General features: G+C 37.0%; 7 protein-coding genes across 7 annotated transcripts; 5 read left to right on the top strand and 2 right to left on the bottom strand.

The window, feature by feature from the left end:
* Positions 1-31,253: 31,253 nt before the first annotated feature.
* Positions 31,254-33,098, top strand: LOC112045486 (cuticle protein 8). Its single transcript, XM_024081665.2, has 2 exons — positions 31,254-31,371; positions 31,968-33,098. The coding sequence occupies exons 1-2, from the start codon at positions 31,360-31,362 to the stop codon at positions 32,481-32,483; spliced, it is 528 nt and encodes a 175-aa protein (XP_023937433.1). The 5' UTR covers positions 31,254-31,359; the 3' UTR covers positions 32,484-33,098.
* Positions 33,099-33,653: 555 nt separating this feature from the next.
* LOC112045476 (larval/pupal rigid cuticle protein 66) lies at positions 33,654-34,628 on the top strand. Its single transcript, XM_024081653.2, has 2 exons — positions 33,654-33,815; positions 34,158-34,628. Exons 1-2 carry the CDS (start codon positions 33,804-33,806, stop codon positions 34,518-34,520), a joined length of 375 nt encoding a protein of 124 aa, XP_023937421.2. The 5' UTR covers positions 33,654-33,803; the 3' UTR covers positions 34,521-34,628.
* Positions 34,629-35,547: 919 nt separating this feature from the next.
* On the top strand, positions 35,548-36,799 carry LOC128199901 (larval cuticle protein A3A-like). Its single transcript, XM_052891289.1, has 2 exons — positions 35,548-35,706; positions 36,074-36,799. Exons 1-2 carry the CDS (start codon positions 35,695-35,697, stop codon positions 36,680-36,682), a joined length of 621 nt encoding a protein of 206 aa, XP_052747249.1. The 5' UTR covers positions 35,548-35,694; the 3' UTR covers positions 36,683-36,799.
* A 2,661-nt stretch (positions 36,800-39,460) lies between these two features.
* Positions 39,461-45,409, bottom strand: LOC112045474 (ice-structuring glycoprotein). Its single transcript, XM_052891146.1, has 4 exons — positions 45,250-45,409; positions 44,472-45,128; positions 40,517-40,555; positions 39,461-40,285 (listed from the first exon to the last, which is right to left on the bottom strand). The coding sequence occupies exons 1-4, from the start codon at positions 45,259-45,261 to the stop codon at positions 39,554-39,556; spliced, it is 1,440 nt and encodes a 479-aa protein (XP_052747106.1). The 5' UTR covers positions 45,262-45,409; the 3' UTR covers positions 39,461-39,553.
* Positions 45,410-48,178: 2,769 nt separating this feature from the next.
* Positions 48,179-49,343, top strand: LOC112045484 (larval/pupal rigid cuticle protein 66). The gene is made up of 2 exons (XM_024081663.2): positions 48,179-48,319; positions 48,648-49,343. Exons 1-2 carry the CDS (start codon positions 48,308-48,310, stop codon positions 49,173-49,175), a joined length of 540 nt encoding a protein of 179 aa, XP_023937431.2. The 5' UTR covers positions 48,179-48,307; the 3' UTR covers positions 49,176-49,343.
* An 11,945-nt stretch (positions 49,344-61,288) lies between these two features.
* LOC112045483 (larval/pupal rigid cuticle protein 66-like) lies at positions 61,289-62,581 on the bottom strand. Its single transcript, XM_024081662.2, has 2 exons — positions 62,423-62,581; positions 61,289-62,016 (listed from the first exon to the last, which is right to left on the bottom strand). Exons 1-2 carry the CDS (start codon positions 62,432-62,434, stop codon positions 61,489-61,491), a joined length of 540 nt encoding a protein of 179 aa, XP_023937430.2. The 5' UTR covers positions 62,435-62,581; the 3' UTR covers positions 61,289-61,488.
* A 4,080-nt stretch (positions 62,582-66,661) lies between these two features.
* Positions 66,662-67,799, top strand: LOC112045485 (larval/pupal rigid cuticle protein 66-like). The gene is made up of 2 exons (XM_024081664.2): positions 66,662-66,816; positions 67,105-67,799. Exons 1-2 carry the CDS (start codon positions 66,805-66,807, stop codon positions 67,630-67,632), a joined length of 540 nt encoding a protein of 179 aa, XP_023937432.2. The 5' UTR covers positions 66,662-66,804; the 3' UTR covers positions 67,633-67,799.
* The last annotated feature ends 4,290 nt before the right edge of the window (positions 67,800-72,089 follow it).

Here is a 72,089-nt window from a genome sequence, read left to right as displayed (position 1 = left end):
ATATTGATGTGCCTATTGAAAACCATACAGCATTGTCTTGAAGATCGCATTTGTGTACCTTACCTTTCTATGGTCAGAACATCGATACATACCTAGTTCCTTCAATCTACTAAAGGAGGTGTAGTTGTTTCATCGTGCTAGCCAGTGTGTAAGCACTGACATTTTAGCTCATAGCATTGTGTACTGTCACCGCGTACACAAAAAAAAATTTAAATAATATCTTATTTTTCTAAAAAATATTACCTTATACGATTTACAAATACAATAATACAGCGGTAATAGTGCATATTTTATTATTGTGGTTCGATCAATTGTGTTTCTTAATGTAAACCACGTGCACGAAAAATGGCGCACGGAGCATGGAGACAACGGAAGCCAATCCTTCTGTTGGCTCGGACTCAATGGCGCCTGAGAGGAACTCCATACACGAGGATACTTCGAGTTTCAACAGCGGTTCTAACAGTGAGCAGGAACGAGAGGAACCTCAACAGGAAAAACGAAAACTGACCTCACAGGTAACGGTCGATCCTCGGATCGACGCGTTATGCGAACAGGTGAGTTTGCTCACTAATTTTATTATGCATCAATCCTGTGTGTCTAATATGACTTTGAATCAGAATGATAGACCTACTGGTTGAAAACCCAAATGAAAACAATAACGATTTCTTAACAAACCCGTCGATAGCATCAAAATCCTTATATTTAGGTTTTTTGTAAGACTGACCTGGACGATAAAATATATTCTACAGCCAGGTAAAACGCTTACGTCGTTTAATCGAATTGCAACAGTTTTATTCACCTACATGGCAAAATATAGGATATACGAAAACGTTGACAGATATGTTAGCTACACCACTACTAATGCTCTGCTATATCAAAGAGAGCTATTGCAATCGGGTTTACAAGAAATCGTCGGTTGGGCTAACATAAATCCAACCTACCTAAATATCGATACCCTCTTTAATAAATTTACTAAAACATTTGGAAAATCGTCTTTGTCTTACAAGTTATCCGAACAAAGTTTACATATAATTGTTTGCGATAAAAGAGCCGAATGTATAGAATCAAGGTGCAATAGTTATGATAATAAATTCTGGATAAAATTATCCAAGCGGCCCTTTGCAATATACCCCTAGTGGAGTGTTCTCATTTGATAATACAAAATTTGGTATGCGTTTATTCAATCTCTTGGTGGCCCACATTTCTGGCTATCACCTCCGCAATCTTCTAACAATAGAGAACAGCTGAAGAGAAAATACAAAGAACATACATATAAGGGTATAGTCACAAAGTAAAAATAACTTACACGACACCTATAAGCAACAAAAGACAAAGCAAATATACAAGGGTAAAAGAGAGTGCGAACAAGCAAAACATAATACAACTAAGGAAGCAAAAAAAAAAATTAAATAAATAATATCCGATAAACTTCAGAGTTACTTTCAAAAACCGGTGGCAAGCTCTGGGCGCGAACAGTTTTTAACTTCAATAATAACGGGCTTTCGAAAACCCTTATACAAGAAACCTCTTCTTTTAATGCCCACAAAACGAATAATGCGTCAATATGCAACCAAGGCGTCATCGGCCATGATGAAAGTGATACAAAAATTATTAGACCAACATATACTGGAAGTAGTTCACAGGAATTTACTCAGCTTTTATCTCAAAGCTTTTTCTCCGGAACAGAAAAGGGGGTTCTATGCGTCCGTTTTTTCGACCTCCGAGAACTAAACAAATTTGTAAAAACGAAACATTTCCGTCTGATCTTTCTTGCTTCAGTTCCCAGCTTTATACAACCTGGAGACCGGATGATGAAGCAGGACATTTCTCAGGTCTATTTCTACATACCGGCTGCATAATCACATCGGCCATTCCTGAGAATCAGCTACAAAAGGCAATTGTACCAGATGACATGTCTACCTTTCGGTCTGGCACCAGCACCTCATCTTTTCTCATCTGTAACATGTTGGGTTGCGGAAACCCTACGTGCGAAGGGCTGTCGGGTTCTGGCATACCCAGACGACTCCCTTCTGGTCAATCAAGACCAATCCAAGTTATGTCTTCAGGCTGCGGAAGCCGTGAGGCACTTGGAACATCTGGGCTGGCAATTCAATTACCAAAAATTAATCTTAATACCTACCCAAGATCTGGATTACCTTGGTACTCATTGACAGACCTCCGAAAAATTCAATATCGTTGCCCACAGTATAAACATTCTCAACAAAGCTCTGAGAAATTCGACGTTGAAAGGTCGCATCACCCTTCGCGAATTACAACGGTTGCTGGGCCAATGAAACTTTGCCGATTTTGTGATTCTCAGACGCAGACTAGACGGTCGCAATATTCAAAGATTCCTCAGAAGTTTCGACAGGAAATGCCCCCGTCTAAAACAACTGATTTCACAAGTAGTGGAACAGAAGATAAAATGGTGGCTCGGAGCCACATGACTCAGGTGGCCAGTACATCTACAACCTGCATCCCACTTCCTGGCAACAGATGCCTCAGATTCAGGTTGGGGTGCTCAATCAAAACTACTGTCAGGAATTTGGTCAGCTCAGCTAAAAACGATGTTGATGAGCTCCACAAAAAGGAGCTGTACGCAGTTATAACGGCGATCAGAAGGAACACAAAGGTTCTACGAAATCCCCATGTTCAATCAGACAATCGAACACTTGTAGCGTACGTTCGGAAGGAGGGTGGATCAAAGTCACTGGCCTGTTGAATCTAAAGTTCTATCTCTTACACATGACAAACAAGTTTCAGATCACGTTATCAGAGATCATGGACATACTACATAGATGCCTTCAGCAGACCGTGGAGACATCAACTAGCACGGGTGTTTCCTCCTTCAAATTTATTGCCAAAAGTACTGACACATCTAATCAATACGACAGGAACGTCGCTAATAGTGGCACCCGAGTGGCCGCGTGTTTTTCGACTGCAGAATCTGAAAGCTAGAGCATTGGAATACCCACACGAATTACAAAGCCTACCAATGACCTTGTTAGATGCCACAACGTCACAGTGTCCACCTCAGGTGTACACATTGACCCTGAAAGTCTGGACAATTAGGGGTGAAGTGCCCAAATAAAAGAATGGTCTACTCAGGAAAGAAAAAAATTAAAGACAATCAACCTTGTCAACCTACTTACCAGCCATCAGAAAATGGTTAAACTGGTGCGAAACCTCCCAACTAAATCCTAAATCTCTCCAACCTGCAGAGTTAACAAAATTTTTGATATATTAATTTTTTAAATGAGAAACTATCTTATAGCTGAATCTTAGTACATAAATCCGCTGTCTTAATTTTCATAATAAAACATGCCCTTAAGGCTATTAATAAAGCTAAACCAAAAGTCGTTAAGCCAATTTCCATATGGGATCCCGAGGTTGTGCTCAGATGACTTTCATCACAAATCCACCTAAAGATACCCTTTTTGAAATGTCTAGAACAGCTACATCAGCGTGGTATCTTGCAACACAGGTTTTGTACCCGGTGCGAGCACCGGTGCCCACATTATCACATATTGAAATTGTAACCTAACACAGTTATATTGTTGTACATATCATGGTGTGGAGAGGATAAATAAAATTTCAATTACAATTTCAGCTACGGTTTGGTTGCTAGCATCGGGTCGTAGAGTTCACGACTTTACTTTGCTAAAAATTGCAAAAGATATTTTTTGTGATACTGGGGAATATATATACTTAATACCGGAATTTGGTTCAAAAAATGACTCTCACTCATATAGACAATAGGTATGGTAACTTTCAAACATAACGACATATACATATGCCCAGTAACGTTAGTCAGGTCTTTGATTGTTAAAAGTAAGTCTAAAATAGGCAAAGTTGAGAACTTAAATAATCTCATTATTACATATTACATACTAGGTAATACACCTAAAGCTGCTTCTCGTTCTAATAGGGAACTGGGGTCAAACAGTTCCTATCCAAAGCGGCATTGACGCCTCCCCGGGCAGTTGTAGATTAGTAGTTGCATCTTTATGATGGTCGGATAACCAGCCGATTGACGATATATTATTGTGCGAAAACTGGAAATCATCAGTCACATTTTTTAATCATTATTGACGTGACATTGATTTTCCTAAAAATAAACATGATATATATTTTTAAAACGTTCAGCGCGGTGTGATTTTTGCCAAATAAGTGTTACGCTTTTGATCTTAGTTTATTTTCATACAATTAAGATTGCTTAATATTTTGTTTCTTTTTATTATCGTACGATTTATCTTCAAAAATTTAATTCAGCTGTAATAATACAAACGCTAGTACATACAACATTTTCATTTTACATTTGTAATCAAAGTACACAAAAATTGATTTCTTTTTATTGAAACACATATTTGCTTATATTATATAAAGTAGCAAAACCATGATAAAAATAAGCAAAAGTCAAATACCTAGTTAACTTAACAATAATTTTGATGTCAGATCTTACTATCGACATCATCATCATCATCATCATAGCATTGTGTCTATAATATGTTTCACCAGCAGATAACAAACACGTCTTCAAGACAATGCTGTATGGTTTTCAATAGGCACATCAATATAACGGTTTTACATAACAATAAAACCGATATTATGTGCCGAGAGGAAAACCATACAGCATTGCAGGAAGATCTTCCTGGTGAAGACTATGAGCTAAAATGTCAGTGCTTACACACTGGCTAGCACGATGAAACAACTACACCTCCTTTAGTAGATTGAAGGAACTAGGTATGTATCGATGTTCTGACCATAGAAAGGTAAGGTACACAAATGCGATCTTCAAGACAATGCTGTATGGTTTTCCTCTCGGCACATAATATCGGTTTTATTGTTATGTAAAACCGTTATATTCATAATTTCATACTTTGAATTTCACAGTCGTTTAGTTTTAATACTGTTCAGAAACGTTTTTAAATGAATATAGAATAAACGTGGAATTCGTTCTCTGAAATATTTACAGTTTAAATTTTATAAATTCAAGAATTTTATGCTGTATAAAAGACAACGATTGACTAATTTGAAATAGAAATGTTGGTATTATTATACCTATGTGTTACAATTTGGTATTTTTTGTTTTTTTTTTTGAATTCCCTTTTGTTGATTGGAGTTTTATTCTTATAGATGAGGTCTAGTGATAAGAATAGGCATCATAACTAGTAGGTACTTCACAGGAATAGCATTTTAGATCACTACAGCCCCTGTAGCAAAGTGGCACATCGATTCTCTTTCTACGATCGCAAACGCTTCGAAAACTAGAAAATGTTTGGGAATGACAGATCTTGATCACGTGATCACGTGACATGCCACTTGGCTACAGTGGCTGTAGTGATTTCACTATCATAATGAGCTCTACAACTACAAATGAACCAATTGATAAACGATTCTAGACAAGAAAATATATTTCTAGCAACTTGCCAACTCGGCGAAGAACCAAGAATTCTAGAATAAAATGCCTAATAAATAAATAAATTTAAACGGACAATTCACACATCACTATCTAGCCCCAAAGTATGCGTAGCTTGTGTTGTGGGTACCAAGTTGTATATTCGCCATATACATGTATAAAGTACATATAAATTCTTGTGGAAATCGAACTCACGGCCGTGGATGATGTGAGCAGGATAACTACCCAATGCACCACGCGACCGATATAAATGCTTGCCAAGCTTAATGTATATAAAAGCCTTATATAATATAAACCATATAATCTCTACTAGATTTAGTAAGAACCTGTAAAGTAGAAAGAAGAAGAAAGAAGAAGAAAGTAGGCCAAGAGGAGCTCCACGTATTTCTTGCCCGTTTCATAGGTCTGCCTCGTTTAAGGGGACTTTTAAGTACTCAGCCTGCAAAATTTGGAACGACCTACCACCACCAATTAGACTAGCTAAATCTCTCACTGTTTACAAAAAATTAATTAAAGAACATCTCTTATTTCTACAGAAACAATAACCAAATATTTTGCAGGACAGTTGCTTTTCTTTTTTATGTATTTTTTTGTCCTTATTGTAGTTGTTTAGTAATCTTATTTTATTTTTTATTTATTTTTTGCATATAATATTAATGTTTGTCCTTCGCGCCAATATAATTTCTAACCGACTTCCATAAAGGAGGAGGTTCTACGTTCGACTGTATGTATGTTTTTTACTTACTATAGATATGTGGATACATAATAGTATATTATTTTATCTATTTTAACGACGCAACGCTCTCCCGATCAGTCCGTGAGCTCACCCTGGGGTCATGCCTGAAAATCAGCGCTACAGTTACTTAGCTGTAGCATAGAGCTGAGGCATCGCCCCATTCAGCCGAAGCCTTAGTATTAAGTTAGTATTAAGTTAGTATTAATTCTCATGTTTTTTTCTTATTTATGTTATGTTGTTTTTGGCTGAATAAATGTTTTTATTATTTATTATTATAAGAACCGTAATAGCCCAATGACCTCTGCTTCCGATTTCGGAGATTGTGAGTTTGAATCCGGTCTCCAACTTTTCAGTTGCGTGCATTTTAAGAAATTAAATATCACGTGTCTCAAACGGTGAAGGAAAAACATCGTGAGGAAACCTGCATACCAGAGAATTCTTTTAATTCTGCCAAACCGCATTGAGCCAGCGTGGTGGACTATTGGCCTAACCCATCTCACTACTCGAGTTCAGCAGTGAGCTATGCTATATGGGTTGATAATGACCAGATTTAAGCAAAACACACGAGCCAAAAGTCTTATTAATAGATAAATTATGAAGCCAAAATTTCTGAACTCAGTACAAGTTCAGAGTTCTAATTAGAAGTTATAACAAAAATTACCGTATCGAATATTTAGACAAGCCATCATGTACAAGCGAAGTGGTTTATGAATAAAATAAGGCCTGTTTAAGTTGCCGCCAACTTTGTTTTAGAACTGCGATTAAAATGTTCCTACATTAACTCTAAAATGAGCGGATACGTTGGATGTCTTATCGCCGACTTTCTTTAGTATTTTACTTTGTTTTCTTATCTCACACCTACTTACAGTCACCATAAATATCAAGCAAAGATAAAGATCAGATTTTATTCTGTACAAAGTCTGTTAAACATTTATTTTATTATAGAATAAATAAAACTTAAAGATTCATAATAAATACCAGTGATATTGCAATGTAGGATGGAATTTGGCTAGCTTTTTAGCGGTAGGATGAAAATCTACACCCATTTCGGTGTAGACACAACATCGTACCGGAACATGTGTATGTATTCGCCGGTAGGGCGGTAACTAGCCACGGCCGAAGCCTATCCACAATTCTATTAAAACAGCAAAAAAAAGAAAACAAAATAAGGTACGATAGATAGTTTAGAAGTTAAAATTTTATAATAAGAACGAGATAAAAATAATATTGAAATATTTTTATTATATAACAAAAGATAATAGATAGGTTTTTATTAAAGAACATAATATATTCAATGAAATGAAAATGCAATTTTATTTTCCGATTATAATTATTATTATGATACTTAATATGAATGTAGATTGGGCTTAATTGATTGCACAATAATATAATCGAATTATGATGGTACTATATGATTTAACTTTGATGTAGCGTAACATTCTATTTATAAGATGCTTGACCTAGAATCGAATAATAATATTTCTAGATTTCCCAGACAAGAATACTCGAGTAGTCTTGAAAAATATAGCTGCGCCTAGTGGTTTTCAAATGCAATTCTTTCGAAGCAAAACTTATGCACGAATAAAAATAATTCTTAGTAAAAAACATTGTTCCGTAGCTTTACTTCATTTGTTTATAACTAAAATTATAGTCACATACTAATTAATTAATATTTAGTTAATTTTTGATTGGATCTTTTTAAATAATTATTATAAGCCGCAGGAGTAAGGACCTGCCTACTTCGGTATTCTGAAAAAATCTTGTCTTAAACTATCCTGTAATGCACATTATAAATAAATTAATTAATAAATATTAGCTGTTTCATTAGTTTTTCTAATAGTACCACTAACCTGGCATAGAAATCTGCCTTCTCATGTTGATCTGCTCTGGAGCCGGAGTCAGCGTGAGGTCATCCACTCAGCAACACCTGAGAGAAACACTCAACACTTAAACTAAACTTAACACAACTTTGCAATCAAACTTTCTGTAAAATAAATACGTTGAAAATTTTTAAACAAAAATATATTAATATAAAATAAGGATATTGAGGAAAACACAGATTAATCGATTGTCAATGTGCTAAATAAAGATAAAGCATTGGCCGCGTAAATTTTCTGCACGTGTAAAATCTGCTCGCCAGTCGATCGGAACGGACCGTAACGGCGGCGTTCGTCTGAGCTTCTGGGGAGGGAAGCCTTCCCTAGGGCGGCTTTCGATGCTGGGCGGCGGCGCGACGGCCGCCCTAGGCGCGCCCGATACCAGGAGAGCAGAACACAGTAGGAGTTCACTACACACGTGTATTTACTCGTACTGCGCATGCCCGAAATATGGAAAGCAGGGGGAAAGCGGGGCGAGCGAGACGCCGATATTCTATAAATAAGGGGTGCGAGCGACGCGGAGAAATCTAAATCGGGAAGCGCCAAGCAGTCTGAAAAGTTAATTCTGAATTAGTTTTCGGTTTCGGCCACGCTTCAGAGTGGAGCCATATAGTTCATAACTTAGTTATACAAGTTTCGAAGCTTCAAGGGTGCTACTTAAACCGAGTGAAATTTTACGGGTGCATTAAAATTTTATCCATGGATATTTTTTTGTAACTGAAATTTCATTACTATATAATTTGATATTTCAGTGTTATACACTCTGGATCGTGCATTGAAACTTAAATTGAAATTTTTTATTAATATATTAATAATCTGGATTTATATTTGATATGTAATACACGAGAAATTATAATGCACAAGTATTTGTATAAGCACAGACGACTTTCTTCTTAATAATTTTACAGTTCAATTAAATGTTATAGAGATGAGAAAGAAATTTTTATAAAAATATTATATACTTTAAAGACCCAGACACACTCGCGTCCGTTATTTTGCGTCTTCCAATCTTGTTATAAAGCCGCACGCCCTATGATTTTGCTGTTACAACTGTAGCTGTTTTGTGATGTAGCGACTCGTATGGCTGATATAAAAACTCTAAGACAACTAATACTCACCAAAAATACCAATTACTTAAAGAAATTGAAATGCGGAAGACGAATTCAACTAATCAGATCAGTTAGTGGGTGTGATTCCGCTATTATGCTTTTCACAAGTTAATTAGAATTTGAACACGAAAACACCGAAGTTGCCATGGAAATGAGCGATGTCACATCGCTGTAACTACAGAATACAGGGGCTTGTCCGGTAGAAGATTCGGATGTGGCTAGTTCCCACTACACCGACAAAGATTCACCATCAAGCGATTTAGTGTTCCGGTATGACACCATGTAGGCAGGCGTCAGAGCTATGAGTAGGATAAATTTGTGCTTGTACTGCATTTGCATTTAATATTTAATGTATAAAATCTATATATATGGGATGTGACTTTTTTAATTCAATTATTGTTTAACCGTCAGCTGAAGCTGTGTAAGCGAGCCATAACGTTGCTTACATTACATAACATATTCCTGTGTAAGCAGATTGAGCGAAATTACATTAGGACGAACCTGCTTACTTTCCAATTAGGAGCTTACTCCATAATCCTTTTCTAACCAGTTGGGCATAAGCCCTTTGGATCAGTGCAAATCTATATACATATGAGTACATATATCCTAAACCGCTTTGAAAGTACTTACATTATAAACACGAGGTTTTGGATGGATGGATGTTTGGTACTCAATTACGCCACAACGGCTGGTCTGGATGAAAATTGATGCACATACTATACTCTGCAATAGCAACTAGGCTATATTTAACCCCCAAATTCCCATAGAATCGGATCTATGTAAATGAAACCGTGGTGCACAGCATCAAAGTAAACTTTTAAAATAGCGTCCGCCCATATGCTATTAACCTTTGCATCCCTTTAATAGTTAGAAAGGCATCTCCCACGTAAAACTTCATCTTTCTAGAGTTCCGTAGTCCACAAAGAACCCATAAAGTTTCGCCATGTCCGTCTGTCTGTCCATCCGTCCGTCCGTCCGCGGTTTAGTACAGAGACTATTACTACTAGAAAAATGTATTAGAATGAGTACGTACCTACATTAATAATGTAAACAAAGTCGTAACATGTAAAGTGGGGATGATTTTTTTTTTACTTGTTTATTTAATAGTGTGGCGTATCGTTGGATAGGTCTTTGAAAGATATGAGGGGTTCGATTTAGGAATCCATTTGTGAAATATTAAGCTTTTAAGAGCTAATTTTTGTTAGAGTCGAGTTCCACCCACCCTCTATCGACTAAACGGTTGTTTATGGATACGTAAAAAATCAGGAAAGTATGATATAATGAAATTACAAGGAAAACTATAACAGCTAAGTAGCAATTGCTTTTTATAGAATAATAGTCGACCAACTTAAGAATCGAAAATTGCATACTAATTCCGTTGTTAATTATAAAGATAAGGATGTCAGTAAGTTATCAGAGTCTGTTACAACTAGAAAGATAAAATTGGATATAGGTATGTATATTAATTAAATATTAATTAAATAAAAAAATATTTTTTTGGGGTTCCTTCCCTACGTGCATAGTGAGGATGAATTTTGTATCGTATGATACATATGTCCATTTCATAGGGGATTAAAGTGCTAACTTAATCTACGGAACCCTACACCCACACACTGGCCTGACACGCACTTTTTTACGCCACGCCGGTTTTTTATTAAAACAAAGAAAATCTCTGTTTCCGACCCGAATCACACAGATCCAAATGCAGGACTTCGGATAGGAACCAGGACTCAAACCTACGACATTGTGATATTTAACCACTGGACCAAAGAGTCAGTTAAATATATATTATGCAGGCACCAGTAGAAGTATAAAAATAATTGCCCGTTATTGATTATATTTTCAGTTAACTTTATGTACATACAAAACCAAATATTTCCATACAATTCACCCCATAAAGATAACAAATTGCGTGACTTCCTACAACATACTATTTATTATCAGCACTAGTTATCTATTATCCTTATCTACTTTCCCTATCTAATACGACTAGCGGGACATTTCCCATCCGTGTGTATTTCCCCGTACACTTCCACAGGTGTTTCCCAGAATACACACGAAATGTGTACGGATGTACGTATCAAGGGTAAATCGTATTCAGTTCTAAACGCCCGATACTTTCTATTCTCCTGGTATTTCTAACCTTATTACTGAAATTCAAGGAATTCCCTTTCAGGGTTGTCTTGCGATCTAATAATGCTGATTATAAATTGTAATTTAAGATAAATCTAAGTACATTAGAAGCTCCAAAAAATGTTAAAGATATAAAAAATAAGTCATCGATATAGGATAAGCTTCTGTTTTGAGTGTTGTTTTAACCTAAGATCCTAAAATAACACGATTTTCAAAATAAACTCACTTCAAATGTTTTCATGTTATAGTGTTATTTCAAAATATCTTAATAAGTATCTGCTGAAAGTCTACAATATTGTTATACATAATATAAAGTTATTTTTGTTAATAGTTATAAAGTTAAAAATCATCCTATTTCGATTTTAGCTTGAACATTATTTTATTAATATGGAGGAATATAATCAGATTAATATTTGACAATAACAGTTGCAAAATCTCTCCACATAGTCAAACTTGACGTTTCGAATGTACTTGTAAACCTCAGAATACAGAATGGTTAAGTTAGCCTACTTTAAATAAACAAATTTTAAATATCAATTAGTTAACCACAAACAAACTATAGGTACGTAATACGTATGTAAAATACTAAATACATAAAAAAAGGAAGACCTACTGCATATTGTTTTAAGGTTAATAATTTATATTATAAAGTACTTAGCGTTAGGTACTCGTATAATTAATTATGTAAAACGAAATAAAAGACTGAATAAATTAGGTGCCTACAACAATCGAATCTGTAATCAGAAATGAGTGATGTAACGGGAAAATCCGTTTCGTTAAGCGCATTTTCCATTCTATTTTTTCCATGTTTCAAATTTCCATAACTTTCCATCGGAATACGAAACACGTTGGACGTGAAATTCTGACAATGACAGTGACGGGCTCACGTCCATTACGTCACGGACGTCACTTCGCGCACGAATTGACTAGGCGAGCATAACTACACAAGAGTTCTTCGAAAATCAAGTGTGGAAATAGAACACCCTCCCACAAGCATACAGAAATAGATGGTTCAGCAGTGCTTGCTGCGTGATTTTAAAAATAGAACGCTTGTAGGGAATTCTAATGTTATAAATTTTTTTTAAATATTATTTGTTTGTTATTCCATTTTTAAATTGACGATAGAGGATGTTTTAATTTTAAATAAGTAATTGACAGTTAAATTACGAAATGAATTGTTATTCTTAAATCCTGAAAGAAACTCCATGACATTATTAAGCTCCATTCACATTGACAGTCGAAGTAACCGACGCGTTTTTTACACGTAACAGTTTATTGAATAGGTTTAAAGAACGTTTTAGTAGGCATATCCCCTATCTCAATACTAAATTTTTAAATCTTGTTTTAGTCTTAATACATACTCGTATATATGATAAATTATATATGATAAATTATACATTTCCCCATAAGGAAGTAAGTGCAAGGTTACATAGCGTAATGGAGTAAGTGACATTTAACATTTTAATCACTATGAAATTATTATTATAGAAATGATTGCAATTCTTAACATTATTCTGCTGCATGGCTGCGACTTCAGCTGCGGCTCGTATCTATGTACCTACTTATGCTATTAATTGTACATTACCACTTATTTAGAAGATAAAACTCGTATTACACTAGCTTTAAAATATAAATATGCCATCGCACTGTGTTTGTAGATGTAGTATATCACATCAGCGTTTTCGATAAAAGCTCCTAAATTGACTTTTAGTGACACTTCCAACAGTGGTCGTCATATTTCAACATATTTCAATACAAAACCTTAACAAATTATACGCTTAAACCTTCGAAATTCGAAAATCCGTTTAGTGATCTTTGAGTTTATCGTGAACAGACAGACAGATGGGGACTTTGTTACTGATACTGCAGATAAATTCACGCTCGTCGGCTATACATACTATCTAGACAATCTTATAACTTATACCCATAATGATGCTCATATCAAATGTCGGGTTTTTGGGGGGCTTAATTTTCAAAAGAACATTTACCATATTTTTAAAATAATATGCTTTTCTTTCTAAAATAATTGAACTTGACCTTACAGCTCGTGCGATATAGCATGGTGTGGGTGACAGTTCGTTTCACTCTTAAAACTCTATCTCGTAGCATTATGAACGTCATAAAACAACTGTCACCTGCACCATGCTACAGCGCACATAGTATAGCGGGCTTAGGGTAAAAATGTTAGACTAACAAACTTTGTTAAGGATCAAGACCGACGGTTTAACAAGGTCTCGGAATCAGGGTGACAACATCATACAACCAACTTTCCAGTTCCACTTTCATTCAGAATTCCAACTCAATACTTTCTGATTTTTCACTGAAACCCTGTACCAACGAGCCTATAATATATACTTATATTAATTTGATTTTAAGTGCTTTAGTTAATTAACCTCCACGCCGACCTTGCCCGATCTAATTCCAATCACAATTGCGTCACACAATAGATATTCCAATATGGCGTGCACTGTATGGATATACGTATCTATGGATGTGTGTATCTATGTCATCGCTGTCTATTGTAAGTGATAATCAGGGTAGAAGCAGTTAAGCAAAGCTGAGCGAAAGTCAATGCAACCACTCTCCTGTAAGATTAGGCTTCGAGAATCGTTTTCCTATAAACGGGATTAAGTAAGGGTTGGTTATAAGGATTATGCATTTTTAATTTTTTCTGTCCGAGTAAGTACCATAGTTGGAAGAGCTGATGGCCGTTGGGGTCCCAAGGTGCTGAAATGGCGACCATATACTAGAAAGCGCAGTGTTGGTCGATCCCCCACCAGGTGGACTGAAGACATCAAGCGAGTCGCAGGTATTTGCTGGATACAGATGGCTCAGTATCGTGATGTTTGGAAGTCCCTACAAAAGGCCTATGTCATGTAGTGGACGTCCTTTGGCTAACATGATGATGATGAAGTACCGTAAGCTACATAAGGGACCACAGCGATGGGGCTTGGGCGAGCGCAGAAGCATCGCCTAATGATACCCGAAGGCTGTAAGAAGGATAGAGGACGGAACAACCTCGTCTTCGCCGGTGACGTCGCTGTGTAGCTTGTGTTTGTGTTGCCTGGGAAGCATTTTCTATCGTCATGTCGTCGTCAGGATCATAAAGGACGTTTTTGGAACGCCTCTGATTGCGTTTAAGCTTGCAGTGTAATTACAATCCTTAACCACTAGTTATTGGTTGGGATAGGTGGCAGCTTAGTCGAAATAGTTTTAAGAGAGCTGTTTCATGCAATGGGACATTTTCTAAGCAATACTTGGGCCAGTATGGAAAGAGTTTGTATAATAAATAGTCCTTAAAAAGAGGCCTATGTTCAATGGCAAATTATGCTGATGACGATAAGTCGGAAGATTCCAATTTTAATACGTTTATTTAACTTTAAAGGCTTATATTATTAAAACTTAATGGATTGAAGTTGACATTACAAAACAAGTTTGCTTCTTTAGTGTTATACAGGGCAGCATATTATTGCGTCCGTTTATATTTCACTGGCTGACGGTTTCACTCCGGTTTTGTTTATTTATTTATTTATTTATTTATTTATTTATTGCTGAGAACACATACATTCTAATGTATTCAGCCATTTCTGGCATACAACAGTTTACATTACAAATACTATTAACAAAATATAAAAAAAAAATGAATTCAATAGCAGATGATTAATCAAAAAATAAAAATTAGAACAAGTAAAAAATTACAATCTGTGCAGGTACGAGTACTTATGTCAAATAATAATAATTAATAATATAATAATAATCTTTACAATGTCATAGGATAAACATAATTAATAAATACAAACAAAAAAAAAAAAAAATTGAAATATTAAAAATGTCACAATACATAGTTTTTTATTTGCTTTTATAATTAAAAAAATTTCTAGTTGAATAAAATCCATAATTAATGAGCCACTTTCGTAAGTGCGGGTTTAAATTTTTTATATATTATATATATTTTTTATATTTGTTGGAATATGGGCATAATATATAGCCTATATATAGCCTTTCTCGAGAAATGGGCTATCTAACACTGAAATATTTTTTTGATCTCAAAGTAATAACTAATTTATGTCAGACGTTTAATTTAAATTAAACAACTCTCTTGCAAACACTAGAAAACAGCAGAGTGTACTAATTATAAGTTAAGTAAAATGGGCACTTTTAACCTTTTAATAAATTTAATAAATCAATTTGCCCGCAAGTTTCAGCTATTGTGGAGTCCAATTTTACGCAACGTCACTTTGTAATATCATAATAACATTTTGCGTCAGAGCCTTTAACCTTTATTTTGTTACATTTTAATACCTTTTAATGTTTGTCATTAATCTTTGTTTACCATAGTTGGTAAATAGAGAAGGTCGTTTTATATTGTCTCTATTGTATACAGCTACATCGATATCTGAGTATCTTTATTTCAGTAGTTAGCCTGTTCGACTATTGATGATGGGGTTTTGGGTTCGGATCCTGTGTTACTATGTTTTATTCTTCCAAGCGCATCATAAAGCATATGTTAAGCCTTATTTGTCGGGAGAAAAAAAAATCCTTCTTTGCTGTCCAGTTGGTAAGGGATCTCCGACTTGCACGGGCTAAAAATAACCTCTCCTGTACTTCGTGGTCCACGCGGAACCCCTTCGCATTTCTTGGCTCTGACTTTTCTGATGTTTAACTCCTTTTCTTCTCACTCTTTTTCCTCTCTTCTTTTCATCGTTGCTCTGAGCATATGGGCGTACTTTTGCCAATCTTCATCGCTCGACAGCATGTACGACGAGGTAAACACGGCAAATCTTATCACCCATAAGATTTGCCGTGTTTACCTCGTCGTTTAAATATGTTGAGCCCGTTCAACAAGTATATTCTTCGGACCGGGCATAAATGATGCTTGATAGCAGTAATGAGCATGGTAGTAGTGTATCCTGGACGAAGTTTATCACAGAGTGTCCTACTAGGGGTCCCTGCTAGTAATTTGCGTGCACTAGTTTTTAACAATTTACTAATAACTAGCGCTAGCCTGCGTCTTTTTCCGTGTGATATCTGTTTTTCACAAAACCGCCAAAACCATGATCTTTATTGAGATTGAGTAGCCAATATTTAGCTCAATAATCTCTTCTACCTACCAGTGAAAGTCTCATATAAATCGGTTCAGCCTTTCCAAAAATTAGATTGGAGAAACAGACAGACGGAAATTTTGAAATTGCTTGATTGTGCTTAGTACCATATAAATAACTATTTTGACAACCGTTCTACTGTCAATTCATATAGAGTCAATTGTTAAATCATTCGGTTTGAAATCCGTATAAATTGACAGATGAAAACTAAAATCAATGTGACGTTTGGTCAGATGAAAATTTACACCTACATGAAACGTTTTACACGTGTCCTTAATAGTCTAAGAGCGAATGATAATTTTAATAGGATTAAATTGAAAATCTGTTAAACTTACCTACTCACAACTAAAACATTAATTGTGTTCTTAAATTAATCAATTTAAGTTATCCATTACAAAATAAACAATCAAATTAGATATTATACTTTTATGTTCATCTACTAATAAGATACACTTCAAAAAGTTTTTAACTATAATTTGTTTTATTCTTATCCTTGAATTGAGATTAATCAAAATAGATTTTTTTATGTTTTCTAAATTAATATTATTACCAAAATAAAAACACAGCATATTTTACTAATACAAAATCTAATTGTAGCGATAGCAAAACTAACAGTTTCAATTAATGCAAAATGTAACATACTACAAAAAATAAACAGCAGACAAAAAATAACGCATTAAAATAATTATTATAATATATAATATATTACAATACGTGCCACAGTAAAGTTTATAAACGTAATTACATACACTTTAAACTAATAACATCTATTACAATATTCAAAAATGAACTTCTTGAAAAACAACAAAGCCACGAAGAACATTCCAGTTAATACGTATCATTAACTTTACATACCTAGTTATACAATAATTACAAAACTAGCGACCACCCTGAGTCATTGGAATGAAATGCCAAGTGTACGGTAGAGTAGCCGACGCTCTAATTCAAATCGCACGACCTAGAGTCACTGCCTCTCACTTTTAGTCGCTAACTCCTTGCTTACACTGTGCAAGTGCAAATATAGTTTAGTTCACGCTGCCTTGCACTAAGAGCTCCGGTTTCTAAACTAGTTGTGTCTTTTCTTCTGTCTTCTTCTTTCTTCTGGGCCGTTTTCGCACTTGACCATGTGATTGGCCGTTGTACGTGTAACTAGTTGGGTATACCCTGACAATATTTATATAAGTCGCAAAGTCGTGTTTATCTTTCGTTATCATGGCTAACTAACACTCAAGATAATGTTAATTCAAAAAAGAGCATATCAAACAAAATTGCTTTTAATATTTTTTATTTTTTTATTTTCTTACAATAGAGAAACGGAAATATTGGTTACGAAAACGTTTACAATATTAATTATATAATTTTAAATTCCGAAAGTTTTTGAGATTAATGAATATTTTCCAGGTACTCTTTCACGCAAATAATACATAACGGTTGTTGATAAAAATTAGAACAGAGTTAGATTATAATCCGCAATAGCAAATTTCCCAAAAAATGATTTTTCAGACATAAGCATTGTGTTTACACAATAGATTCCTACCAGTGTCTTCGCTTAGTATTAATACGTTTCGCTAAGTGGCTAGTCTAGTTGCACCTTGTTTATTAATTAGTGCTCGTGTTGTGTAAGGAAGGCTTAACAAATAAGGACTGTTATTAAAAATTCAGCGATATTATCACCAAGGACATTATACCGCTAGTGTAAGAGATAGTCAGCACAAAAATGATTGCTCTTTTATCATCAGATGAGTACATACATAAATCCCACTTCTGGGACAGGTTTTCTTTGTTATAGGAGAAAATTCAGCCGTCAGTATCACTGATAGTCGGTAGGATGGTGCTGAAAATTTTCTAATCGTTTCACTTTTTCTAAAATATCAAATATTTTAGTCTCCGTGAAATCTTATCAAGATTATTAATATTAATAAACAGATGTGTGTGAGAGAAATGTTACTACTACTCATATTACTTTACGCTACAAATTTAGTCTATAAAATCCAGAAATAGATATAGTCAAATGATGATTTATTTTTCTATTTTTTTGTTCGCTGTTTTTTGACGTAGTTTACAGGCCTAAGTGGCCAAGCGATTTAGCGTTCCAGTATGATTTCGTGTTGATACCAAAATGGGTGTGCATTTTCACCCTCCTTCTAACAAGTTAGCCCGCTTCCATGTGACAATGCATCGTCACTTACTTTCAGGAAAGATTGTAGGCAAAAGCTAACTTGTAAGGAAAAAAATAGCAATATTGATTAATGAAAATTTAATGACAGCTCTCATATAAATATCGTTAAAGTAGGTTTATATTTAAAGACTTTTAGGTCGATATCTCTTGAACTATTCTTAGCTATTATATTAATTTATACGTACACCATTGGTTAAATTTAGCGTAAATGTCAAGTAGCAAGCAATAGCTGGTCAGGGCGAAGTAATAATAAAAGGCATTTTGTTTTTTTTTATTACCAAGATTTCGATAAATTGCAGATCGTAACTAAGATAGCTATAATAACATCTATTACAAAGGGTATTCAAATTGAAAAATATTCAATTACTTTAGAAAGATATAATATATGTATTGTAGGAAAAAATCGTCTGAGACGGAAATGACGTCGCTCGACCGTGTATTGGCTTGTGCCGACGCTAGGTGGCGCAACTTGTTTCCGTAAAGAGTAGAGAGTTAGAGAGGGGTAGCGATCGGTTGGGAACGACTGCCGATGTAAGGCGCTCGCCGTAGGGTGACTTTAGTACTCTCGTGGCATTCAAGCCGTCCTTATTTCTTGTTGTGTAATTCTTTATGGGTACCTTGGTATAGGCGGGGAGAATAGCTTGAGCAGTGAGTGGTGTGTGTTGGCATGTCAGAAGGGATCCCTTAAACCTGCACCCGGAGCCACAAATCTTTGGGACTGCTCAAGATATTCTCTGCCATTCTTATTTTGGTTACATTTTTTTATTTGTTGAATAAGTTGTCCTGACAAATGTTGTGACCCTTTCAACCTTGTTTTTTTTTATTTTTTGTAATCCACTTCTGAGTCTGCTAAAAATATATTTAGGTACCGTAACAATTTATTTGTTCATTAAGCTATAATGTGGCGTAAATCAATTTTATTTAATTCTAGGCAAACGCGTCTCATCCTAGACCTCATAATTACTCAGGCAATATAGTCAAGCGCAAACCTTGACTGTAAAAATATTAGACACATTAAACTGTAAATTTGTCCATTGAATAATATTACTACAAAAGATAAACCTAACTCTAACTTACGTGCATGTTCTTAAATTTTACATTCGCTTTTCTTTACTACAATAAATGTTATTATTTTCCTCAGTCAAAGTTCTTCATTTTATACACAACATAACCTTCATAATAAACATAAATCGAGTCGATTTGGGCCAATCGAGATATACTTACTATTTCCGTTCTTTTATATTATTCTACATATTTTTTTACCTTGTTATTTTCCGGTATCTATCTAATAACAAATTTATTTGAATGCAAACTTTGCCAAAGATTATGTTTTTAGGATATAAATAGGCAAAAGGCATATTGTCGTCTCCTCTGTTTTTGGCCTACTGTTTTTGTTCCTTTTAGGCACCCTTTCGTATGTCACCGTTAAAGATCAAACTTTAAAACGAATCGAAGACGAAGAGATGCCACGAAACTAAATGTCCGTTGGCTGCATTATGATTGCTTATATTGCGTATAAAACTATCTGCTTTTTAAACGAGACATTTTTGAGTATTTGGGCCCTTAAAATCTCCTTCCTTCCAAAGCCAGTACGGTCAAAACTCCACAGTCGCCTTTTCTTGTTGTTTAAGCTCGCGTTACCACGTGGCTCCACTGGTGGATCCATCATTCTGAGTGGTGTCCATTTTGGTACCACACACATCATCTTTTGATATATCTAATGTCTTTTATTTTAATTTTCTTTATTTTTGTTGTCTACTGTGTATTGTTGTGTGTATGTGTCCTTACCTATGGTAGGAGCTTTGCTGACAAACTTTTATTTTTCATTCTTTACAAGTTAGCCCTTAATACAGTCTCACCTGACGGTAAGTGATGATGTAATCGAAGATGGAAGCGGGCTAACTTGTTAGAGGAGGATAAAATCCACACCCCAAAACTTACAGCTTTTAAAAATTTGCAGGTGCCCGTTTCATCAGATTAATACTTTAAAACAATTACGTGTAACAGTAGTAAACAGTATTCTAATATTTTTTAGACTTCAAGCTATTTTAAGGCGGCGGAAATCTCAGTAAAAACCTCGAGTTAACCAAAGAGTTAAATTCGATCCGCATTCCGTTCAAAGTCATAAGTAAGGCCGCGGTACTAAATAATACGTTATCATGGAAACAAATCAATTTAGATATTTCACGGCCTTGAACGTGTTAGCTCTGTACTAAAGATTAATATTACCAATGGTAATCTGTAAATGCGTATGTATGTATGCGGCTAAATATTTCGTTATTCGCGGATCTGACTGACGAAACTGACGTAAAATCTGCAAATTTAAACTTTATCTTGCAAATACCTATTGCCGAAATTACGAATGGATGATTTAAGAATGCCACTGCTTAAAATCACTGTGGTTAAAAGCTTTTAAAAAATGTCAATCAAGAAAAAAAATCAAAATTCTTTAAACCAACTAAGAAGACAGAAGATAATAGTTAATCAATACCTTCAATTAATTTATTTTTTCTTTATATTTTTGTTATTTATTTTGTCACCCAAGAACGTATCCCTTATAATCCCATATAAAATACCATTCCATATTCACGGTTTCTGTATTCGCGACACATTTAGAGAACGTATCCTCCGCGAATAATGAGCTTTTACTGTAGTGTAAAAAATGCTTTTAAAGCCACAGTCCAGTAGGTAGGTATTACAATAATATGGAGATGTTGTTTACTGTTTTATTAAAAACACGTTGACCGTTGTGTTTATTTAAACAACATTATTATGTCATTCATAAAAGGTAGCGCTGTAGAACCAGTTGCATCAGGTCACTGACACGAGATGAGTCGTGAATGACGCGCGTCATCGCGGCTTAGGCTGTGATGACTCACCGTGATAGTAATCATCTTAAATAACATATTAACAGACCATACAAGGCCAGGCCTCCCTCCTTATAGGAAGGGGTAGTCAGAACATTTGGAACCTTTACGTGGCTTACAACGAACGTGGTGAACTGACAGAAATTTCACGTAAGGAAAATGAAAGTAACGCAAAGTGACACTGAAAAAAAAATCTTATTCCGCCATATATACTAAAAATATGTGACAAACAGGACACTATTACTCTTCTGGCTAGAACTATGTTGTATACAAACTAATACAATGTATATTTTATAAAGTGGTGTTGCTTCTAATCGCCACAGTAAGGTGCACCATTACTAAGTATACGGCATCTATATTACGTATGCTACACCTACAGTAAGTATTAATTTGCATTTAGGTAGCTTTTTTATCTCAGTGTATTAAATGTTTATTATATGTTGATAAAAGCTTAATCGCTCCATGGTTAAAATAACTCGGACTCAACGAAAAGATCACGAATTAAATCCCCGTCTGTTGAACGATTATATACCCACTTCTAATACAGTCTTTACGGATATTTGAGGGGATAAATACAAAAGTCTTTAAAAAATAAAAAGGCTTTTTATCCATACATTTCATATGACTAGAAACAATATTTATAAAGGTGTTAGAATTCTCATTATCCTTAAACGGGTAGGGACTAATGGCGGTTCTCTGATTGACATAGGTAGATAGAGTCATTCAAGCCAAAAACGTTAATGCCATGTCAATTATTATAATAGTCTAACATTCAATGTACTGTTTGAATCACGTCGTATAGTCCTTGCGAACACCTAGCTACCTACGCCGATAGTTCGTACCAGGCACCTTTATCACAGATTGATTACTTTGCGGGGAAATGTCATGCTTTTTATGTTGATATAGATAAGTGAAGGCCACGCCAACGATTAAAAGTGCGTCATATGTGGCCTTGTGTCCACGGTCCAGCGTTCGTGGTGGTGTCGCGTCCAGCGTCTGCGATGGAGTCGCGTCCAGCGTCTGCGGTGGCGTCGCGTCCAGCGCCTGCGGTAGGGTTGCGTCCAGTGTCTGCGGTGGCATCAAAACCAGCGCCTGCGGTGGCGTCCGAAGCCTGCGTAGATATGGCGGCGTCGCACAACCTATTTTTATTGGATTTTTGAGCCCGTGGCGATTATTTACCTTTACGAGCTCTAGGAATATTAAATAAGGCCTTTGAAGGGCTTTTCAAAATATACTTTTCTTACAGACAAATTACAAAAAGCTTTTAAATAATACTTTCAATTCAAAAGCATCTGTTGGATTTAAATATACTACACAACTAGAAACTAAAGAATTGAAACTTGAACAATTTGGTGATGCTAAAATATAATTTAGTTCTAGGTATATCGTCAGTATCATCTTATTTATTTAATTCAGAATAGGTTAAAATACTTTTTTGTGAAGAACAAGAAAGTATTAGCGTAATTAACACCAATAGGTCGTAAATTTACATGACTTATTTAATGTTTTCCTGCTTTTGGCTAACAATATACCAGTTTTTCTTACCTCTGGCATTTGTGGTCAATTTCAGATCTAATCGTTCTCCACATTAGTACTTGGCTACAATTATTTCCTGAGTAACAAATTCAAGGCTGCTCGTAATTTGAAGGCTTTTTTGCAGTGCCACACCTTCAAACCGATTTGTTGTCTAGATATAAATGATGTCAAGAAATAATGTAGCATATTCTCTTGTAGACATATACTTATATCAAACGTATTTGTAGCTGCGAACTTATAAATGGAAATTCGAATAATTATAACGGCAGCTTTACACCATGGGCCATGCGCCTGCCTCAGTGGCGCTGCGGTATGCGTGGTAAATTTACAAGACCGAGGTCCTTGGTCGTCTATCGTGGGTTCGATCACCGGCTGGGTCGATTGAGGTTTTCTTAATTGATCCAAGTCTGGCTGGGAGGCTTCGGCTGTGGCTAGTTACCACCCTATCGGCAAAGACGTATCGCCAAACGATTTAGCATTTAGGGGTGTGTATTTTCATCAATCGTATGTAATGATTCCACCATCAAGTAAGAATGTAGTCAAGGGCTAACTTGTAAAGAATAAAAAATCCCATTAAGTACTGTCAGTTAGAGAACTTGATCGTCATACAATCTTGCATTCTACATTGTATTGGCATTGCTATCTGTGGAACTTTTGATATTTGTTTGAAGTAGGTAGGTGCTTGATTGTCATCTATCATTAGCTATGTACGAGTATGTCTATCATTACCAATAGTGTAGTGGAGCCATAACAAAATAATACAATATTACCCAATAGTAAGTAATGAATAGAGTAATCTCCTATTAATAGAAGAACAATGCTCAGGTGATAATGAAAGTAAAGAGATTCGCCCAATTCAGTCTAAACTTAAAGTCTCACGCCATGAAAATCAATATAATTTAATTGTAAGAATTGTGTAAGAAGGGATATCATTGAATGGCAAAACTCTCACAATTTGTTTATACTAGACGAGTAGATTTATTATCTAGCGAAATAATGTAAAAACGAGAGTTACTCGAATGCTAATGAGCATTCGAGTAACTCTCGTCGTGTAACTTAGCCGTTACACACGTGTTTATTATAAATATTAATAATACCAGAGGCGTCACATAATAATATTATACAAGATGTAATAACAATATTATGTTAAAGATAATGTGCGACAATATAAATTGTACTGCCCTTTTTTGAATCACTTACGCGTGGGAACCTATCGAGTAGGTTCTACTAACTAGTTTACATACTTGTTATCGATATGAACTTTATTAACTGTCTAGTGACCTTAAGAGACTACTAGAATTCTATTAATTTTATTAAAAGTTTATGAGTACATAATTCGTTCGTTAACAACTCATATTCGGCTGACTGCTGAGCTTGAGTTTCCTCTCAGAGTGGAGGGTTAAGCCAATAGCCCACCACGCTGTCCCCCAATGCGGATTGATAGACTTCACACTTGCAAAATTCTCTGGTATGCAGGTTTCCTCACGATGTTTTTCCTTCACCGTTTCAGACACCTTATATTTAATTTCCTAAAATGCACACAACTGAAAAGTTGGAGGTGCATACCCCGGACCGGATTCGAACCCACACACTCTGGAATCGGAGGCAAAGGTCATATCCATTGTGCTATCATGGCTATCACAGGTACAATTTGGTAGGCACGAGTACCTACTCGCAATTAGTATTATTAACACGAGCGAAATCTTTTAATTTCAAGAAACTGTATTTATTGAGTTTTATTTTGTACAGCATATTATTCAGAGAAAGATAAAGGGAAAACGAAGGTCCTGGTCCTGGTCGTAAACGTATATCTTGGCTCAAGAACTCTCTTTTGGGCAGCAGTGTAATTGAGTTTAACCTTAATGATTGCTAACCTCCGATAGGAGATCTCTATCCGATAGAAGGCACTAAAAAAAAGCATTTTATAAAAATTTCGTCCCTTTTATTCCTACAAATATTACAGTTTTAGACGAACAAACTACTAAGTTTTACTGAAAGTGAAACAAAATTATATTATGTATTATGTGTAATTTTATAAATTCGCCAATGCAAAAAAACATAATACTTTTCTTGTGTCAAGCATCCCAAAGTCGACCCGTAAAACTATAAAAAAAACTATTTAAATCCCAACAATAAATTTAGGCTTTATGACCTTTTAAAGTCTATTTCTGTTGAGCTCGTGAAGCTTATTGCTATTTTTACTTTTTCAGATGAAATCGTATAAAAATATAATGTTAACTTTAACATTATTAGATACTTCAGTGTCAATGACTTGAACACAAAGGCGTGTTAAAACTACTCCACTTTTTACGCCTCTAAGTGGCGTGAAATCGACTTTTTAACAACAAATCCACGCGTTTTATGACGAAGCTGAAACGCTTTAAACTTCACTTTAATATGCATTTTAAATAAAGGAAACGCTGAGTTTATCTCTATTTTGAGATTTTATTTAAGATTTTTATAAAAATAAACCTCGCAACTGAATTTTAAAAAAATATGCTAAGATGAAAATTTGCGTGCAATTTTTGTTAAAAAAAGGATAAGAGACCCATATAAGGTTAAAAGATTTTTAGGTTTAAGCAAATGACGTCATTTGGAATGCAATATGGCGGAATCCCAATTAACTCTCGAACTTTTTCGCCGTCTAGGTATTACTGAACAAAACCTAATGGGATTTTTCTGTAAACTTCCCTTGGTAATTTATTGAAATTACCGAAAATATTATTTTACAAATAAATAATGAATTGTAAATAATTACTTTGTGAGATAAAATATATTAATGTAGTTACTTGTTCTATTCGTATTTCAATTCGTATGTCAATAATTTAACATTTATAAAGTTTAACTGGATAAATAAGTACAATAAAATTAATAAAACCAAAGTAGTATTTAAACATTAACAAAAAGGTATAACATAAATATGAAAAGTCGCTAGTAATTCCAGTTTTCATGCAACATTATTATGTCAAAGATGCAATATAGTAGTTTGTAAATTGAAATTAAAAGGAAATATAAATATTAAACTGAATTACATATTTATTAATACACGCTTGTTGTTGAGGAAACAGTACCGGTTGCTTATGTGATTCATAAAGGTCAAATAAATGTTTTATCTTTGCTTGTAAGAAATAACAAGTTGACAGTAATAAGACACGCTGTAACTGCCAGTTCTTTTTTAGGGTTCCGAACGTACGTACAAAAACGGAATCCTTATAATATCACTTTCGCACATTCGGATGTTCGTCTGTTTTCTCGGAATGTACTGGACCCATTACGTTGAAAGGAGATGGTCCATTTCAGGTCCACTCTTGTACCCCGTATCAATAAAATTTAAAAAATACAAGGATTTAATTAATATCTAAATAAGTGAATAAATCTAACTAAATAAAAAGAAATAAATAAAATTAAAACCCAAGTTTTTGAGTTATATCAAGATGGCGCCCTTAAAGCAACTATGACATGACAAATGACAGCAAACGTCAAATCGACTACTGCATTGTAAACGTCATCAATCCTCCAATACTACTCATAATTATTATTGTTGCATTTCTTGGGAGAGAATTAATATTATTTCGAAAGAATTAAATCAAAAAATAGTTTAAAAAAATATTTTCTTTTATTTCCGCCAGGATACAATGACTTATCCTGGTCTCCATACAATTTTGCACCATCTCCTTTGGTACACACTTTTCTTTTTTATGTATGGCTTACGCTTGACCACGATCAAGCCTGATGGAAAGCAATGGTGAAGTCAAAGATGATGCGCGCTTGCCTAGAAGATGCCTATTCACTCTTGCTTTGAAGGTGCACAAATTATACGTGTCAGGAAACACAGACGCCGGAAGGGCATTCCATATTTTAGCAGTCACAGAATTTGATAATAAGTATCAAATTCTGTGACCCGAACGAAACCCCGATAAAGAAAAAAGAACGAGAGATGTTTTACGAACAACCTCTTTATGTTATTAGTAGGTATAGCTTGTTGGAGTTATATTTATATTGAGATTTGGTTTCTTACAAATTCCCAGTAAACTATAACAGCCTGCAGTTAGGGAAGCTGGCGACTCTACACCCCCTGTCCCTCAGAGAAACAAACCCTACAAATATAAAAAATATAATAAGAGTTTAGTGTTTTATTATTTATTAACTAATTAGTCTAAAAAACAAAGCAAAATGTCTCGTTCCATCAATTCCCAGTCAACCGCATACCATTTTTTTGATTAGTGTAATTGGAGATAACGTTATAATTACAGATGCAATGGAGGCTGTGTAACGGAGCGGAATCATTTGTATCAATTTTTGTTAAGGCATTCATCATCTCACATGGGCCAGCTGATGTGAAGTCTAATTATAGCGATTCTATGGTGTATGGTACAAGCTATAAGAATACTGTTGTCATATTTCTTTAATCATAGAGTAGGGGACGCACGCGACTCTGTCCGCGTAACTATCAGTTTTTCTCAAATCTCTCGGGAACTATAGATTTTTGCCAAAGATTAAAGAAAAATAGGCATATAGAGTGCACGGAACACAACGGTGTCGTAGCCGTTCCAAATACAAAATTCAAAAACGAATACATTCTCGAGTCATTACGACACGATGCATCAGTAATTTTTAATATTATTCAAGAAAAATACCGTCGTTTTTAAATATTTTATTTATTCACAAAAACTAAAAAAATAAGGTGAAGTATTTTTTATTGGTAAAAATTGATTATTATATTAATTTACGTAATTTTTGTTGCGTAAATTTTTTGGTGTTAAATTTTGAAATACAAATTATGATAAAAAGTTTGTATATGCAGATGTTAAGGAGAAGATGTGGAATTCCCTTCCGGCTTCTGTGTTTCCTAACACTTAAGATTTGTGCACCTTCAAGACAAGAGTGAATAGGCATTTTCTAGGCAAGCGCGCTCCAACCTAGACCTCATCATTGCTTTCCACCAGGCAATATAAGTCAATTCCAGATCAAGTCTATTAAGATTAAAAAAAAATAAAAAAGACGAGTGACGTTGGATTTTTGTGGGTTTCGCCGGCTTCACCACGCTGCTTGTAAAGACTCATTCTGAATCTGTATATTGTGATTTTTGCGGAATAAAAAATAGCTTATGTCATCCAGGTGTTTATTCATCTCCATTCCAGATGTAATTAGGTAGATTTAGTAGTATAATAGTAGTCGGCGGGAAAGGAGTAACAAACATACACACATACACGGCCTCTGACGGCCTCCGTGGCGCAGTGGTATGCGCGGTGGATTTACAAGACGGAGGTCCTGGGTTCGATCCCCGGCTGGGCAGATTGAGATTTTCTTAATTTGTCCAGGTCTGGCTGGTGGGAGGCTTCAGCCGTGGCTAGTTACCACCCTACCGGCAAAGACGTACCGCCAAGCGATTTAGCGTTCCGGTACGATGCCGTGTAGAAACCGAAAGGGGTGTGGATTTTCATCCTCCTCCTAACAAGTTAGCCCGCTTACATCTTAGACTGCATCATCACTTACCATCAGGTGAGATTGTAGTCAAGGGCTAACTTGTAAAGAATAAAAAAAAAGCACGTACACTCACGAGGAATCGATAGAATAGTTTGACGGGTGGGGATTGGATTTTGGCAGATACCAATCCTCTCGAATTTGCCTCTTTTATGTAGAGCCACTGAGGCTAACTTATTATTAACTTAAGGATACTTACACCATATCATCAGTACATCAATCAAACGTATTAGATAAAAGTGAAATGTTACGTGTTTCCAGTGCATAGAGCTATTTAAACCATACTAAGACATAATCAAGCTATTTTTTTTCTCTGTCTCTACAGAGATTAAACCCCCGGAACAGCTAAACCTAACTACTAAATTAAAGGTTGGCAGATATTGGTTATGGAGCAACATTTAGGTACTTTTATCCCAAAAAACATTTCCATTCACAGGATTTCACGCGTACGAAGTCGCGGGCATCCGCTAGTCTTTTATAATATAAATGTAATATATAATCTCGTCTGCCTATAAATTATACTACGAAAAACGCATAGCTTTTGTCACTCAAAATTAAACAATACTGTCTTTTGTTTAAGTCCATTGTAGTATGAACTGTATCCACGATGAGTCGCTTACTGTAAAGAGGTCACCGGATTTTGATGATCGTGAGGCGTCTCAATATAGAGTTTTAGTTAAAAAGCACACTAACGACTTTTAATTAAAAAAAATATTTGTATGTACATACGCATATTATGCATGACTGAAGAAATGAGCATAGCGTTGCATCGACCTTGTACCTACAACCGAATGACCTTCATGAGTCATGAATCGAATCATAGGCCTTCTTGTAGGCAATCCAAGTAAATGAGGTTTTTTCCGTTTCGCCGAACCTGCTGACAAATATCGGTGTCTATAAGGAGAAATTCCTTAAATCATGAACCCGGAGCCAAAATATTATTTGCATTTACATGCATCGTTATTTTTGATGTCAGAATAGATGTGGAGCTTATTAATGGTGGGTAAGCGTGTAATTTGACGCTATAATTACCACTATTATCGAAATATAAATAGTGGAGGTTCTTATTTTTATAGCTTTTTTTCCACTTAACAATTTTACAATACATAATATTCAATAATAAATTATTTATTTTCTATTTTACCTTACTCTTAATTTTCCCTACTACTACTACTAGCGGGAAATTAAAAATACTTTTCGTCGCGCGACATGTCGCTAGTATGTTCCAGCCCGCTTTTAGTGTGGCATCGCACAGATATTTCAACGTTCATTGCCACGGCCGGTGATTTTGAGCACAGGTTCACGGTTGCGTCGTCATGTTGCATAACTTTTATTTACATCACGCTTCGTACGAAATTTTATGCTCCGAATATGATTACGTGATGTGAGATCGAGATTATGATTCTGGTTTTATTTCGGCGCAACTTTCTTTAATATCTTAAATAATCTTTGTACAATGTAGCCTAGCAATCGGCTTGACTGTGTATTGATTAAGGGCATAGTCACCGGTGATTTTGCAGGCACATCAGGCTCAACAACTTACATTAGTTGATGTTAACCTCGAATATCCATGCTAAGTGCAGCTTCTCTGTTACAGACGAAGGTGTTCCATTTATGAGCAAGTGCTTGTCCCGTCAACGATTACTTTTATTTAAAAAAAGTAGTTGAAGTATATAAATTGGTACATATATATATTTGTTTTTACTAATCACAATTTTCACTTAAATTAAATAAGGTAAAGCTAAAACGCGAAAATACGTTAATTTTAAAACATTTTGTAGATTAATTGTCTGAGTCAAATATTTTCAAATAAATACCATAAAAACTAAGAATAAAAAGAATAATGAAATCTAAATTTTAAATAAATAAAACAAATATAACAAATATACACCATCAAAATTTTCATCCATAAGCAAGGTACCAATACGCTGGCGCTGTTACCTCTCTGGATGGCAAGACTTATCGTTTAGACCAAATAAGCGCCAGCTCTCGGGTCACCTGACGCATGGATTAATTTGTCGAAATTAAAAAAAATGTTCTTACTCACTTCCTCGAGATTACACTAAGTAGAATAACTTTAGCGAATGCATTCAGAACCTTCCGTGTGGAGTTTCTTCTTCATTATCATGTACTATTGGAACTCTAGATAGGGCATGGTAGTGACTTTGTACCATTGCCCTGGCATTCAATTTGTACCAATCTTTAAACGTTACATGCAATGCAATTGGTATTGTTTCTTCTTTCCTAGTACATTTGCGATGATCTGGAATGCCTTTACAATGTCATGAATTGGATATTATGAATTGTTACTCTATACTAATATTATAAAGCTGAAGAGTTTGTTTGTTTGGTTGAACGCGCTAATCTCAGGAACTACTGGTCCGATTTGAAAAATTCTTTCAGTGTTAAATAGCCCATTTATCGAGAAAGGCTGTAGGCTATATTTTATCCCCGTATTCTAACGGAAAAGAAAACCACGCGAGTGAAACCGCGCGGCGTCAGCTACTTAATCTAATGAAGATGTTCATTTGTAGATTCAATTTGTAGTAGATTTCAGATTTTTAGTAGACAATGATGCTTCTTTCTTCCTTAAACTAATAAGTAGTGTTTTTAAAGGAAAGTATGCTTAATACATGTTTCAATTTGATATTATACTCATTGTATAATCATCATAAAAATAGAAAACAAAAAGAACTTTTACTACTAACTCAATAATACCGAGATTATCGGATTACCTGTGGAATCTAGACGCCGAATAGGTTTAACAAACGCTCCACTTCCCCCAGATATTCAATACTCATTATGAAATAGGGTATCATTTTCATTTCTACATATATAAATTGACGGCGATCCATTTCAAATTCACACTTGACATCTGCACAAGATACAATAAACATCAATCAAAGAAACCAACAAGATGGTCCACCAGGTATTTGAAATTAATATTTTTTTTTATTTTAAAAATATATATTTAAAATAATTAAAACTACATAATTAATATAGAATTTTTAACCCCTTAAACCACGAGAATTCATGGTTTAACATAAAAGAAAAATAAATAATTAAAGTTAATGCTTCGATAGGATTAAGTTTAACGTAAAACGCATAAAGTCGTACATAAATAATTCAGCACCTCATCAAAATGTTCTTAATAAAAATTTAAAGGTTCCCCTTTCACTCTCATTTTGCAGCATATATCACACATATTTAAAAATTAAAATAATTCTTATTGTACTTACAATAAGCCTTATAATATGAAAATAGTAAAAATGTATACTCGTATATCAAGTAGTTAAAATATTGCACCATAAAATGACTGCCAATTTATAACAGTAAACTTCATTTGTTATTCCCATTTATTATTTCCAATGGAACGAATTTTAAATTTACAAAGCGATCACACGGAATATCCAATTACCCCCTACATCAAAGCGAATTTAATCTTCATTAAATAACACGCACGAACTCCTTAATAAATATCGCAGTGACAATAACAAATGACATTTCTCTATATCTCATTTGCAGCTGGTTCTTTTGTCTGGCCTGATCATGGCAGCGCAGTCCATGGTTCTTCATCCAGCCCCATTGCCGCTGTTCCTGACTCAGTATCCCGAGCCAAACTACAGTTTCGCGTATGACGTCAACGATGCTCATACAGGGGACGTTAAAAGCCAGCAGGAGAGCAGACGCGGCGACATCGTCATCGGACAATACTCGTTGGTCCAACCCGACGGTATCAAGAGAACCGTCGATTATACCGCCAACGATAACACAGGATTCCTTGCCACCGTCAACAACCAAGGCCAGGCCAGGTCTGCAAACCAGGAACAGTCGAACAGGCGTTACAACGTTCCCGAGCAAACCACCCGCGCTTCCAACAAAGGCCAAGAAGTCCAATACAACACTGCAAGCACCGCTTCCTACAGCACTCCTCAGGGTTGGCCCGATAACTCGCAAAGCGTCACCCCTGCCCCTGTCACCATTACTAGGTCGTCGGTCATTCACCCCTCTTTCTCGAACGGACACAATCCTTGGATCTAACCAGTTACACTACCAACTACGCACTCGACTATAGGCGGACCCGGCTTTAATTTCACAATTAAATTTGCATTTATTTTCTAAGCAATTCCAGTTTCCCAATTCACGAGTAGCGACAGCGGATATACTAGACCGTTCTGTGAACTGCCATCGAACACGTTTTAATGTGTTCATCGAAGCTAGTAGTGCTTGTCAGCGTTGGCACGAGCCATCGCCTTATCGCTTTTTTGTGATCTCCCTTTGATCGTGATATTACACGTCATATGGGTTGAAAGCGGTGGAATGCCCATATGCTGCTATTTTTAGCTGTATATTCTTCTTAATAGTACTAACTGTTTATATTCTATTAGGATTTGAATATCTAACGAAGCATAGTCCCCAAGTTTGGTTGTAGTTGCCTTGACTGTCTAGTGTTACAAATTTATAACAGAATATTCTTGTATATGCGCTGTCGCCAATTGCTGATATCTCTTTGTTGATTTTGATACCTTTATTAAGTTTGCTATTGTAACTTTAGACACTCGTTTTACGCATGCCATTCTAATGTGTATATAATATATTTATTAGATTGTTTTGTTATTTAATATATATTGTATGAATAAATGTGAGCAATTTTAATCGAATATTGTTTTAATCTTACACCTTTAATTTTACAGTTTTGTTTTTATTAAATCCTAAATATATTGTATCTATTTATGGCATTACAGTTTACAAATGAATAAGTCGAATTGAATATGATTTTTTAATAGAAATCTAATTGAAGGAAACTCAATATGAAAATAAAATTAGCATTTTTTAATGATTAAAAAAATAGTTTTTACAGAAAAATCACTCTGGCAAAAAATTAGTTATCATTTTAAACTTTAATTATGTACAATTATTTTGAATCTGCTTCAAAAATTAATATTCTTATTATTTGTAAAAATATCTTTACAGTCTCAAACCAAGTCGAGCGTTACATAATCAATAATACGATGCAATTACTGACCTTTAATTAAGACAACAATAAAACAATTTGGCCACAATCTGTTTTGCACATATTATGCAGCGTACTCCTGTTCAAGGTCACTCGCCGTTAATCAAACAGGTCTATAAAGCGAAAGCAGCTCGTAAACAAGATTCGAAGACATACAGAGACAATTCCGAGTGCATCGTCCGAACGGTCTTGACTTTTAGACGTTTCCTGAATTTCTTTTTTATCGAAACAAGTTAAAGTAGAACTGGATCAAACCTTCGACGGGTATATATAGCCGATTAAATGAGGACAAAAGCATCAGTAACAGAAATCATCGACGTAGTCACAACACATCATACTCCAACAAAATGGTTGCGAAGGTAGGTTTAACTCAAATAAGATTTCTAATATCATTAAAACTAAAGAAAATTGTATTTTCCCGAATTCGGAAATTCATAATATTTCGTGAAAGTACCACCCTAGTACTGAATTGTCTTCTACAAAAACATCCGTCGTTTTTATGGCTCCTATAGGCTAACTAAAATTTATTATCTACAAATAAAATCTGTCCTTGTTATAGAAGATTAACAAGGACAGATTTTATCCTCAATACACACTATTTATGCTGACATTAAAGCTCTTGGTCTCTCGTTCTTTTTCATTTGATTACTAAATAAATATATTATGATCATTTTAATAAGTTTAATATATGTTTTTTCCAGTTCGTCATTCTTTTCGCCTTGATGGCCGTCGCCTCTTGCGCTGACTTCTCCAGCTTCTCCTATGGTGTGGCTGATCCCTACACCGGAGACTTCAAGAGCCAAGTGGAGAGCCGTGCCAACAACAACGTTCTCGGACAATACTCCCTCCTGGAGTCTGATGGAACCCGCAGGACAGTCGACTACGCCGCCGGCGCTGGTGGCTTCAACGCTGTCGTCAGGAAAGACCCTGCCCTGGTCGCCGCTGCAGCTCCTCTTTCTTACGCTGCCGCCCCCTACCCTTACGGATACGCTGCTCCCTACGCCTACTCCGGATTCGGCGCCTACCCCTACAACTACGGCTACCCATACGGTCGTTTCTACTAAACCACGGACCTTCATCAGAATCACAGGACCAATAACATCGGTTTCACTCTTAAATCTTAGTGTAAGACCATGTAAATAATGTAGATAAATTAAACCAATGTTCCCCGATATTATTCGTATTATTTTATTTTGACTTACCAAATTATATTTTGTAACTAAAATAGTATTCAAATGCCTACGCTCAAAAGTATTTCGATACTAAGAAACTTAGAAAGCTACAAATTATTAGAGATATTTAGGTCAAACTTGTCTGGAATATTTCTGGAATAGTGAGAATATTTTATTGCTCAAACAATTCTTTTGAATTAAAAATCTCAAATTGAAATTCATTTCGCTCCCGTCCCGTCCTCGTCCTGGGGACAAAATGTATTACTAATCACCTAATAATAAAAAATACTTAGAATTTCGTATACAAACTAGGGTCTTTAAATATCTACCTTTGTTTCATAAAACATCAACCTCCTCTCTTACATAATATTTGCATAAATCACAAGTATGAAAGTGTGTAAGTGTGTAAGTGTGTTTGTTCCTCTTTTACGCTGCGGTTACTGAAGTGATTCGGCAGAAATTTGGAATGGAATTAGATTTTACTCTGCATTAACACATCTTCATTTCACTTTTCATCCCGGAAAAATCCATGGTTCATGATTTGTGAAAAACTGTTTTCTACGCGGATGAAGTCACGGGCGTCCCTTAGTTTCATATAAATTTATTGTCATTATTATTATAATTAATAGTCTTGGAAGAAAAGTACATCCATAGTGATATAATATATTAGTATTGATGTGATACCACAATCAGCAAAATCGTGTAAAATAATTAAGAGAAATACGTACAAAACAATGAACACGAAGGTCACATCTTAAGAAACGGATATTGACTGCCAATAAGTTAATACGGTACAGTTTGCTTTAAACATAATCAGTTCTATTGTCTCGACACAAGTTCCTTTGGCGTGGTCCAGCTGCTGACCGGCGAAGTTCCGCATAGCGTGGTTGTTGACCAACGAAATTGAACTCTGAAAAGCATTCACTTCGAGTGACCTAGAAGGCATGCCTGTCATTTATTTCCTATTAATAGCGCCGAATGATTGTACAGGACTTATATAAAAGCCCTATAGCAGCCAGGACTTATCATTCACAGTCCACTGTGCAGCTAAACCAAACGTTTCAAAATGTCAGCTAAGGTAATAATAGTACCTAACATTTAACTCGGTCATTATTCTGTGGGACACTGCCCTTTGCTGAGAAAATCGTTAAAACTGAATAATTTATTTATATTTGTGTAAATATTAACTATTATTTTGTTTGGCTATGCGTAAGTGAATACAAATGTAACAGAATGTGACAATAGTGATAAAGTGCTGTGATCATTCGAAACTATTGTAAAACTAGTAGACGATCCGCAGTTCACCCGAAGCTCCCGTTCTAGGGGATACAGTATAGCCTGTGACACTTACGAATAGCTTTCCATTGATAAAAGAATTTTAAGACATAACCCAACCTCATAAACTCATTATGTTGATTACTATTAACGTTGTATTTTTTTTACAGTTCGTCGTTGTCGCTTGCTTGGTAGCCGTTGCGCACAGCAGCGCTATCCATGGCGGAGACTACACCAGCTTCTCGTACGGAGTAGCTGACCCCCACACCGGTGACGTCAAGAGCCAGCACGAAACCCGCGTCGGCGGCAACGTCGTTGGCCAATACTCGCTGCTGGAGTCTGACGGAACCCGCCGCACCGTAGACTACGCTGCCGACGACCACTCCGGTTTCAACGCCATCGTGCGCAAAGACCCCGTGTACGCACACGCTCCCGTCGTCGCCGCTCCCGTCGCGCACGCCGCTCCCGTCGTCGCCGCTCCCGTCGCGTACGCCGCTCGCGTTGCCCCCGTTGCGCACGCTGCCCCCGCTGTAGCTTACGCTGCCGGTCCCTCTGTGTCTTACTCCGCGTCCTCTTCCTCCGTCGCTCATGGAGGTTACGCCGCTCCCATCGCCCACGGTGCCGTCGCCGCTCCCCTGGCTTTAGGATACGGTGCTGTTGCCGCTGCTCCCCTGGCCTATGGTCACGGTGCTCTCGCCGCTCCCCTGGCTTTGGGACATGGTGCCGGAGCCTGGGCTCATGGTGCTGCGTACGGAGCGCATGGTCTCGGACACTACTAAACCAACCTCTCGCTATTAGGAATTTATTTATGTACCTATGTAGTTGATAATTATGACGATGGTTATGAATGATGAATGATGAACTTGCTGTGATCAAATAAAAAAATGTGTACAGTATTTACCGTGTATTATTGCAACTTTATTTGTTTAAGCGAATTTTAAATAATACGTTTATTGCTTTTGCCATACTCTGCAAAATTAACTTCTACTCCGTACCTGTTTAATTTAGATAAAATGGAGAGATACAAAATGCAATTAATGTTAATATCAAGACTAGTCAAATTTATTGGTACTCTAAGACAGGAGTAGAGTCCTACAGTTTATTAAATTTACACCCTGACTGGTTTCTAGTTAGTACGTTGTTTCGCTATAATTATCTATTATTTAGACCGGTAACATTGCAAGCAGAATAATAGCCGTAGCCAGAAACTATACCTCTTTCTTGAATAAAACAACAATAATATGATTAAAAGTTAAGAAGTTAGAGCTGGTATTGTTGTATTTATATCTTACTTGTAACTTCCTAAACTTATTTTTCTTATCTCAAGTTTTCTGATAAATAGATTGTAGTTTTGCTCACACTGCAGTTAGTTTTAAGTTATAAGTTCTAGAGTATAGTTAACAAAGAATGAAATATTGTCGAGATGACGAAATCCTATTAACTACTGGACATTCTTAAGAGATAATAATAGTTTTTTTAAAAAGAGAAAATAATCATGTGAAAAATTTGCAAACTGGAAGGGCTTTCTATATTTTTGCAGTCCAGAACCAAATCTCCGTGCGTGGATGATCTCGTCGAAGCGTTCATTAGCTATGAATTTCAACTTACCATCAGGTGGACCATTGTATCTTAGTTCATTAATTATTACCTTAAAAAAAAAAGAAATGTAAATAAATAGAAGCGGCGACATTATCAATTTACTTTGATGTACTTACTTTTGTTGAAATATATTCAGGTTTTTTAACAAGATCAACGAACGCAGTCGCGGGTAAAAACGAGTTTTGCCATAACAACTCTAGAATCATGTTTTTATTGGTTATGCGGTTTATGTGACCTTGGAACTCGAACAATTTTTGTACTTATATTGAAAAGTAATAAGTATCCTGACGTTAATGATTTGTAAATAATTTTATTTAGTATCGAAAACGATCACTGCAAGTTGTGATGAACTGTCTTGCGTAGTTGATAGATATAGAAGAGCGATTCTGAGTTAGATTCATTGCTCTGTTTAATTTTCCGTTTCGCTTATATTAGGGCTTTGGCTTTGCTTGCACAAAATCGATAATATTGTCATCGTGTAAATATGGAAGGTACATAAAGTGGTACTTCACGGAGTAAGTCGCCAATATGTCAGTATTATTTCCTTAGGGGCAACCTTGCCCAGCATATTACTATATCACACTAATATTATAAAGGCGTAAGTTTGTGTGCAAGTGCGTGTGTGTATGCCTTTATAATAATAGTGAAGAAATAAGAATTCAGTAGACACAGCGTAAAGGACGAACAAACATACTCATATTTGTTCCTCCTTTACGGTTACTGAAGCGATTAGGCTGAAATTTGGAATGGAACTAGAATTTACTCTGGCTTAACACATAGGCTACTTTTCATCCCGGAAAAGGCTATGCTTCCCGCGGGATTTTCGAAAAACTGAATTTCATACGGACGAAGTTGCGGGCATTCGCTAGTTATCAATAATATTGAGTGCTACCGACATTTCTACTGCCAAGTTGTACCACCATGCGATTGTTTTAGCGTTCCGGAACATAATAAATTTTAGTATATAGTCGTATAATAATGGGTCTTGTATGATGCCGTGCAAACTAGCCAAAGATAGGAGATACTAAGACCTAATCGTAACTTTTCAAGTGAGACCGTCAAGCATTAATTTGATAAAGAATAAAAAAATGCTCAGTGCAATATAGGACCAATTTTATTATTATGATAGACTAGCTGATGCCGCGCGGTTTCACCCGCGTGGTTCCCGTTCCCGTAAGAATACCGAGATAATATATAGCCTATAGCCTTTCTCGATAAATGGGCTATCTAACACTGAAAGTATTTTTCAAATCGGACCAGTAATACCTGAGATTAGCGCGTTCAATCAAACAAACAAACAAACCAACTCTTCAGCTTTATAATATTAGTATAGATGTTAACTTTTATTAAAAGCTTCAAAATAATTAACTATTAAAATCCCAAGCCTTTAATTTTAACAAATCAGTAGTGCTACAAAAATGCCTAGCACAGAACTGCACTGATCTATTTATTTCTCTAATTGGAGATCATAGCAATCAGTCGGAAGGCCTTTACCGGAATACTATAGATACCTAAGTATACCTATTAATTATAAGTATGTCGATACATAGCTATACGAAGATATATTTAATAGTCTTAATAATTTATTTTTTTTATAAATAAATAAATATACTTAAACAATACACATCACTATCTAGCCCCAAAGTAAGCATACAGAGCAGCTTGTGTTATGGGTACTAAGATAGTTTATATTATAATATTCATATACATTTATATACTACATATAAATACTTATATAATGTTTAAATACACACAGACACTGGAAAAAACCCATATTCATCACACAAATATTTTCCAGTTGTGGGAATCGAACCCACGGCCGTGGATGCAGAAAGCAGGGTCACTACCCACTGCGCCACACGACCGTCAAAAATATATATATAAATCATAAAAATATATTGAATTCAATTCTTTAATGTCTTTTAATATTTGAGGATAATTTATTTATTAAAACCAAATTTATTTAATATCGATATCGTTTTATTTCACAACATTATTCATACTCGTATTTACAAAAATCACAGCACTCAGACGTATTTTTAAATAATAATTTACCAACCAACACGGGCAGCACCGTGGGCACCGTAACCTGCGGCGTTTCCGTAAGCTACGGGGGCGGCATTGGCGGCGTATCCCCAGGAAGCGACGGGAGCAGCGGCAGCGTATCCCCAAGACGCGGCGGGAGCGGCGGCGACGGCAGGGGCAGAGACGACAGCGGGAGCGGCAGCTACAGCGCGGGCGGCGTATCCCCAAGAAGCAGCGGGAGCAGCAACAACGGCGGGAGCAGCGGCTACTGCGCGGGCAGCGTATCCCCAGGACGCGGCGGGAGCGGCAGCGATGGCAGGAGCAGCGGCGACGGTGCGGGCGGCGTATCCCCAGGACGCGGCGGGGGCAGCGACGACAGCGGGAGCGGCGGCAACGGTGCGGGCGGCGTATCCCCAGGACGCGGCGGGGGCAGCGACGACAGCGGGAGCGGCGGCAACGGTGCGGGCGGCGTATCCCCAAGCAGCGGGTGCGGCGGCAACAGCAGGAGCGGCGATCACAGCTGGGTCCCTACGTACAACAGCGTTGAAGCCATTGTGTGCGTCGGCAGCGTAGTCGACTGTGCGGCGGGTGCCGTCGGACTCCAGCAGGGAGTATTGTCCGACCACGTTGTTGCCGACGCGGTTCTCGGTCTGGCTCTTCACATCGCCGGTGTGGGGGTCCGACACGCCGTAGGAGAAGCTGCTGCTGCTGTAGCCGCTAGCGTTGGCGACCGCTACACAGAGAGCGAGGACTACGAACTGAAAATGAGAATAATTCAATATTTTATTGGACTTTCTGTATTAAAGAAAAATACATATTTTATATTTCAGTCAGAACAAGTAAGCATCAAATGCAATACGCAATAAACATAATATAGTTTATAATAATAGAATCTAACAACAATCAATTTTAATCGAGTTAAAACAATTTAGTTTAATTTAAAAACGATTTATTATTAAATTGTTAAGTGTTAAATAGTAATTTAATACCTTAGATGCCATTGTTGATGTGTTTTTGTCGAGTGTTAACTATGACTGATTATAGGTTTCAAATTAAGACTATTTATATATTGGCACAAAGGCTATAGTTTAGGAACAAGGCAGGAAGTAAACACACTGTATACACTACCATATGCAAAATTAAATCTTAATGAAGAGAATGTATACAGTACAAGTTTGTAAGGTTTTAGTATTTGCATAAACTAATCAATTCTATTATAAAATATTAATCTGTATCTATATTTAGAAAACTAAAACCGAATTGGATTTGATTTAAAACAGCATCTGATTCTTATTTTTTGGTTACCAAAAATTGATTGATTTTAATGATTTTCTTGTTTTATTATTGAACTCTTAAATATGACTTGAAAATGAATTGAATAAAAACCCGATTGCATTAAAAACAAACTACAAAAATTAATCTAGTTTCATCTTGACATTATGTAGTAATATTTAGGTAGTTTATGTTCACATAGTCGAGTTACCAGATTTATAAAAGTTAATAACCATATGAAGCTGAGACTCACCACGTTATACCAATCCGGGTTAGGGAGATTAGGGTGAAATGTTTAATAATTACTTCACGATTACCATTATAGTAGAAAATCCGTATTACAAACCCTTCACCCATCTGTTTAATGAATGAAAAGTGTTTTATATAAGATATAATCTTATATAAGGACGTTAAAAAATATATTGCGAGTAGGTGCCTCAGAAACCCCTGGCCAAACTATCATTTATAATTGTAAATAATAGTTTTACCAGTTTCTAGGAAGAAAGACAAGCTCAGTATACCATAGCCCGTTCTAGGACTTGAACTTAGGACATTTTTTTTTTTATTCTTTACAAGTTAGCCCTTGACTAAAATCTCACCTGATGGTAAGTGATGATGCAGTCTAAGATGGAAGCGGGCTAACTTGTTAGGAGGAGGATGAAAATCCACACCCCTTTCGGTTTCTACACGTGTTTCTACACATTGTGTTCCGAAGACGCGTGGCTAACCACTGGACAAGTTAATTCTTCGGAACATATAGAAATTAAGTTCATCATCATTACAACCGCAGAACGTAAAGCACTTAAGTTACACTATCACAACAGATAATTTTTTAGTTTGCCAAAAAATTTATCCGAATCATTTTACCGCGGCTAGTTACCTCAACTGGTAACAGAAGACGACCTCCGTGGCGCAGTGGTAGTTGTATGCGCGGTGGATTTACAAGACGGAGGTCCTGGGTTCGATCCCCGGCTGGGCCGATTGAGGTTTTCTTAATTGGTCCAGGTCTGGCTGGTGGGAGGCTTAGGCCGTGGCTAGTTACCACCCTACCCACAAAGACGTACCGCCAAGATTTAGCGTTCCGGTACGATGTCGTGTAGAAACCAAAAGGAGTGTGGATTTTCATCCTACTCCTAACAAATTAGCCTGCTTCCATCTTAGATTGCATCATCACTTACCATCAGGTGAGATTGCAGTCAAGGGCTAACTTGTAAATAATAAAAAAAAACGAGCGGTGGCTCAGTTTGTGTTGATAGGATTAGCCTGGCTGTGCAGTGCGGAAATTCAGCCAGTATTCTTGTCACCATTCCACGTGGGCATGATTTGTATAGTTATTAGGATAAGTTAAGTACCTTATTGAATTTTTTTTTATCCGAAAATGCCTGGTTCTTCATTATCAACCAAAGTTAACGTTTAACTAGCCGTAGAGGGCCAGAGGGCCAGTGCATTTTTAAGTCTGATGATAATGATGAGGATCGGCGCCGACGGCTCAACGTTCTCTCCTAGGCGCGGAAATATAACACCAACACCAGCATCTCCGTGCTGTGAATTCTAACTGAATTTTTTTTGGAAGAAAGAAAAGCTTATTGTATTTAAAGCTTAGTATTACATTGCCCATTAAGAGCCGTGATATCCCAGTAGATATGACCTCTGCCTCTGTTTCCGGAGGGTGTAGGTTCGAATCCGGTTCGGGGCATGCACCTCCAACTTTTCAGTTATGTGCATTTTAAGAAATTAAATATCACGTGTTTCAAACGGTGAAGGAAAAACATCGTCACGAAACCTACATACCAGAGAATTTCTTAATTCTGTGCGTATGTGAAGTCTGCCAATCCGCATTGAGCCAGCGTGGTGGACTATTGGCCTAACCCCTCTCATTCTGAGAATAGACTCGAGCTCAGTAGTGACCCGAATATACCAAGTGACAATGAGCGCCGTTAAGACATTAGTGCGGCGTCTGGGGACTTCTTTCATGAAAAGGACTTTGTTACTTAAAATATTTAATATCTATCAATTTACCAATTATATTTCAACATAACTTTCCATTCAAGGATCTATGGTAGATTTTTTTTTAAATTGCTTTAAAATTGATTAGATTTTTACTTAACAGATAGTTAAACATTTTTTTATGAATAAGTAATTTGAAAAATTAATAACTTTCATATCTATTATGAAATTAGTGCTACAAAAAGTTAAACTTTGTACGAGTATAATAAAATTAACAGTATTATTTTCCTGATCCTAAGGACCTGAAAAATGACTTGTGGAAATCTAGGGATCTGTGCACCAAACATCACGATACTGAGCCACCTGCATCCAGCGAATCCCTGCGACTCGCTTGATGTCGTCAGTCCACCTGGTGGGGGGTCGGCCAACTCACATTCCAGCACTTTGGGACCCCAACGTCCATCAGCTCTTCGAACTATGTGCCCCGCCTATTGCCACTTCAGCTTCGCAACTCGTTGAGCTATGTCGGTGACTTTGGTTCTTCTGCGGATCTCCTCATTTCTGGTTCGATCACGCAAAGATACTCCTAACATAGCTCGTTCCATCGCTCGCTGTGTGACTCTGAGCCTTCTTATGAGGCCCATAGTTAGCGACCAAGTCTCGGAACCATAGGTCATCACTAGCAACACGCACTTAATTTACATACTCATGCCTAATTACAATTTTGAAAGAAAGAAAGAAAATTTTCTAAGAAGATTTTCTAGTAGTAATAGTCTCTGCGGTAAACCGCGGACGGACGGACGATGGCAAAACTATAATGGTTCCCCTTGTGGACTACGGAACCCTAAAAACAAAAGTTCCGTATTTGTAATATCAGTTAGATATGTTTTAAATGAAAATTAAATTAATATGAAAAATGAATGAATGTTCATCAATAATATTTTAATTGATGAAAACTCAGAAATAACATAACTTTGGTGAATAGACATTCGAAATTGGCGAATGCACAATTATTATATTAGTAATTGGAGGTTTTAGCATTCTACCGAAACGCTAATGGGTCCCTTCCCAAAGCGATACCTAATTAGTCATAAATTTATAGAATGTCCTAGGATTGCAATAAATAAATAATAAATATTTTTCATCTTCTAAACAGATATAGAGATCTACGAAATTTTATAAAAATTGAGAGTTTTTCAGCCCATGTTCTTTATTATTATAAAAAACTAGCTGACACCGCGCGGTTTTGTCCGCGTGGTTCTCGTTCCTATGAATAGGAATACGAGGATAATATATAGACTATAGCCTTCCTCCATAAATGTGCTATCTAACAATAAAATATTTTTTTCAAATCGGACCAGTAGTTCCTGAGATTAGCGCGTTTAACAAACAAACAAATATCTAGCTATTGGCTTTGGAAGATGGCAAACCGTAACCGTAACCGTGTACGTCTTAAATCGTCCGAAAATATGCGTACCTACTATATAAATTTCATACTGGTATATAATAAACAGGGCCTGATCCTCACATGAACTTCTCTTTACATAGTATGCTATATTTTGGTACAACAAGCCTATTCCTATAGGTATATATTTTTATGTTTTTGAATTTAAATAAGTAAAACAAAATGTATTATATATTATTTGATAATGTTTATTTCGCAATTATTTATACTCGTATTTACAAAAATCACAGCACTTCGACGTAGGTCTAGTTAATAAATTACCAGGCACCGTGGGCTCCGTAGCCGACAGCACCGGCGAGGGGAGCGACAGCGGCTCCGTAGGCAACGGGAGCGGCGCGGGCGGCGTATCCCCAGGAAGCGACGGGAGCGGCGGCGACGGCGGGAGCACCGTATCCCCAAGACGCGGCGGGAGCAGCGGCTACGGTGCGGGCGGCGTATCCCCAAGCGGCGGGAGCGGCGGCGACAGCGGGGGCAGCGACGACAGCGGGGGCGGCAGCGACGACAGCGGGGGAGGCGGCTACAGTGCGGGCGGCGTATCCCCAAGCGGCGGGAGCGGCGGCAACAGCGGGAGCAGCGACGACGGCAGGTCCAGCGGCAACAGTGCGCGCGGCGTATCCCCAAGCGGCGGGAGCGGCGGCAACAGCAGGGGCGGCGACGACGGCGGGAGCGGCGATTACGGCTGGGTCTTTACGCACAACAGCGTTGAAGCCGTTGTGTGCGTCGGCGGCGTAGTCGACGGTGCGGCGGGTGCCGTCGGACTCCAGCAGGGAGTATTGTCCGACCACGCTGTTGCCAACGCGGTTCTCGGTCTGGCTCTTCACATCGCCGGTGTGGGGGTCCGACACTCCGTAGGAGAAGCTGCTGCTGCTGTAACCGCTGGCGTGAGCGACCGCTACGCAGAGAGCGAGGACTACGAACTGAAAAAAAAATTGCAACTGTTAAAATTACATACCAACAAATATATTCAATGACTGTTTTTATCTTAGGTTTCAATTAATCATGTTGGTAATTATTTTAAAACATTATTTTAATAATTACCTTAGATGCCATTGTTGTTGTGGTTATTGTCGAGTTCTGACTGTGACTGATTATTGAGCTCAGATTAACACTATTTATATCAGCAGTGAGTTTGGGGACAGGTCAGGAAGTAGGTACACTATGTATTTATTTAGGTTCGCTCGAATATGCGAAATGAAATCTTAATAAAGTGAATGTATACAGTACAAGTTCGTTAGTCGCCATGATTGGTTCAATCTATTAAAATAATAAAGGTCATACGATTAGATTTTATTAATACGTTTAAAATATTTGTGTAGAAATTGCAACTTTCTAGTTTTGTAAAATGAAAAATAAATTAGATTCTGAAATTAGGAAAATGCTCTTGGTAATTGTAAGTACGGAATTAAAAACAAAATTAAGTTTTAACGCCGTCTTTCACCTAAATCATAGGAATTAGAAAATAACTAGATGTAATATAAGGCAAGGTGCTGGTGTGTGTGATGCTATAGAAACAAAGGCAACTAACTATATACAGCCAACGAAAGTATTATTGTTATCTTTGGTCACACAGAAAAAAGGAAAAAGACTATTATACATTATACAATTATTAAGACTATTATATACAATTATACAATTTTACCAATTTGTGGTCATTCATATACGAATTCACACTTGTAAAATTCCTTATTAAAGTTTTTCACTATAAAGATAAATAGTTTTGATATGCTTTTCACTATAAAGATAAATAATTTTGATATGCTTTTCGCATATCAAAATTATTTATTTTGCTATCGCGAAGGATAACAATATAAATAAATCATTATATATACCGCCATTTCTCGGTCGCCAGAACCTCGTCGGGTCATATGCAGGGTGCACCATGAGCAGGCTGACTGGCACTAGCCCCCTTATACACCAGTGTTGGTCGATTGACGAAATCCAGCGAGTCGGAGATATTCGCTCTAAGCAGGATCGTGATGTTTGGAAGTCCCTGCGAAAGGCCTATGTCCTACAGTGGACATCCATCGGCTGATATGCTGATGATGAAATAAATACTGAAGTTATGTTTTTTCAAGTTGATAACTATCACTCCATTCCAAGTAAGTGAATGTTACAATCACAAGTACAGCGATGCGGTGCTTCAGTTAGATCACTGAACAGTTAAACTATTGTCTCTTAAATTAATTAGACTTTTTGATAAAAATCGTCGTCTTAGCAATGAATGTAGCAATTTTAGTTTACGTTTTATACCATTTCATTCTCTTGGCTTTGCTCGTACTTTCCACAAAATCTAGTAATTAATGTACAGGCTTTAATCAAACATATATTTTTCTATATTTTTAAAGATGTACAGATAACCTAGCGTTTTAATAATATTTCCATGCACGTGATTTCGTGAGTTTCGCAAGTGTGCATGCATCAAACCGCATTGGCTAAAAAAATTATAAATTATTATTAAAAAATTATTTATAATTAAAACCGCATTCCCCAAAAATATTATAAATTATTTTTCCCTAATAAATATTTTCTTTTACAATATTTCCATTTTTATTATCATAATTTTATTACATAAATGATATGTAAAGATAATATTATTATCTTTACATATCATTCCTCAGGGTTGTAAAGGTAAACAGACATACGGACTGTGGACTAGTAGGGTAGTGAGTCCACAGAATACATTTGTGTATTTTTGTAATTTTTGGCTGGTGGGAGGCTTCGGCCGTGGCTAGTTACACCCTACCGACAAAGACGTACCGCCAAGCGATTTAGCGTTCCGGTACGATGTCGTGTAGAAACCGAAAGGGGCGTGGATTTTCATCCTCCTCCTAACAAATTAGTCCGCTTCCATCTTAGATTGCATCATCACTTACCATCAAGTGTGATTGTAATCAAGGGCTAACTTGTAAAGAATAAAAAAAAAATACATATGGGCTGTGGACTAACTTTATTTTCAAATATAAAACTTTGAACTGTTTATTATTTAAAAGTACTTACGCAAACAAATTAACCTTGAACTGGCGAGAGTGTAATTCGCATAAGCCACCGAATAACTTTCCTTCATAACGCCCATAATTTCTTACGTTAGTTTCTGAACTAATTTCATCAGCAATGTAAATTGCACGCGCGAGCCGCGCTTATTAGTTGCTAGGTCCACAACAAACTATCTTTATGCACTATATAATGAGAGTGATAGCTAGATATTCCTAATTTTATAAAAGCTAAAAGATTGCCCAAGCCCATTGTTTTACTACGGTAGGCAAATATGATATTTAGACCATGGTTGCTTTGGGAGCTGGTAGCTTATTGATGTTTCAAACTCGTCTTAAAACACCGGTAATATTTTAAGGATTGTAGAATCTTTTATCATTTCTAAATTAAAATAAAAAATATTTAAAGGACAAAGCACAAAAATAAATCATGTCATCATCATAGATTTGTAAAACAATTATTAAAAAATGTTAAATTCTATTTTTATATCATCATCATCATTATCAACCCATATTTGGCTCACTGCTGAGCTCGAGTCTCCTCTCAGAATCAGAGGGGTTAGGCCAATAGTCCACCACACTGGCCCAATGCAGATTGGCAGACTTCACACACGCAGAGAATTAAGAAGAATTCTCTGGTACGCAGGTTTCCTCACGTTGTTTTCCTTCACCGTTTGAGACACGTGATATTTAAATTTTTAAAATGTACACAACTGAAAAGTTGGAGGTGCATGCCCCGGACCGGATTCGTACCTACACCCTCTGGAATCGGAGGCAGAGGTCATATTCACTGGGCTATCACGGCAATTAAATACGCGTATATAAGTATGTTTTTATGTACGCGTATTTAATTGGCACGGAACAAAAAAAACATTCACAAAAGTTCATTCATAGCGTGATACGAGATGTTGCAATCTACACCCCGTAGCAGAAGGTCCGACGAGTGTAAACAAATATTACTCTTACATTCACCGCACTACGATACAAGTTTCATATCCTGCTCTGTCTCCAATCCTAGCGTCCGTACTCGCTTTACTTATATATAAATAGTACAAATTGGTGGAACAAATCAGTTGCACTCTACAGTCGACACTAACACACCTACAATGACTTCAAAGGTATATTTTAATGAAATATATTTCACAATTTTTGTAATAGGGAGTAGTTAAAGTTGCTAGACCAGAAAATGTTAGATGTTCAAAGTAACGAAATTCATTATATAGAAACAATACATTTCTTTAGTACTACTTTACTATGAGTAAGGTTTAGGGATGATTGACCTGAATTTTGGCTCCAACCCGAAAATAAGTAGAATTTGACGTTGTACAATTTGTATTTTATCCCGTTAAACATAAAAAAAATCATAAATTGTAAATTATAGGAAATAATTTTGATAATAATGTTTCTAGTGGGTTAAAATAATGAATCTTTTTTTATCTATTACAGTTTGTAGTATTCGCTGCCTTGGTAGCCGTAGCCCAAGCCAGCAGTGGTTACAGCAGCTTCTCCTATGGAGTGGCCGATCCCCACACCGGCGATGTGAAGAGCCAGCAAGAGACCCGCGTCGGCGACAACGTGGTCGGACAATACTCCCTGCTGGAGTCCGACGGCACCCGCCGCACCGTCGACTACGCCGCCGACGCACACAACGGCTTCAACGCTGTTGTGCGTAAAGACCCAGCTGTGATCGCCGCTCCCGCCGTCGTCGCCGCTCCCGCCTACGCCGCTGCTCCCGTCGTCGCCTCTGCCTACGCCGCCCCTCTTGCCCGCGCTGCCATCGCTCCCGTCGCTTCCCTGGGCTACTCCGCCGGCATTGCCGCCGCTCCCCTGGCCTACGGTGCTGCCCTCAACTACGGTGCCGCCGCTCCCCTCGCTTACGGCGCCGCTCCCCTGGCCTACAACGCGTACGCCGCCGCTCCTCTCGCCGCCGGCTACGGTGCCGGTCTCGGTTACGCTGGTCGTCTTGGCTGGTAAACTGTTGACAGGAACTTAGTAACGATTAGACGATAAGGTGTTATGTTGAGGCAGTCAGCTCTTTCAATGATCCAAAGAACCTCAACACAATAAAGAGGCATACTTTTACACGTGTAAATATTATATTATGGACAAAAAATTTCAAATAAAATTCTTTAAACTTTTAAATCTATATTTAATTTTATTCCTTATTCATATCTATCTAAAAGTGGCTCGCGATGTATTGAAGATTTTTACACCTCTCTTGTAAGCGGAACTTTATTACGAACACAATATTTTAGAACCAAATGTGAATAGTTCACTATGTGAAATATTTATCAACAAACGAATTAAGAATAATGGTAGATACGTCATTTCATACCTATTATTATTTAAAATTGTAAATTTACTTTTTATAAAATGTTATTCAAAAGAACTTATTTAACTAAGTCTAAAATTTTTCTAAAGTTAATTAGCACATCATTTGATTGAATTTGAGGAACAAGTCAACTTAAAACCAGAGACTTTGGCTTTAGTATTAATATAAATTAATCAAATTATTTTAGTGAAAACAGAGTAACAAACACATAATTGTACAATTAAATGCAAAAGAAGTATTACTACATTTTGATTGCTTAAATTTAAAATATTCAGCCTGCGTGTTATTTCTCATAATCTGCATATAAAAAATATTATTTGCTTATCTTACCTTTGATGTATAACCAGCATACGCAAAATAAGGGACTTCAGTGAAATCACTTCGAAGTCGATGCTTTTATTTAATATTTCTGTACCGTAAATTTCTTTATTTTATTAACTCACGAAAATTTTACAAGCAGTAGTAGGTATTTGTATATATCTACCGATTATCACGAATACTAATTATTGAAAAGCAGACACTATCTACCTGTATTTCAGTTTATGTAGAAAGAAATTTCAAAGCTATTTTAGCTTCCCAGTATACATATACGCAGTCGCAGTCGAAGTATCTACGTCTGCACTAGCCACGAAGCCTATCACTAGAATAGAACAGAACTTGTTGCGTTCTAAATGATTTTTTAACCGAGTCTTATAATATTTTCATCTAACATGTAATATCTTATATTTACAATATCTAATAATCCTCAGTGCCTGAAAACAAAATTTTAAATAAGCGCAGTATTGTTATTATATATAATTAGTATTGTTATACCTACAGTGCGTGTTGCCAGTGATGACCTATGGTTCCGAGACTTGGTCGCTAACTATGGGCCTCATAAGAAGGCTCAGAGTCACACAGCGGGCGATGGAACGAGCTATGCTCGGAGTATCTCTGCATGATCAAATCAGAAATGAGGAGAACCGCAGAAGAACCAAAGTCACCGACATAGTTCAACAATTTGCGAAGGTGAAGTGGCAATGGGCGCGGCACATAATTCGAAGAGGTGATGAACGTTGGGATCCCAAGGCGCTGGAATGGTGACTCCGCACACAGGGTTTCGCTGTATACAGGCAGCTCAGGATCGTGATGTTTGGAAGTCCCTACAAAAGGCATTTGTCCTGCAGTGGACGTCCATAGGCTGATATGATGATGATGATGAAAGAAAAAATACTAGTTAGAATATTGCTAAAAATTTCGAAGATTTTCAAATGTAAACTTCAACTTCACTTCACATTTAAAATCACAAATATATAAAATGAAATGTTTGTATATTTGTCTTCTAATATGCCTTTACGCTATTCATGCTATTTTGATCAAACTTTGGCAAGTTGTTTTGCATACGCCCGCCGTTCTTGGCCTCAATCATTTCCATGGCATTTCAACGCATATCCGAAACGGATATAGAGAATTATATAACGTAAGTATAGAATATATTACAAAACATCATTATTCTGCAATATTTATACTATGAATAAACCAATTGGGGTTAATACTCTGCAGAATTACAAACGGACACAAGAATAACTAAAAAAAAATAAACCGACTTCAATTGGTCTTAACTCTCAATCTTAAAACTATACACATAAACCTACTCCTAATTATCACTGTTATTTATGTTGTATCCAGTATCCCTTTCTTATATGGGGAAATCCTCATGGATACACGGAAGGCGAAAAGACTTCGACTCGTCGCCTGATGACTGGACCACGGGAACATTTCGTAAGCCACCGCAACCCAACGAACTACACTCCCCAATAAAGCTCCCTTCTAGTTTTGTTGAAAGTGCATTAGGAACACTGATAGTGTCAACAAGACTTATCTCCATTGGGCGACAGATTCAAGGCAGAATATCCCTAGTCCAGTCTTAAAAATTGTAATTTAAATGTAGTCTTTGAGATGCGGGGACACAAATACGCAGAAGCTGCATTATATGCATATTCAAGAACTGGGCAATTCTTCACACTTACGGTCAAATTGATAGACTCCCTTTTTTTGGTTGTTTAAAAATAGTTTAAAAGTGAAATGATGCTCTGTTTACTATGCAATGTCACTCAAATGTTTGGCATTTGTTACCCATATTATCTAGTTACAAGTGGTTCTGAAAAGTTTTTAAAGAAGAAATAATATATTGCAAGCCTTATAGTTTGTGCCGGTTTTTGTGAAACGATTTGGATGAAATTTCTAGTGCGTCACCAGCCAAACATACAGCTTGTAGACCAGAATCTCAAATGTTACCACCGAGATTCTGGCTTTCGGATCTATACCCGTAGGAGGATGCGGGGTTAAGTAAACAAAAAAAACACTTTTACAGTAATCACCGGTATTTGGCTTCTATATTTTTAGATGAACCTTTTTTTTACAATATAAAAGTAATGCTAAACCCTTGAGAAACCCTAAAAGGACAAAATATTAATGGGTTAAATTACATAAAAAAAAACCAGGTTTCCTAAATGTTAAGTTACTTTGTACATACTTTGTAAATAAACAGTGGTTATCTCAAATATTTGTTTTATTATACCAATCCTTGGGGATTAGATGGTGTCGATATAGCGTTTGGATTTTTGTTGACCAAACCACTGCCACGGCTAGGTATTTAAAGTGGGTCCGTCGAACAACGCACTAGAAGTTATGAATTCACATCGCTACCAGCCAAATCCACAAGGATGATTCCATTTAAGTTCGCTTAGCAATTACACACGTTTATACTAAAGGGACAACAAACACGTTGCATTTTAAACACTCACGAAAGAGGTCTAGTTATCTCTAAATCTTATTGTAATCTGAACGGTATATCCGAATCACCACCAACAATTAATGTAACGCATCCTTTTAAAAAAACAATATATAAAAAATAGAAGTTTTAGCATGACTCCATTTAACAAAAGAAAGAATAGGTACGACCTGACGTTTATGATGGAAGCTGACACCACGCGGTCGCTGACCTTGCTGTTGCATTCATCCGTCCGTCATTTTGTCTGGCGGCCAGCGAACCTCCAAGATTTACGCCGCTAACAGCATGCTACTCGACGCGTGCAAATGATTAAATGTAATAGTCAACTCAGGTTCCATAAAAATGTTCCAAGAATGACCAAAGGTTTCAGAACCGGCGTTTCAAATGTCTACAACCAATCTACGTTTCTACATAATAACGTGGTTGTATTAAGAAGAAGTGTGATTACATTAGGTCACGTATATAGGTTAGGTTAAGTTCAGAATATATTACATTCCCATCCTGTAACAAAATACAGAGGTTAGCACATGTCACTAAAGTTTGACCTACGCCGGACAAAGAAAAAAACAATTTCAACCGAGTACCTTAAAAGGATATCCCGCCCTAGTTCCCAGTAGGTAGCCATCTTAACATCTCACGGGAAATTTTTATGGTTGACCGGAACTGCAAGAATTTGTCTCTTTAGCACAACAAAATTCGATAATCACGAATGCTAACCAAATATAAATTCGAGTCTTACCAAGTATCTTACATCACTGCCTCTAAGTAAATTTAATGTTTTGGAAAGTCAACTACATGTCTCCAAATTTCAGCCAGCCAAAAGAAAAAACTCGAACGTGCCCGAGTATATAACGAGAAGATAACGGGACTTTCTTCATAAAAAACCTCACCAATAGCAAAGCTATAAAGTTACCGATTCATCTTTCTTACAGAGTACAATCAACAAATTGCACAGATAATATGTGACATTTGTTTTTAAAGTCGGTTTCGGATTCCATACCTTTCGTTACTTGTGGAATACCTCTAACCATATATTAAGTCTATATACAGATTATAAAGCTCCAACTACTTGTCCATATTTATTTGTCTGAGCACTTTAATATAAGCGCCATCTAGCAGCGAACCTCGTAATCTCTACGACATTCATCGATGTCGCTGCCTTTCGAAACAAACCTAGAGATTCCAAATTTGACCACCCAAAATTAAAATCCACGACGTTACAATACCCCCCAAAATAGTAGAAGTTTTTTGCTACCAAAAAACTTTCGCTGCCCTCAGCGCTCTAAGAAGCAATCATCTGTAACGACGTTATAAAAAAAAAAAAAAACACTCTATGCTAACACTGATAATGGAATAAAACACTCATCTAAACTACATAAAGAAAATATAAGTAAAAGAAAAAAAAAATATATATACCTAAATACCGATGATACCTAAAATTAAACTATAACTAACGTTGATGTAGATACTTGTTCCGGTTTCCCTTTGCTGTAACAAAAATGCCTGGTTCTATTTTACATCTTGAATTTATACTCTCATAAAATAATAGCAAACATAATAACTCTATCTATTTTTGCTCGTCGGCAACTAATAACAATAATTTCCGGCTACCTATTATAATGTTAGGTTCAATCACCTAAATTATTCACTATCTTCTTTAAACTACGCCCACCTAACTCTATAAGAAATTCTAAAACTAAACAACACTACTGGAGAATAACTTATGAAAATATCATAAACGATCTTGTTGCTTCATGCAGCTTGATCTAACACAGCCTATTTCAAACTGTAATACATGTTATCACTATACCATATACCAACATGGGACTGAGTCTCCATGTGAAATGAGTTCATATGACTCCATAATAAATGCCCAGAGTCTGGGAATAATTCCTAGCACAACGATTGCTAACAGATCTCTGGGAACAAAGCGTCTCTGTGTTAAACACAGCACAGTAAATATCTCACGAACTATATTTTGTTCATAGCGTGATAATAATATTTCTCTAATCACCTTTCAGGAATTTCCGACTAACCCAATCCAACTTGATCCATCCATTTCTAATACACACCTACCTCATCATTTATACTGACCTTTCATTCATCACTCTATCAAACTGTAGTAACCTATTTGTATTTATAAGTGTACTTTACCATTCTTCTTGTGTGTTTAAGTACCTAACTTAGTATTTATACACTTTATGGACGAATATATGAGTTAGTCTACCGTTTTAGGTCTTTAATATGCCAAGAGCCTATTTTTGTACCGTCTTTCCTCTCTAGTTCGTATACTAGTGGTGACAATACTTTGACTATTTTACACTTTTCGTATTTAGGAGCAAGCTTTGCCATTTTGAATTTTTGCGCGTCACTTTGTGTATATGTGGTTTTCCATACCCAATCCCCTACTGCGAATCTAGCATTTCTTCGCCTACGGTTATAATATTGTGCGTTCCTAGCGTGTGCCTCTAGAAGTTTCTTGCGAACACTATCATAAATCTCCTCCATGCATCCAAACTTCCCAGCATATTCATCACGTGGCATAGCTACCTTGTACTCACTCTGCGTATCTAAGTAGAAATCTCCGTTTATCACTGGCTCACGGGCGTGTACTAAGAAAAACGGTGAAAACCCAGTCGATTCATTTATCGCGCTATTTATTGCGAACTGGATCTTTCTTAGATTTAGGTCCCAGGTTCGATGATCCTCTTCTACATACGACGCTACAGCGGTCATAATTGTTTTGTTGTAGCGTTCTACCAGGTTTACTTGCGGAGTGTAACGAGGAGTATAGTGAAGCCTTGGCACGTTGTAGCGCTTTATGACATTCCTGAACTCGGAACCGGTCATTTGTGTTCCGTTGTCCAGGATTACCGTCTCCGGCGCTCCATGTACCAGGACCAACCCGTCTTCGAAGTTTTTAGCCACCAACGCTGATGTTGCGCGGCGTAACGGAAATAGTAGAGTGTATTTAGAGAAAACGCACGTTATTACTAGCAGGTATGTGTATCCAGACCTACTTCGTGGAAGTGGACCCGCTAAGTCCAAACTCACTACTTGGAAGGGACGTGAACATACCTTTGGTTTCCCCATCAAACCAGGGACTGCTTGTGTAGAATGTTTATATGCTTTACATACGTCACATGATTTTACGAAATTTTCTATGTCTTTGTACATACCCGGCCAGAAATATCTTGAACATAAGCGTCTATGTGTTTTAAAAACACCTAGGTGTGCAGCTGTTGGTTCACAATGGTTCTCACTTATAATTTTGTTTCTCAAACCTTTTGGAATGACCTCTTTCCAATCAAACTCGCTTATTAGATCATACTTGCTTTTACTTAAGCGAAATAAAATATTATCTTTAACCATATAATTTGGAAAGTGTGTAGGTTTAGAAACACAATTATTTTTTATCCTCTCATACCATTCATCTTTCATACCTGAGGTAGGTGTATCAGACGTTGAATGGATTGCCTCAACTTTCATGAGTCGCGATAGAGCATCAGGAACTACATTGTCTGTGCCTTTTCTATGTTCTATCTCAAAATCGAATTGAGACAGTCGGCAACCCCATCGAGCTAACCTACCAGAAGGATTTTCCAAATTCAAAAACCACTTTAAAGACGAATGGTCTGTAACTATCGTGAACTTCCTACTTCCTAAGTACGCTTGGAACTTTTCGACTGCAAATATGACTGCTAGGGCCTCCCGTTCCGTAGCACTGTAGTTCCTTTCATTCTTATTTAAAGATCTACTAACATAAGCTATCGGATGATCGTGACCCTCGATCATCTGTGACAACATTCCCCCCAAACCGTACGACGAAGCATCACAATGGACAGTAAAAGGCTTACTAAAATCAGGAACTGCTAATACTGGAGCTGACACCAATGCATTTTTTAGCAACGAGAAGGCCTTGTCAGCTGCCTCGTTCCACTGGAACCTCGGCGCGTTCCTCCCTTTGCTGGTCAGCTTGTTCAGCGGTGCTGCAATTGTTGAAAAGTTACGAATAAATCGCCTGTACCAAGAGCAAGTTCCTAAAAATACTTTTACTTCCCGGGCTGTGGTTGGGGTCGGAAAATTTAAAATTGAAGAGATCTTATCAGGATCCGTATGTAACCCAAACTCATCAACTACATAACCTAAATACTTGATTGACTCCCTAAAGAATTTGCATTTGTCAAAAGACACTGTCAAGTTAGCTGACTTTAATTTATCCAGGACTCTATTTAGCAACAACAAGTGAGTAGAGAAATCCGATGAACATATCACAATGTCATCTATATAACAAAAAACATAACCATTGTCTACGTCACTACAAAAGTTTTGATTTATTAATTTATCCATTAATCTTTGTTGCCGCGCCGGAGCATTACAAAGTCCAAAGGCCACAACTTTGAATTTAAATAATCCTGCCCCTTCAATTTGGAAACTCACTTTTTCCTGTGAACGTTCTGATAGAGGTATCTGCCAAAATGAAGATGACAGATCTATAGTCGACAGGAATTTGGCCTCCTTCAAACTATCAAGTATTTGAGGAATGTATGGTATAGCATACGAGTCCTTCTTTGTCACTGCGTTTAGCTTCCTGCAGTCCAAGCAGAACCTCCAATCACCATTTGCCTTTTTGACTAAAATAACTGGGTTGTTCCACGGACTTTCACTGGGAGTAACGACGTCTAATGCCAACATCTTTTTTAACTCTTCCTGCAACGCCACCTTCTTTTCCGGCGATAGCGGATATTGTTTTACCCTAATGGGTAGAGCATCACCTGTGTCGATGTCGTGCTCTATTAAGGACGTCCTACCAAGACCTTTTAATTCAAAAGAGATGTCATGGAATTTCCCTATAATGGCATTTGCTAGTTCTTTCTGCTCGGTTGACAGATTTTCCAAAGACTGAATAGTGTTTACCCTATTCGTACTCAAAGTCTCGCAGAAGCTCGCTGGTTGATACTTATAGTCAATGCAGTCTAGTATCTCTGGGGCGATATTGAATGCCCTCCAAAAATCTATACCTAATATTATATCCGATATTATTGTAGGTATAACAAAAAATTTAATGGCACAGGTAGTGTCATGACATGTTATTGGTAGGTACATGTAACCTATACTTTCCAGCTTAACACCATTTGCCACGGTGCAGGAGATATTACTAAATTTTTCTAGCTTGAAACCCATTTTGATGAAGTTTTCGTGAGAGTTGTTACCTAGTATTGAGATGCATGCTCCTGAATCAAGTAGACCACAAATTTTAAGGTTGACTACTTTAAATTTAAGATAAGGCCTAATATCATTCTTTTTTGGTTGAAATCGAACAGATGCCAAAGTGCCGAAACTTTTTAATTTTTTAAATTTTTTATTTATGCTGGCATCGTTCGAGCAGACTAGTTTTTTGGACTAGTAGCCGCTTTGTTACATTTTGGACACGTAAACTTCGTGTACCCAGGGGTTTTACAACCGTAACAGTGTACGTTATGCCTCACTAACCGCTGGTTTCTATATTTGTTACCAGTGTGTGACGGCCCTGCCCTGGTTTGGTCATTATCATTAACCCGTCCTTTGTTGTGAGGGTTACCATGTTCATATTTACCCTGGCTGTTATAAAACCGATTTTGATGCAACTTGCTATGTTGTTTATAACGACCCTGGTCATTATGAACCTGATTTGAATGAAAATTTTGTTCGTTGTCCAAATATGCCACATTTTTATTTTTATTTTTATAAGTAAATTCAGGAGTTAAAATAGAATTCGAACGGCCGGGCTCAGCAAATTGTGTGGCCCTTTGACTGGCCGCTTCGAGTTTCCTGCATGCATCTTTCAGCTGCGATATGGATGAAATGGTTGTCAACGCGAGCTGCTGCGAAAACTTTGGGCGTACATTGTGTAATAGAATTTCTAATTTTTCGACCTCGGACATCGAAGTCCTCAGCCGAGCAAACAAGCAAGCCATTATAGAAAAATATATATGCACGGGCTCTTCAGCCCCCTGCGTCCTAGATCTTATCTCTCCTCGCAACCTATAGTCATAATCGACGGGGTCAAATTCCTCTAATAAAAGATTTTTAAGGTCAGACCAAGAGCGTACCTGATCTCTGATACCTCTGTACCAGAGTAGTGCCTGATCTTCAAACAGCTGAACCGCCGACCTGAAGAGTTTAGCCTCAGAGACACCGTAGCAAAGCTGAAGCTCCTCCACTCGTTCGACGAAGGAGCGCGGATCGGTGGAGCCATTAAATTTTAGGTTCCACTTCGCCAGGTTTTTGTCCCCGGAGCACTCTATTTCCGAAGCCTCCGCTGAAGGTGACGGCTTAGAAGATGTAGACAATTGTTCTGAAACATTTTTTCCAGGCGCTTCAATGATTGCAATAAATTTTCCTAATCTCAGTCTGGCCTCCCCGACCTTGGCTGAAACCTTAGCTGATTCGTCGACCTTCAATCTGTTTACTCTATGAAACAGGTGATAGGCTAGGGCCTCTGCCCTTGCTATAGATCCCCTATCACCTGATTTTCCCCATCCTTCAATAATTGTGGCTAGTTCATTTAACTTATCATTAATTATTACTAATTCGGTGTTGCTGTCTATATTTGTTTCTAATATGGCAGTCGAGGGGCACTCAATCATGAGGCCTCGCATCTGCCTCCTAAGCTCATCTACAGTACTACCCGGAGTCTCGGATCTGATCGAGACCTCGTATACCAGCTCATCCTTCCTCAAAGAGTGAAACTGTATTTCCTTATGACCTGACATTATTTATTGGTGATGGTACAACTATTTTTTAAAACATTAAATTAATATTGAGTTACTTAAAATAACAATAATAACTAAAAATTCAGTAATTAAATTTCTCTATAAACATAACTAACTATGCCAAATACACCATCACAAAAAAAATGATCATGGGTTATTTTACATTAAGCTTATGCTGAAACAAAATCTTATAGTAATAGAAATTGGAACAGAAAACAAAAAAAAATATTGTTAGAGTGGTGTTCGGATGATTCTATTATTCCCTTTTCTCTCCCACGTTGTACAGATCCTTTAGGATTAATAAAAAAATCCCCAGGCGCCACTGCAAGCCTTATAGTTTGTGCCGGTTTTTGTGAAACGATTTGGATGAAATTTCTAGTGCGTCACCAGCCAAACATACAGCTTGTAGACCAGAATCTCAAATGTTACCACCGAGATTCTGGCTTTCGGATCTATACCCGTAGGAGGATGCGGGGTTAAGTAAACAAAAAAAACACTTTTACAGTAATCACCGGTATTTGGCTTCTATATTTTTAGATGAACCTTTTTTTTACAATATAAAAGTAATGCTAAACCCTTGAGAAACCCTAAAAGGACAAAATATTAATGGGTTAAATTACATAAAAAAAAACCAGGTTTCCTAAATGTTAAGTTACTTTGTACATACTTTGTAAATAAACAGTGGTTATCTCAAATATTTGTTTTATTATACCAATCCTTGGGGATTAGATGGTGTCGATATAGCGTTTGGATTTTTGTTGACCAAACCACTGCCACGGCTAGGTATTTAAAGTGGGTCCGTCGAACAACGCACTAGAAGTTATGAATTCACATCGCTACCAGCCAAATCCACAAGGATGATTCCATTTAAGTTCGCTTAGCAATTACACACGTTTATACTAAAGGGACAACAAACACGTTGCATTTTAAACACTCACGAAAGAGGTCTAGTTATCTCTAAATCTTATTGTAATCTGAACGGTATATCCGAATCACCACCAACAATTAATGTAACGCATCCTTTTAAAAAAACAATATATAAAAAATAGAAGTTTTAGCATGACTCCATTTAACAAAAGAAAGAATAGGTACGACCTGACGTTTATGATGGAAGCTGACACCACGCGGTCGCTGACCTTGCTGTTGCATTCATCCGTCCGTCATTTTGTCTGGCGGCCAGCGAACCTCCAAGATTTACGCCGCTAACAGCATGCTACTCGACGCGTGCAAATGATTAAATGTAATAGTCAACTCAGGTTCCATAAAAATGTTCCAAGAATGACCAAAGGTTTCAGAACCGGCGTTTCAAATGTCTACAACCAATCTACGTTTCTACATAATAACGTGGTTGTATTAAGAAGAAGTGTGATTACATTAGGTCACGTATATAGGTTAGGTTAAGTTCAGAATATATTACATTCCCATCCTGTAACAAAATACAGAGGTTAGCACATGTCACTAAAGTTTGACCTACGCCGGACAAAGAAAAAAACAATTTCAACCGAGTACCTTAAAAGGATATCCCGCCCTAGTTCCCAGTAGGTAGCCATCTTAACATCTCACGGGAAATTTTTATGGTTGACCGGAACTGCAAGAATTTGTCTCTTTAGCACAACAAAATTCGATAATCACGAATGCTAACCAAATATAAATTCGAGTCTTACCAAGTATCTTACATCACTGCCTCTAAGTAAATTTAATGTTTTGGAAAGTCAACTACATGTCTCCAAATTTCAGCCAGCCAAAAGAAAAAACTCGAACGTGCCCGAGTATATAACGAGAAGATAACGGGACTTTCTTCATAAAAAACCTCACCAATAGCAAAGCTATAAAGTTACCGATTCATCTTTCTTACAGAGTACAATCAACAAATTGCACAGATAATATGTGACATTTGTTTTTAAAGTCGGTTTCGGATTCCATACCTTTCGTTACTTGTGGAATACCTCTAACCATATATTAAGTCTATATACAGATTATAAAGCTCCAACTACTTGTCCATATTTATTTGTCTGAGCACTTTAATATAAGCGCCATCTAGCAGCGAACCTCGTAATCTCTACGACATTCATCGATGTCGCTGCCTTTCGAAACAAACCTAGAGATTCCAAATTTGACCACCCAAAATTAAAATCCACGACGTTACAATATAACACACACCTAATGTTTAATGTAGGTACTTCTCTTTCTACGAATGCATAAGGATGGATAAATAAAAAGAAGATAATATAGTTAGTCAAAAAGTTTATTTTTTCTTTGACTTATGGATCATTTCAATTATATAATAATATTTACACGTAAAAAATTATGCCTTTCTTGTTGCATTGAGGTTCTTTGGATCTTTGAAAGAGTTGACTGCCCCAACATAACAACTTATTGTCTAATCGTTACTAAGATCACAGTTCATGATGTTATCCTGTCAACGGTTTACCAGCCAAGACGACCAGCGTAACCGAGACCGGCACCGTAGCCGGCGGCGATGGGAGCGGCGGCGTACGCGTTGTAGGCCAGGGGAGCGGCGCCGTAAGCGAGGGGAGCGGCGGCGCCGTAGTTGAGGGCAGCACCGTAAGCCAGGGGAGCGGCGGCGATGCCGGCGGAGTAGCCTAGGGAAGCGACGGGAGCGATGGCAGCGCGGGCAAGAGGGGCGGCGTAGGCAGAGGCGACGACGGGAGCAGCGGCGTAGGCGGGGGCGGCAACGACGGCGGGAGCGGCGATCACAGCTGGGTCTTTACGCACAACAGCGTTGAAGCCGTTGTGTGCGTCGGCAGCGTAGTCGACGGTGCGGCGGGTGCCGTCGGACTCCAGCAGGGAGTATTGTCCGACCACGTTGTCGCCGACGCGGGTCTCTTGCTGGCTCTTCACATCGCCGGTGTGGGGGTCGGCTACTCCATAGGAGAAGCTGCTGTAACCACCGCTGGCTTGCGCTACGGCTACCAGGGCAGCGAATACTACAAACTGAAAGTTATAAGAAGAAAAATATAATTTACATTCCTATAATACTAGGCATTATCATAATTAAAAAAAATATTTGTATGCTAATAAGTTAAAAACTAATTTAAAGCAAATGAAAAACATAAAATGACGGACGATTTAATTCTATAGCTTTAATTAGCTTTAATAGCTAGCTTTAATTCTATAGCCATAGCTACTAGCTATAATATACTGGATATTATGGCTATGCATAGTACTTATATGGCTCGACGATGCCAATAGTCTAGGTAAAAAATAGGTAAATATTAATTTTCAAGATTATTTGTATAATTTATACGTAAATACTTTGAACGTCCAATTTATGGTCTAGCAACTTTAACGCCCATATATTACAATAGTTGGTTAATAATATATTTTGGTAAAAATATACCTTTGAAGTCATTGTAGGTGTGTTAGTGTCGACTGTAGAGTGCAACTGATTTGTTCCACCAATTTGTACTATTTATATATAAGTAAAGCGAGTACGGACGCTAGGATTGGAGACAGAGCAGGATATGAAACTTGTATCGTAGTGCGGTGAATGTAAGAGTAATATTTGTTTACACTCGTCGGACCTTCTGCTACGGGGTGTAGATTGCAACATCTCGTATCACGCTATGAAAGAACTTTTGTGAATGATTGTTTTGTTTCACGCCGATTAAAAATTATATGGTTCTTTATAGCTATTACTTTGTGATTGATTTACAAATATAATTCTTTTAATTCAATGATAAATCACATTGATTGATAAACCTGTACCTAGGATAGATATTTACTGTTATTTTAACGAGACATTGACGAAGCAAAACGACGGATGAAATAGACGATTTGGATCAAACTTTCACGCAGTTTTTAAAGCCTTTTAATAGGTATGCCTAACACCTCATACTCCAAGGTATACGATTTGACATGAAAGATTTAGTTGATTAATTCTTACTTAAGGCAAATATCGATCGTTCGTTATGCTATGTAGAAAACAATCAGGTATACCGATGGGTTGAATGAAAACCACTGATCCTCCATGGTAAGTGACTGGTATTTTTTTACAAGTAAGCCCTCGACTACAATCTCACCTGATGGTAAGTGATGATGCAGTCTAAGATGGAAGCGGGCTAACTTGTTAGGAGGAGGATGAAAATCCACACACCTTTCGGTTTCTACACGACATCGTACCAGAACGCTAAATCGCTTGGCGGTACGTCTATGTCGGTAGAGTGGTAACTAGCCACCGCCGAAGCCTCCCACCAGCCAGATCTGGAATAATTATGAAAACCTCAATCAGCCCAACCGGAGATCGAACCCAGGACCTCCGTCTTGTAAATCCTTGGTGTTCCTTTAACAATAGATGAAATTGCAGTTAAGTGCTTACATGGTTATCTTAACATTAGATATGTGGTTGTTAGTAATGGTTCAAAAGCATTAAAACCATCCAAAGTCCCACCCAAGATGGCGTCCACATATCCGAAACGTACGTACTGATCTGACGCTTCAAACGGAATTTATGGTAGATTCGTGCGATCCTTACAATTTGGATCAATGGACGCACTTGTATGTTCAAAGAATACTACGATCCATTTGATGCGATTCGTCCAATACGTACGATGCGGATATGTGGACGCCTACCATTTGGGTCTTGTATAACTGTTTAACTACGGAACCCCTAAAAATGCTAAAATTCAATAACACGGGGCATCAAACCCGTAACACATGGAATTGCCGCTGCGAAAATTACATGCAATTATAAATTCGAACCCACACGGAATTCATTCACGACTTCAACGCATGCAGCCTTGTGACGTTGATTGCTTGACGTAAATCAACTACGTCACGAAACATGTCATATGAGTGATATGACATACCTGCATTATACTAAGTTACGTAATTAAGGTTGCAAGGACTGAAGGCATGCGATACCCGGATATACCTCATTTGAGTTATGACTTTGTCAGCCCGTAGAAAATATCAAAAAAGAATACTTTTTATTCTCGGACAGTTGGACCTGAGCCTTTGAAATTTCATCATCATCATAATCGTCATTATCAGCCGATGAACATTCACTAGCTGTCAGCATCCAGCGGCTCCCTGCAACCCGCTTTATTTCCTCGGCCCATTTAGTGAACTAATACTACGCTGGTGCGGGTTCGCCATTCCAGCACCTTGGAACGTCCACCATAACTGGCAACACGCACTGTTCCGAGATTTTCGACTTCAGGCAAAATGTGTGCGTTAAATGTTGCCAGCTGTAGTCTGAGATTCTTGACACCCCTTGCCCCACCGTTATTACAAGCGCTGCCAAAGCCACCGTGGACTAGGAGCTTTGTTGTGTTGTAGTTTTCAATGAAAGGTAATGCCCATAAATGACCACGCTGGGCATGCGGGTTGGTCACTCGCAGGCCTAGACTTCTTGCTCTAGTGTCGCTGCTGCCCGACACCAGTCTGTGACACTTTGAAGTCTAGCCGAATTGAAATCTACTACCTTCCAAATCCACTACGATATAAACCACATAATTAGCTGCCGTATTTACTTATGGTAGTAACGTGACCTGATATCATGTGGAACCATGTATCCAGTCTTAAAACCGTTAGCTGACAACACTTCGTCTTTAAAAAATCTTTAAGGGTGTTTTAAAGAGCACCAATAGCTCAATGGTAAAGCGGTCGGACTTTTCACCGAGGGATGGCGGTTCGATACCCGCCCCGTTGGACTCTTGTCATACCAACTCATAATACAGGGCTTTCCGACTAATTGGAGGGGAATGAAAATATTGGTCATATTTAAAAGAAAAAAAGTCATTATATGTACTTGGTACGATTTAGAGTTTGACCGAGACCATGGTGGATTTGGAAGATAGAAGATTTCAGACTCTAATTATATAATTAGCTACCGTATTTACCTGTGGTAGTGACAAACTTCTAGCTTTCATAAATGTGGTAAGTCTGGCTATGGCGTATACTCTCGTTTTATATTATGAAGGTAGAATACGACACCACACGATGCTTTGTGTAATTTTGTAAAATTTTAGCGGAAAATATTAAAGTGTGTACATTGTAAATTAAACACTTTTACAAAGTAACGCGTGCTTTTATTTTAAAAATAAAACCTCTAAAATACTACCATAACCACAAAATTTTTTTTTACAATCAAAGTCACTCGCGTGAGTTTTATTTTCCTCCGGCCCTGTGTTGTTTATTTTAATTATTCATTTTTGGTACATGGTTTCACCCGCGTAATTCCCGTTCCCCTAAGTAAACTAGGATAGAATATCACCTATGACCCTCTCAAGTAACGTGGCTTTCTAGTGGTAAAAGAATTTTAAAAACCGGTTCAGTAGATCCAGAGATCCTCACAATAATAATTTTACCTCTTTGTTATTACGAATGTCATTAAAATTATAAAAACGCATTTATAGAATCCAAACTGTAATATAAAATAAATATATATATATATAAGTACTTATTTATATATATATATATTTATTTATTATTTACAAATTAGCCCTTGACTACAATCACACCTGATGGTAAGTGATGATGTAGTCTTAGATGGAAGTGGGCTAACTTGTTAGGAGGAGGATAAAAATCCACACCCCTTTCTGTCTCTACACGACGTCGTACCGGAACGCTAAATCGCTTGGCGGTACGTCTTTGTCGGTAGGGTGGTAACTAGCCACGGCCAAAGCCTCCCACCAGCCAGACCTGGACCAATTAAGAAAATCTCAATCGGTCCAGCCGAGGATCGAACCCAGGACCTTTGTGAGTGCATACCACTGCGCCACAGAGGCCGTCAAAAAATATTTTTATAAGGATATTTAGGTCAAGTTATTTTCCTTAACTTTAATTCATAATCAGATTCGATAAGCCAACGAAGAGAATATGTAACAACCTGCCCGTAACCTTGGAAACTTTGTAAAGACGTGAGAAAACGGATATCCTACATACGCTAAACCAATTATGTATTATGCAGCTAAACGTTTGGAAAGATATAATGAATGATGGCTTCTCCTTACAACACTATCGGCAAAAGCGTCTGTCTCACTAAATAATTTGAAACTAAACATGCTAGAATGACGTAGTAATAATATTATACTTTATTTGTATTTTAGAATTGTTATGCAATTAAGTAAATAAATAAATGAGATAGGTATAAATTATCCTTTATTCAAATACTTTGTGTGTTCTAATCGGACTCAAATCTAATATTATATTGGTCATAAATCAGTCCAGTATCAGTCTATGGGCCGGGCTACCTACTCGTACATTGGGAGCAGCTGATCTCCTATAAAAGAGAGTCAAATTTAAATCTTATAAATTGCTGGCAATGATGAAGGTGATTGGTCGTTTGTCGAGAATATACAAAGTCAATGTTGTAAACCAAGTTTAGGCTGAAGTAACTAGTAGTTTTTCGTTTCGACATGATATTATTTGAAGCATGTATTAGCAATGCCACGCCAGAAAGCCCATTGTTTATCGACGCATAAAATTTGGTAACTCAATAGCCCTATCAATCGATATCCGAGCCGGCCCATTGAAATAGCCTTGAATGTTAGATTATTTGTAGCTATTAAATACTATTTAACTATTATAGGATACGTGTGTAATAAAAAAAAGAATGTAATTTCCTTGTGAATATATCGTAGGTCAACAGTCTTTCACAAGTTCCTGCAACGAATCTGATTACGTCGCGCTCGCATATCTTTAAAAATCAAATCGCTATATATAGCCTCACATTGTTCACCAATCATCAGTTGTTTCACAGACAGCAAACAAAGCAACATGTTCTCCAAGGTAAAAATATAATTGGTGCAATATTAACATGGAGTTTGATAATATTTAACGATAGCCAAGGTTGAACTTTATTAGCGGAATACATGGAATATTAAAAGGTTCTTCGACCGTTTGCTGGATCTTTAGTCTTCAAAAGAACATTGTTCCAATCATAATTTTATGCCTTAAAGTTTATAGTTTACTTCTTCAAACTTAAGACGTCTTTATATTTCAAAATAAATAAAGGCAAACAGAGCTTTTTGTTACTGTGTTCCAGCAATGCTAATTTACCACATTTCTGCATAACAGGTCGCAGTCTTCGCTTTGTTGGTTGCGGTAGCCAACGCCAGCGGTGGTTACAGCAGCTTCTCCTATGGAGTAGCCGACCCCCACACCGGCGATGTGAAGAGCCAGCAAGAGACCCGCGTCGGCGACAACGTGGTCGGACAATACTCCCTGCTGGAGTCCGACGGCACCCGCCGCACCGTCGACTACGCCGCCGACGCACACAACGGCTTCAACGCTGTTGTGCGTAAAGACCCAGCTGTGATCGCCGCTCCCGCCGTCGTCGCCGCCCCCGCCTACGCCGCTGCTCCCGTCGTCGCCTCCGCCTACGCCGCCCCTCTTGCCCGCGCTGCCATCGCTCCCGTCGCTTCCCTGGGCTACTCCGCCGGCATCGCCGCCGCTCCCCTGGCCTACGGTGCTGCCCTCAACTACGGCGCCGCCGCTCCCCTCGCTTACGGCGCCGCTCCCCTGGCCTATAACGCGTACGCCGCCGCTCCCCTAGCCGCCGGCTACGGTGCCGGTCTCGGTTACGCTGGTCGTCTTGGCTGGTAAACCGTAGATGAATCTCCTAAACTGTGATTTAATTACTAGGCAATAGACTTAAACGTTGAGGCAGTCAAACCTTTTAAGGGTCCAAAGAACTTCAAAGCGATGAAGAGGCAAACCTTTACATGTGTAAATATTTAAAATACTCGTGAAATAAACTGTTAATTAACTAATATGAGTTTAATATTTTTATATTCCTTTTATTTATTAATGAATAATTTATTAAAAAACTAACGTTAGGAAGATAATAATGTATGATAATATCACTAAAGTAACTAGCGTATTCTCAATTATGCAAATTAAAAGGATTCATACATTTTTGTGTTAATAATCTTTGAATATTATTAACAAGCAAACCGAATAGAAAATTATATATTTTTTATCATACATAGACCTACGTTATGTATGCAGACGCAGATATAATATAATATCTACAACCTGGAAACAATACCATTCCTTTCTTGGACATGCATATTGGCATTTGAATAGTTAGATACTTAGTATTTCGACGAATAAATATTCAAAAGAATATTATTTAAATCATCCTAGGCATTATTTTGTTGATTAAAAACAATTTTCCTTTTCTTTCTACAAACAAACATCTTTTAAGTTATCATTAATTTAAAATTACGCATTACAAAACACATAAGTATTCATAAAACGCAATATCACACTTAAAGAATTACAACAGCTTTAATTTTTTTTTATATCTGTAATACCTCATTATATCAAAATTAAATATCTCCTTACGTTGTAAGTATACATTAAAATATATAATATGCAAATCGAGAAAATACTAATGAACAAAAAACATGAGCCTCCACGCTTCCTGTAATACCATTTTAATCGTCTTACAAAAGCTCAACCGAATCCAAGACGGCCTTGCTCGCCTTACTCGAGTCATTGATCATGATTTATTATATAATGGCTAGTTAGGTAAACGCAGCATTAGAGATATTTATTATTTTGTGTAAAACTATCCTAAGACGGAAAATTTAAAAATTTAAAAAAATGACAAAAATATTAGAGAGATAAATAGAGTGTATAACTTTAAAAAAATACTTAATTTTTAAATCACAAAAACCATACAAAGAATCTAGAGTACGCTAGTTTAAAAGAATAATAATAAAGTATAGATTTATTTCGATCAAGTAAAAAGCACGTCAAGTGTTCTATTTATTTTATTACGGTACAAAAAATTATAATAATTCATAATTATTACTCATTCTACCATATTTTTTTATTTTACTAATAAGGCGGTGCCAGGTTAGTGAATGGTTTATATTAGGGAAAGAATTTATATTATGTATTTTTTAAATTGACTTCAGACTCGGATAATTACCACTCTAACTTAGAAGGATCACTAAGCGATATAGCTGGTAGATAAAGTCATAGTCAAATTTAATTAGGCTTAGTTACAAGCATTTTTAAAACGTCAGATAATAGTGAATTAGTCAAAAACTTAAAATTAAAGTTACGAGGGTTCCAATCGCATCTATACTCTCTTCTTTCAAGTTAACTTCAAACCTTTTTACATGAGGGTATGAAAGGTAACATGAAGACCAATTAAATATTTTTAGTAGTTAAAATGAGGTTGCATAAAATTAAGAAACATACAAATATAAGTTAGGCCACTTGTGCTAAGGTTCTGACTACTGTAAAAAATCAGACTGACTTTAATAAAACAGCAAAAAGGTTAACCTTCGCGGTATCTACAATAAGCCTAGTCATTATGACTGTGACATTTTAGTTCATTTAACTCTTGATCTTGTATCAATCGATATCCAAAAGGATGTAAGTGATTGAGATACCTATCAATGGGAGCACAGACACAACTACGAGTAATAAAGGATTTTTTTTGGAGATTAGTTTTCTTTTTGTGACACAGACTAGTCTCATCAATACCAAAAAATGTTTGTTTTAAATGATTGTAAATCAAACCTGGTGGATCTTCATATGAACACGTATTTGGTTTTTGAAGCCGCAATAGATCTTCGATTCATCATCATCATCATCATCATCATCATCATCATCATTATCATTGACTGTCGATGGACGTCCAGTGGTGGATGTAGGGCTCTTGCATGGACTTCCGAGCAAAACGGAACAAACCAATCAGCTCTTTGATTAAAACCTTTGACCAAAATAAACCAAATTCAACATCGAAAGGACATGGGTTAAAACCCCTTGCGTTAATATTGTCGTACTTGTACGTCATATGTAGTGAGATGTTAAAAATATGCTGATAATGATGATGGTGATAATATAAAATAAATATTACTTACCTACACAAAGTGAACGTACAAAAAAAAATCATTTTTATCAATTAGGCTTAATTTACAAGCACTTTTGAAACGTCAAGTTATGTCATGATTTAATGGCGGTTAAACTCGTAAAATTAAAGTTACGAGAGGTCCAAATGCGCCTTGGTCCGGGAAAAGCCCAGCAAACTCAGGAAAGGTTGAATGAAGTCTGTGTTATGGGTACTAAGATAGCGGATTTTATCAAATATGTTTATAAAAACTGCTAATAAATACTTAGATAATGGATAAATACACCCAGATACTGGAAAATATGCCCATCTGGAAAACATGCTCATCTCACAAATATTTTCCAGATGTGGGAATCGAACCTACGGTCGTGGATGCAGAAAGCAGGGTCATCAGCATTACCCACTGCGCCACGCGGCTGATCATACTCTTCAGTGTAAAAAAAGCTTTTATTATTTATTTATTTCACTATTTAAGGTTACGCAATCAACCAATCTTCAGCCACTGAGCAAATTCGCAAAAGCTTCCGAAGAACTTTCTTTAATAACGCCCAGAATTTCTTACGTTAGTTTCGGAACTAATTTCATCAGCAAATAAAATTTGCACGTGCTCGAAACACGCTTACTAATGGTTGGCTTCACAATAAACTTCTATGCACTTAAAATAGCAGCCTGCAATAGCTAGACCTTTTTTATTTAATAAAAGCTAAACTTTTGTCAGACCATGCTCCAATCTTAGTCTAAGTACCGTGATGACTTTGGGAGGTTGAAAGGTAAACAACAACAAGATGTAAAGCATTCAAGTGTTTTTTTTTTTATTTCACCCGGCACAATTTTAAAATTAATAATGTCCATAGTTGTCAGTCATATACATTATCGGCTACCCTTCGAAAAACACTATGAGATCAAACTTTAATGATAAATAATGAGCTACCGAGCCAGTGGATACAACCACTGCCACCACTGTGAAGTCTGTCAATCCGCATTGGGCCAGCGTCTTGGACTATTGGCCTAACCCCTCTCATTCTGAGAGGAGACTTGAGCTCAGCAGTAAACAGAATATGGGTTGATAATAATGATGATGAATGAGTTACCATGAAGACTTGATGTCTCATGATATCCTGTAGAAAATAAAAAAAACCTCTTTCTATTTGGATAATTAAGTTAATCTTGAACATTTGAAACATGCTAACTCCCAAAGCCACTATGGTCCAAACTCCATAATTGTCGCGCTAACTTAAGTAGAACAAACATTCAGTTTTTATAAAATGGGGTAGGTCTCGCAATCGCAGGCTCTTAGTACATTGTGTAAAGGCCGCACGCTTTATATAAATCTGACGCAACTCGTAGTAAAATGGCAACAAAACGTAATGTAAACAAGGAATATAATTTCTCTGGATCACCTTGGCGTGCGAATGTAGGGCAAAACTAAGTGTAAACATCAAACCTGTTCTTAGACAAAAAGCTTGCGGATTTTCTCGTATAAAGCTAATCGCACACTTTGTTTTTACTAAAAGAGTCAATCATCAATGATGAATCAACGATTATAATAAACTAGCGGACGCCCGCTACTTCATCTGCGTGGAATTCAGTTTTTTACAAATTCTGCGATAGCCATGGATTTCCCCGGGATGAAAAGTAGTCTATGTGTTAATCCAGAGTAAAATCTATTTTCATTCCAAATTTCAGCCAAATCGCGTCTGTAGGAGCGGCGTTAAAGAGTAACAAACAAACATCCATACAAACTTTCGCGTTTATAATATTGGTGTGATTTTCTTCAGCATATTAATTTGATTTGACCGTTAGTTTGCGCGGCACACATCCTTGTAAACATCTTTTTTTTTTTTTTAATAATAATAGTTTATTCCAAGGATTCAACATATTAGTACATTATTTTCAAACATAGCAGTAATATTGTGATTGGAACCATCCCATTAAGTTTGCAGTATTGCTACTGTAACTTGTGACGGGCGGCCCCGCTCTTCCATAATATATAGTAGACTAATAGCCCAAGAGCCCACGACAGCCAGACCTTCGTTATTTTATAAAAGTTGAAAGTTTCTCTGTAGATGTCTCCTATACAGGTAAGAACGACCAGCGACTATAAAGTTTGGGTTGTGGTTACCTGGGCAGGTAACAGGTAGTAAAGGTGTATAAAATAGTACTTAAAATTCGTTAAAGTATAAAGCTCAAT

The sequence above is a fragment of the Bicyclus anynana genome, chromosome 3 (assembly GCF_947172395.1).
Source record: "Bicyclus anynana chromosome 3, ilBicAnyn1.1, whole genome shotgun sequence".
NCBI lineage: Eukaryota > Metazoa > Arthropoda > Insecta > Lepidoptera > Nymphalidae > Bicyclus > Bicyclus anynana.
Note: the sequence above shows the minus strand (reverse complement) of the source record. Positions and strands in the feature narration are given on the sequence as shown.

What these genes read in the sequence shown, in the direction of transcription:
- LOC112045474 (XM_052891146.1), bottom strand. An exon ending in ACGGAGCCCACGGTGCCTGG is followed by an intron (nt 40,556 to 44,471) that starts TAATTTATTAAC and finishes AATCAGTCATAG; the next exon opens with TTAACACTCGACAAAAACAC. An exon ending in CATCAACAATGGCATCTAAG is followed by an intron (nt 40,286 to 40,516) that starts GTATTAAATTAC and finishes TCTCATTTTCAG; the next exon opens with TTCGTAGTCCTCGCTCTCTG.